This window comes from Acanthisitta chloris, unplaced genomic scaffold (assembly GCF_000695815.1).
Source record: "Acanthisitta chloris isolate BGI_N310 unplaced genomic scaffold, ASM69581v1 scaffold11610, whole genome shotgun sequence".
Taxonomy (NCBI): domain Eukaryota; kingdom Metazoa; phylum Chordata; class Aves; order Passeriformes; family Acanthisittidae; genus Acanthisitta; species Acanthisitta chloris.
In genome coordinates, this window is record NW_008649968.1 from 1 (window position 1) to 63974 (window position 63974).

At 36.9% G+C, this 63974-nt stretch overlaps 1 protein-coding gene across 1 annotated transcript; it reads right to left on the reverse strand.

The window, feature by feature from the left end:
* Window positions 1-4132: 4132 nt before the first annotated feature.
* Window positions 4133-51216, reverse strand: LOC103808406 (probable phospholipid-transporting ATPase IIB; the record flags this gene model as incomplete). Its single annotated transcript, XM_009081222.1, has 7 exons — window positions 51046-51216; window positions 42516-42666; window positions 37954-38067; window positions 34249-34357; window positions 26989-27047; window positions 19515-19566; window positions 4133-4227 (listed from the first exon to the last, which is right to left on the reverse strand). Coding segments are annotated over exons 1-7 (717 nt in total), but the record flags the coding sequence as incomplete, so codon positions are not given.
* Window positions 51217-63974: the final 12758 nt, after the last annotated feature.

Sequence of the window (63974 nt, forward strand, 5' to 3'; positions counted from 1 at the left end):
GGGCACCGCGCACAGCACCGCGGGCACCCCGGGGGCAAGCGCAGCGCACTGCACGGCACAGGGGCCGGTCCCTGCGGCTTCCGCCGCCCGATCCGCCTAACGTTTTGCTCGGGAAGGAACTCAAGGCTGATCCCAGACCGTAGCACAAAGCTCAGAGAATCATAGAATCATAGAACCAACCTGGTTGGAAGAGACCTCAAAGATCATAGAGTCCAGCCCTACCGTGGTTAGTAGACCATGGCACCAAGTGCCACATCCAGTCTCATTTTGAAAACCTCCAGGGATGGTGAATCCACCACCTCCCTGGGCAGCACATTCCACCAATGCCTCATCTCTCTCTCCGTAAAAAATCTCTTCCTAATATCCAACCTAAATCTCCCCTGGCAGAGCCTGAGTCTGTGCCTTCTTGTCCTACTGTTGGCTGCCTAGGAGAAGAGACCAACCCCCACCTGACTACAACCTCCTTTCAGGTAGTTGTAGAGGACGGTAAGGTCTCCCCTGAGCCTCCTCTTCTCCAGGCTAAACATCCCCAGCTCCCTCAGCCTCTCCTCATAGCACTTGTGCTTGAGTCCCTTCATCAGCCTCGTTGCTCTTCTCTGGACCTGCTCCAGCACCTCAGTATCCTTCCTGAACTGAGGGGCCCAGAACTGCACACAGTACTCAAGGTGTGGCCTCAACAGTGCTGAGTACAGGGGCAGGACCTCCCTGGTCCTGCTGACCACACTGTTCCTGATCCAGGCCAGCCCTGTGCCAGACTGCTTCCAACACCAACAGACTTCTCCAAAAGTAACCTTAAGCTTATCAAAAAGCATATGCCTCTACTACACCCGCCAGGGAGTCAATCACTGTAAATTTGTTTCTTAGCAAATCAGAAACAGAGAGATGTTTTACAAAGCAACTGATATTTTCCACTCAGTATCTGGAAAGCAACCTGCCTGATTTTCAGGTTTTATCAACAGCAGTTTCCAGCAACAAAGAAGAAATGCATTTCTCACATGATCCTCACTTTTAACCATGTTGCTTATAATTTTTTTCCACCACACGTACAAGACAGCTTGAATATTGTCTGCTGAGAAAACCTCAACTACATGTTTTAAGCATTCCTTTTTTAGATAAGTTGGGTGTAAAGTTTCAAACAATATCCCTACACATTTAAAGCATGCAGCCTATTTTTGCTCTTTTTTTCCAAAACCATCATTTTTACTGTAACTACAAAGAAATCATTCTGGACACTGCATTTTAACTTTTAAAAAAAACCCATATGAATACATGTAGGGCCTACATACAAATACAGCTTATAACTCTGTAAGAAAGTACAAAACTAGGCTTATGATAAAGTAATTCCATAATGCTATTTGTTAGTTTGATATTCACAGCTTGCTTAGAGCTTCCTACTAATCTCTGAAGTTGTCCATCCACAGAGTTTCCTTAGATGAGTGACACTGCTACATATGATTGCCATCTGAGTAAAGGTAAAAGTGTCTTTGCAGAAGTCAAAGAATTACCAATGTGCTTTCCACATTTACAGAAACAGTATTCTGGGATGGGCACTGAGCATTTATCCTCTGTGAAGGATGTGGGGATCCCTTAAAAAGCATTTACATTTGGATGCATTAGGTTACCACTTTCCCAAAATGAGTCACAGACAGATGGGACTTAGGAGCAAAGCAGGTATGTGACATGACCATTGCAACAGTCTAAGACTTTCTGGGAAGCAGCCATTTAAAATTATCTCAGTAAAGAACCCTACAGTGTCAGTGGTTTGACCAAACAACACAGTATAGGAATTCAGAGATAATTTAGTTTAGTTGGCAGGAAGTATTACACCCTGTGTTAGTTACTTCAGGATAAAATGTCAGCTTGATGCATCCAATGTCGAGTCTAGTGTGGTTAAGGACCAATAACTGCATGATGTGAGAAAGGGCAGAGGTACGTGAACAGCTTTGGTGGCTTCCATTTGCTGCTGGCAGCCAGAGAAGGGGTATTAAGTGTAAGCAGTACCTAATGATGCAACTCAGGTTGTTGCCTACAGTTCAAAAGAGACAGCACAAAGATCTTGCAAGAAGCACAGGCCAGACAACAGCCGTGAGTAAGTGGAAACAAACTAAGGAGTAATGGTTACTATATAGTATGGTTGACTTCTGTATCCTGTTTCCAAGATGCATAAATAATTTCTTGGTGATATCTTGCCTTTCCCTGCCCTACATGCCCAAAACAGACACCACCTGAAGCGAATCTTCACTTCTGCAGGAAGATGAGGCTGCATGTCCCACCATTCAAATGCAAACTCCCTAATTTCAACCATTTCTGATTTATTTTCCACTCTAAAAACTCTCAGTCATTTAATTGTCCAAATCAAATGCACATGTTTAACCATAATTTTGTATTATATCCATACTTGCTTAACAATTTGTCAAGTCTATTGAGAATTGGTTTATTTTTTTGCAAATAAAGAATATAAAAATTCCAGTACAAAAAATACCTGGTCTACCAGGTCTATTTCATCCTAACAAGGAGGGAACACTGCAGACATGGATTTGAATGTGTTTTCTTTAAAAAAAAAGTAAACCTTTTTATCTTTTCCAAAGGAGAGTCTAGAGAAACCTCTGCATTGTAATTTACTCCGTATTTCATCAGCCTTGGAACACCAAAATTTCCAGGCTTGGAACACCAAAATTATAACCAGCAAACCAGCAAATTCTGTGCTCTGCACAGTGTTTCATTTGCCAGATGCGGTCAGTGATGTTTCCAAAACAAAAGAGAAATCAGACATAATAGCTATTTTGGATACAGTTATAACTATTTGAAAAGCACTAATTAATTTTAAAAAATCTAAACAAGACAGAAAATTGACTGGATTTGAGTCAAAGGCATTCATCTGTCTCAAATCTGGATATGATTTTCTTTTAATGAGAAAACAAGATAGATCAATTATTAAGTGTTACAAACCTACAGAGAGGCATTATTACAAATCCTCGATTCAACTGCAGGTTACAGAATACTTGTTAGAGTCTGTTCTTGCACCAGAACTCCTGTCTTGAAGCCTGACTTAGCATGACCATTGCCAAGGGTTCCAGTGCTTCTTCCCAGTTCTCTAAATTCTTTCTCCTGTCACATGTGAAGCCAGTAGCCAGAGAATACGAACACAGGAAAAAAACCCTCTCCCTTTTGCTAATTTGAGTGTGGCAGCAACTCTAGTTCTGGAAATGTACCTGCAGTAGTCCTGCTAAGATCTGGCAGGTAATCCAACACTTTTTCTACAGAGATAGCATATAAACAGTCCTCTTAAGGCATATTTACCTTTAATAAAACACCTAAAAGATTTAGTGTCAAAACATCAGAGATTCTGTAGAGGTAAATTTCCACATGTTCATGACTTGAATGTGTTTCCAGAGCAAGTCTCTTAATACCAAGCCAACTCTCCCATAACATAGCAAGCATCCCCAGTACAAGGGACACAATTCAGCTTCTTATTAGGAGACATTCGTACAATTTCACAAGCTTTGTGTGGATATATGTCTATTTTGTATGCATATACACACACACATACAAACTCATGTCCTTTTTCACGGTTATCATTAGCCATGACATGACACATATATGCAACTCAGAAAATAAAGACGTGGGCAACTCTTGGAGAGCCCTCCTTGCAAGAACTTCCACATTCCACCTGGTCAGACCAGAAGGCATCATGAAAACAAAAAGCACTTTACTTTCCATTAGCAGACTGCTGTTTCTCAAGCTTAAAAGTTAGTGGTTTGCCTCAGGAGCAATGGCTCCTGAGGCAACAGTGACTTGCACTTGCAGTCTAACACTTGGTTGCAAACACTGTAACTGTGATACACTGCTGCAGAGTGTGGATCTCAGCGGGAACCACAGTGAGAACCACCAAGCTGAATGATAAAAAATCCAATTCTGACTCAGTTTCTTTACAATGCAAACCCAAGAAAATTCGCACAACCAACTTCTTGTTCTGCATCCTGGGGAATATCAGTGTCTTATTTATTGCAAAAACTAAGACTGCAGTAACAGGTATTTTCCAATACTTACAGTGACTGTAACAATCTCTTAGATAACAGATATATATGCACACATAGAAAATATCTTAAAAGTAAATAGGTAAAATACTTACTCCCAAAGCTGGCAATCTTTGAGTGCAACTGACAGCAACCTTCAGTTTCCAGTCTGTTTCTCCATCCAGCTGGTCAGTTCGAATGAAACACGAACCTTGAAGTTATAAAGAGACATCAAACTATTATTTTGATCTCAAAAATTCAATTTGGATTAAAATGTTCAGCAGAGTGGAAATAACACAATTTACAACCATTTTTAAATAAATGTGCCACATATAAAAGGATTTATATTTTGGAGTATCTATGTGTTTTCTTCTAGGAATGCCCCAGATATCACAATTGCATCATTTTTCTAATAAAATTAACAATATGCCTGTTAATGAATGGAGGGAAATCCTATTTTTCAGGTTTCTTAATAGTTTATAAACAGGTTTCCAAATGTTATCAGCAAGAGAGACAACTTCAACTGAAATTAAAAAGGCTTAGTTTTATTTCTTTATAGAATAATTCCTTCTATGCTTCAAATAACACAAGAAAAACTAACAAAGCAATTTCACCCCTAGTACTGATGTAGTAGCAATCAGATGGAAGGAAACACTGGCAAAGGACCATATCCAGGTTTGAGTCTTATTACAGACAAGATAACTGTGTTAGAAGCTTTGAGTGTGTCAAAGCAATACGTCAAGAAAGGGTACCTACCCGTGAACACAAAATTAAGAGAGAGATTCTTTTACAGGACATGTGGACCCTGATGTAAGTAAAATCTAGCAGAACCCAATGTTTTATTCATCAAGGCCTGCAAATGAAGCAGTTCGATGAGCTAAGGGTCTGAAAGGACATGCTTGAGAGAAGCCACCTGAAACTGTATCTGACCAAAAGGTAGCATTTTTGCACAACAGACTGAAAGAAGTTTACAGACCTTCATGTAACAGTGATATTTATATTGAGTGCATAGTAAGTAAACAAATCTTTAAATGTTAATATAAACAGCTCTCAGAGCACATTATCCCAGCTAAATTTCACACAAAGCTCAGAGATGTAAGCTGCAAAGCTGTATCTTAAGATCTTGAAAACCTGCTTTTAAATTCTTGACAGGATTCTTTATGGATTTTCTTCTAAAAATAAAATACTATAAAGCACTTTTTGAAGAGTCCAGTGACATACACTGCATTATAATTAAGGGTGAAGCACCTAGGAACACCTAGAAATACCAGAGTTTCACCACATTTTCTGTCCATGGCACAGATGAGCCTACTCTCCATCATGCTTTTCCTGTACAAGACATTTCATGGTTCTCTTTACCCTTCCTGTCAATGGTTGCTCTCTTCCATCAATTTAATTTAGAATTATACTATAGATCAATGCAGTTCAAGACCAGTGTGGCTCCTGTGAATGGTTGACTGCACATATATTCATTTAATAGAGCTCACACTATGACATGTATTGGCCAGCTGCATTTCCTCTCCACTTCAGCAGTTAATTTCATCAATAACTTATCTCATAGCCTGTTTCCCTTTTATCCAGAAAAAGGGACTGCTTTCTGCCAAGTCAGCTTTCAATAGTGATCACAACAGCAAAACTGAAACAATACAATCCTCTTCTCTACCTCAAATACCACAGCAGATTTGACTAAGTAATTTTAAGTATTCTGTAAGGATTGATTTTAAACGTGGAAGATTAAACATGTCATTAGAAAGTATAAAAACAAGTCTTCATCCAAACCAAACACTTGCATTTGTGTAAAACTAAATATTCCCCACTGAGTATTGCGTGAAAGTCACATGTACTTTAACCTTTGAGAGGTATTTGAGTCAGCAGTACATAAAACTTCTAAAAATCAGTCTTTTGGAAAAACTAGCTATTTTAATTGTTCCATTTAAAAATGCTCAGCAGCACTGCCTCCTCCTCCCCATCACAAAATTAAAAACAAAACCACCCACAAAACAGTATTCAAAAATTGTGTTATACACTTTGCAGAATGCTAAAAATCTCCATGTTAAAAATCTCTTATATTTCTAACCTGAATATGACTTGCCATAAAAACCCCACATCTATACACGTCAGGAATTGCTGTTCCCTCTGAATGCAGTGATAACTCCTGAACGTGATAATTATTTTGCAACACACAAATAATTAATTGGTTTTTGAAGTTCTGTGCTTAAGGAAATGTCACTACATATGTTAACTAGTTACCAATCAAAGCACAGCTGTTTACCAAAAAAAAAAAAAAAAAAAAAAGACAAAAGAATAAAAACCTCTACAATAAACAGAAGAATTTTTCATAAGGCTACATATAAAGGAGAATGCATAAAATTAAAACTTTTACTTTATGCAGTGAGGGCACTCATGCTCATGTCCCATAACAATGCACAGTCATTCAAAATTAATGGACAAAGTCGAACATTTGGAACATATCTTACTTATTTCTGTCATTCTAGTGAAAATTTTGGAATAATCTATAATAATAATATTATTATTCTATGATTAGATTTTAAGATTTGATTTAGGGAAATTACATTGAGCTTAAATAGTTTAACCACTTATCAAAAATGGCACAAACTTCACATGAGCACATTTAAACTAATTTATAGATATGCAATATTAATTTAGCCTAATCACTTGAAGACAGGCAGAAATCAATTTAGAGCAAGTCCATGCAAGGTGCTGCCCAAGTGTAAGTAAACTGATTTTTATAACCATTCGAGTTGAAATGGTGGAAATTGACTGCTTAGGAAAGTCCTCGAACTACAATTGTGTTTTGGTGATTTAGCAAAAGCTCTATTATTTGACTCCCATCCAGAATTCAACCTAAGCCTGCTTTTCTGTGGAAAAACAGCACCTGAATGCAAAGGATGAAAATAATTTTAAGAACATGAAGTAACTATCTAACTTCAAATTATAAGGATACATTGCTAGTTATTAACTACCTTCTTAGTTGTGTTTATTTGAGATAACATTTTTTTAAAGCTATTTAGGGTGTTAACAGAATACTGAAGAAAAATAAATGTTTACTTCAGTAGATTTCATGGTGTTTTGAAATAGAGATACTAAAGCTCATCTATGAAGGCACTAATTTAGGGCCATGATATGCCAGGCATAGATTTGCCAAACAAAGGTACTGTGCTCAATAGAGAGTAAGAAGGAAGATTTCTACTTACTCAGTGTGTGCTGGACTTAATGCTTCAACCAGAACATATCTGAAGGACATATACACACCAAATGCTTCTGGGACTGGTGTACGTGTACACACGCATCAGTGACCTACCTGCCTCTAGAAATCCTGAAGAAAAAGGCCCTGAAGAATTAATTTCTCAACATGCAGATATCCTTAAATTCCTTGACATTAATGTACATAAAGTCATGCTATCACCAAATACTTAATTTTTATTTTTATATACATACTTCTGAGCATTAATTACAATTTTTAGTATAAGCTTCTGAAAAAAATCATAGAATCATAGAATTAGCCTGGTTGGAAGAGACCTCAAAGATCATCAAGTCCAACCCTACCATCATTACCAGACCATGGCACTAAGTGCCACATCCAGTCTCAGCTTGAAAACCTCCAGGGATGGTGAATCCACCACCTCCCTGGGCAGCCCATTCCAATGCCTCATCTCTCTCTCCGTAAAAAATCTCTTCCTAATATCCAACCTACATCTCCCCTGGCAGAGCTTGAGTCTGTGCCTTCTTGTCCTACTGTTGGCTGCCTAGGAGAAGAGACCAACCCCCACCTGACTACAACCTCCTTTCAGGTAGTTGTAGAGGACGATAAGGTCTCCCCTGAGCCTCCTCTTCTCCAGGCTAAACATCCCCAGCTCCCTCAGCCTCTCTTCATAGCATTTGTGCTTGAGTTCCTTCATCAGTCTCGTTGCTCTTCTCTGGACCTGCTCCAGCACCTCAATATCCTTCCTGAACTGAGGGGCCCAGAACTGTACACAGTATTCAAGGTGTGGCCTCACCCGCACTGAGTACAGGGCACTGTTACAGAAGCTATTACTTGGCACGTTACATATTTTCTTATATGTATTCTAGCTTCCCCGGTCTTTTATGCAAGTCATTCAGAAAAGAAAAGCTGCTGTGTATTAATTAAAATATTTATTCCTATTTTATTTCATTTGGAAATGTTGTCTCTGTTAAGCGCAAAGATGGATACTTTCTCCTTAAAACAATTAGCTCAACATTCAAGCTGTTTAACAAGCAGTTTGTAAAGAAAGTGTAGTTAACACAAGAAACTCCAAATAGCGCTATTGACAGAACAAGGGCAATTACTTTGCAAAAGGAAAAAATTTATTCTATATAAAATCGAACTACCTGATTTTAATGGAAAGCTATAATGAAAAACAAAAAAATAATTCAAACTACCTGAATTACACTGTAATTTAATATTTGCAGTATGTGTGAAAAGAAAATCTCAGCTACTCTAGAGAAATTGGTTTAGTTTGCTGCAGAAACAAATTTGTGTGTTACTTGTAGCATCTCCTGTGTATTACATACATTCCTGTGTATTACAGACATTTTTCTTTCAGAGATGTTTTAGGCAAAGGCTGTTCTGTTGTTGTCTACTACTGAACTTCCCTTAGTAGCCTAACAGTGCTCTTAAATAACCAGACAGAATATCCTGCCAGTTATACAAGTATGACCTCATCTTCTTTGTTAGGCAATAACACTCTTGAATAATCCAAGACCAGATAATTGGATCCAAATACCTCAAAATGCATACACTGACTCATGGAAATTCCCTGCAAATCACATTCTGAAAATGGCGAAGAAAAAATACAGGTAGAGTGGCATGATGTAAACGCAGAGCTTCCTCCCTGCTTCCCTCCTGATCATGAAGTCTACTGGCTAATACTTAAAGCACTTGCTTTCCAGGACTGGACAGGTTTCTTGACAAAAAGCAACATGAGAAATTGCCATAACAAACTAAACTATCCCACTTGTCCTGTATCCAGAACTTAATTTTCATTTCCCAGCTCCTGCTCTGAAGAAGGGTCTAAGAAGAAGTTCTAAATCATGGCACGAGACTCAATTCAGGAGCATTCTCAATTCAGGAGAAAAAGACCCCAAACCAAACCAAACCAAACCAAACCACCCTAAAAACAAAACCCCAAAAAACCCTAGAGAATAACTTATTCTGATTAGCATTGAAAATTACTAAGTGAACAACACATCATCATAAAAGGAGTTCCATGCTTCTGTCCTTCACTTTTTCTGCTCGTTTTGAACAGTCACTTACAGCATACCTTGTCTTCAACTACACCTATGTAATCAGCGTTTTACAAGCAAAATTATTTTAAAAAATATTTCCATTTTCAGATTTCACAAGTACAGTCAAATCCCTTGCACAGAGCCTGAACAGTCAACCCACCCACAGTACTTGTTACAAACACCAGTATACACAGTGAAGAATAGTATATAAGAAGTCAATCAGCACAGAAGTTCTGAAACTGTATTTAACTTTATCTTGGAGAACATTAATTTCCCCTTGCAAATTTTTTTCTGAAGAGACTTGCCAATAAGCACTATAGAGTACTCATAATTCAAATATACCATAGTATACATTTTAATATTATACTGTGATGAAGCTGCATCGGAGGAAACCAACTACAATTTCCTTGTATATAGCAGATGTATAGGAAAAAGCATATTTTACAAGCTTATTAAAGACCAAGCACCCCAGTGTTGAAAAGTACTGTTTTTTCTGCATAAATACAGGCTTGAATTCCATACTCCATTACACATATACTGTCAAAAAGCAATCATAGAATGCGTGCTCTTGAATTCGTCTAAAAAAAAAAATCCTAAAAGTAAATTGCATTTACTTTCTAGAATATGTAACTGATAAGAATTCATGTCAGTTATTCTTAAACAGAGATAATGCTAAACCATCACTACATGTCTGGGTTCTTCTTTGTCAGATCTAAATAAATAAAATTATGTCTACCTTCTCTCTCTAGAGCTGTATCCAATGAATTTTTTACAAATGAGAACAACAGCTACAAGTAATGCCTTTCAAGCCTCAGCAAAACTGAATTATTAAATCTGTCTGCCTATATCCTATTACAGCCTACTTATGAATACTTGATTTTATTTTGTATAATTGACAACAGTTGTCAGGAAAGGAAGGTTTTAACGGCAATCAAATTAAGATCAACTGGTATAAGTGTCACAGCGAAGAGCTTGCGTCAAGTGTTGATGAATTAATTGATGGGTCACTGGGAAACAGGGCACGTGGAACTCAGTGCCATAAACAGCTATATATTGTCTGGTAGGATTACAGCCTTCCTGCTTTAAGTGAAAAGCATTGAAAGAGATGGGTTACTAGAATAAACCCAAGAAAACAAAAATGGACTTTGACTTTGCACACCTCACACCAGATCATTTACAAACAACTTAATTTTTAAATCATTTATATTACTTAAGTCACTATGTGCATGAAAATTTTAAACTGATGACAAGATGAATAGCAGCGCCAAGATGACATATTGGAGTGCAGAGTTTCATTTACTACTATAACAAGCAGCTTTCAATTATGATAGCTTCTAAGGAGGAATAAAAACCCAAGACACCTGAAACATCCCAAACATTTAAGCTACAATGCCATTCCATAGGATGGGATTGAAAAATGTAGTGGCATTTATAGAAGACTGATTAAATTAGTTTTAAAACATTAATTTCACTTAAGACCAGGTGAGAACTGTGTGTACTTGAGATATTTGATCTGAATTAAGAAACCGATGAAGCAATTGATTAATTGGAATTTAAGCCATCAGTCACTGGATCCATCAACAGTTTCATTTACATTCTAAACAATCAGCTGATGGTCTTATAGGATACCATGTATTAATACACAGTCAATATGATACCCCTAAACTCATCACAGTTCCTTATTGACAAGAACACAGATGTTTTTTAATCCAAGCTTGATCACATCACATCTTTTTTGAATTGCTGTATTGATTCAGTACGCTTTAGGAATTTTTATCTCTATTAAAACATTATGGAATTCTCTTATATACAGCAATGTTCCAGGTTTTTTTTTAAAAAAGGCATCTACATTCACTTTCTCATATTTTAACTTACTGACTTATATTATTTTTGAGATATATAGAATGATACTCAAAACCATTACTTTATCTTTTCCATTTAATTGGATTTGATGTACCACTTTGCTCCATTATTCTTCTGACGTATACTAGCAATCTCTATTTGCAGAAACACAGTGATACAGAAAAGAGACGGTGTGCATTATTACGTCTTCAGAGTAACAACTACATCAAAATATCTGCCATACAGAATGCTTAGAACACTGAAAAAGTTCTTGCTTTTCATATCAAAATAAGAATACTACTAAAGAGCTTCCTGATTTGAGAGCTCTGACAGCACAGCAGAATTCACTGTCCCCATCAACCTCCCTAATGCACTTATGTATTTCTAAAGACTAATAATACAAAAAACTGCATCCACACCTCGAAGAGTGCTGATGCTGGACTTAAGGATCATCTTCTCTCTTGATGAAATCAGAGCTCACAAACAGTGTATGGCCAAATAAACCAGAATCCACTGAGTGCATGTTTAGTCCTGAAGATTTTAGCAGGAGCAATAATAATCAACTTGAAGGGCATTCCATTAACTAAATTAGGAGGAGCAAGACTAAGAGCCTTGGTAGCTCATAAAGCTTAAACAGAAAAGTACAAGTCAGAGGAGTTGACAAAACCATCAGGTTACAATAGACATATGAAAAACAAGAGGATAATTTTTTTGTTAAAATTTAGCAGGGAAAAGCACATTCATGTGGACTGTTTGCTAACTTGGAAGAAGTAACAGACCCAGCTGCAAAAATGTAACACTGGACTTAATTACAGCAAAAAGCAGAGGATTTATAATTTTTCCAATTTCTTTTTACTTGACAGACAGGGGAAGGCTGTGTAAAGCTACATAAGTACCTGCAGTCAGAACAGTAACTGAAGAAGTTAAATATTCTAATTAAATTGACAGTGTGGCAACATGGGCCATAGCACTGGCCAGGAAAACCTAGTGCTCTCCCCAGCTAGGTACTCCTTACAAGGCAGGCTGGTCCACTGTAAAGAGAGCTGCTAGACTTAAAGCAGTTCAAGGCTACGTAAGTTTCCATTCCAACTCCAGCCAGCCACACACCTCAAGCCACATATGAAAGTCAGATTAAAATGTGCAAGCCATCCTCTCCTTCTGAATACATTAAGATAGATTTGAGGATCACTTCTAAATTTTTAGTGAGACAACTAAAACTACTGCAAGATCAATCCACAAAAGACCTAACAATCAGGATTTTGTCGATTATGCAGAAATTCCTTTTTCACAATAAAGATGAGGACCACCAAGAGACATGTTCCAATTGTTTCAAAGAATCAAATTAACATTAACAGCTTGCCCAGCAGAGCCTTCAGGGAAGAAAAGAAAATAAAAACACCCCAAATTCAATAATCTATGAGCAGAAAAAGGTGCCAGTATCTTACAACAAAACATAATTCATGGTATCACTCTTATGAACAGATACTTACAGGCAACATATTATAAACTGCTTCTACACAAAGAATTCTCAAACCTAAGTGTAATTTGTCTTTTATTTTCAAACACACCCACAGTCCATCAGTTCTTAATACACATAGTTTGCCTGACTTGTCCTGCCTCTGAGATCTGCTTTGATGATTCTTATCCTCAGCTTCTCTAAGATGTTTCGGGGAATTGCTGCAATTTCAGAATATATGGACTGTTACTCCAGCCAAGCCACCAAATGCCCTTATATTTCTGGGGAAATGCATCATCATTGGCAAGTGGGAACAGGTGAATTTACACAATACACAACCCCCTTACAGATCAGTTTTTTCAACTCTTTTTTGGTTTAGTAAGAAAAATAAATAGGTAGTAAAACATTTTTTTGCTACTGCTTATTTTGCTGCAAATCTAATGAAACATATGGATTGTGCTAGTTGCCCAAGTATGCATGGAAAAGAAAATAAAGTAAGTAGGAAATGAAATCATAGAAATCACACAATCATAGAATCAACCTGGTTGGAAAAGACCTCAAAGATCATAGAGTCCAACCCCATCATCATTACTAGACCATGGCACTAAGTGCCACATCCAGTCTTGTCTTGAAAACCTCCAGGGACGGTGAATCCACCACCTCCCTGGGCAGCACATTCCAATACCTGATTACTCTCTCTGTAAAAAAATATCTTCCTAATATCCAACCTAAATCTCCCCTGGCAGAGCTTGAGTCTGTGCCCTCTTGTCCTACTGCTCATTGCCTGGAATGCATTATCATGTCTTCTAATAAGATTTTACTGTGTAATTTTACATCTCTAATATAGGTAGAGCAATACTATCAGGAGCTTAATGCCTGCTGAGACCACCTCCTTCCACCACATAACATTCATACTATCTGACTGCATCTTAAACAAGTAGCTGATCACATTGAATGACTATTACTCAGTGACTTCAAGTAGATACCAAAACATTTCAAGCCTGAGTTAAATCAAATGCTAAAAAACGGAATAGGAACTGAAGTATAGAAACAGATTAAAGTAGTTTGGACAGATTGTTGGCAGCTACTCATGCCCTGAAGATAAACTTTTATCTGGCCGTATGTGCAAAACTTAACTCTAGTCATTTATCATTCTCTGTAGCAACAGATTTTCAAAGCATTTTAGTTTCCAGACAGGTAGGTTTTAGAACGCTTGTTTTCTAAACATAATAGAAAATTCCAGAATGTATGATAAATGCAACTCCTTCAGCCTTATTATTCTGCAGTAGTTGGTTTTATGAAGAGATAAAAAGTGACATCAGCTGCACAACTGAATTCCAAACGGACATTTTTTCTTCTGGTTTGATTTTCAAATATCTGACATTCCAGGATAGGCTGGGGCCCAGACAATTAAGTCACTTGTAGAACATTTACTAATAACTGTTCAGAAAAAAAGTAGGTAGTACATGCATCACTTTCACCTTTATTGTATTTTTCCTTGCAGTTTTATACTTTGACATAAACGTTCTGCTAATACTTGCCTTTTAAGATCTACAAAACTAGATCTTTTAAACAAAACATACTTGCCAGCACGATGCTCTCCTTCTGTAGAGAAATGCTTAAGAACTCATCATTTTCAAGACAACTCACTTATTTAATTAGCAGACTTTGTTTGAGTAGGTAGACTGTGGAGTAAGCCTAGTAACTAGTTAACTCACAGCCCCTTCCAACAGCAAATCAAGCTATATGAATGGTGACTTAAGCCTGTACCTGCATTGCAGTTTATGCCAGTAAAATGGTTAGCATTTAAAGAAAAAAAAAATCTCATCTGAGACAGTTATATTGTTACAGAAATGAATTGCTACAAAGTCTCAAAATAAACATTATTTTCCTGTTTTATTCCCACATTTTACTCATACCATTGTTGTTCAAGTAATTACAAGTAAAGAATACTGAAAACTCTTAGCCACAAATTTTAATGCAAGTGAGATCACTCTTTTTGCTACAATTCTGAAAAGTGTAAACATGTTTGCGACTAGTATTTTATACCTGAGTAAATGCACCATTTTAAGCAGTTTCATAAGTGGAACTCAGGACACTGATCTATGCAATGAGGAAATGTCCAGAGGGACCCCAGCAGGCTGGCAAAACAGGCTGACAAGAACCTCGAAGAAATGGCACAAAATCCTGTGCCTGGTGAGGAACAACCCCATGCACCAGCATCTGCTGGGGCCATCCGGATCGAAAGGTGCTTCGCAGGAAAGCACCTGGCAATCCTGGGGGACACCAGGTTGAACATGAGCCAGTAACATGCCCTGGCAGCAGAGGAAGCTGCTGGTATCCTAGTCTGGATATTGCCAGCAGGTCGATGGAGGTGATCCTTCCCCTCTGCTCAGGATAGTGATGCCACACTTGGGGTACTGTGTCCAGTGCTGGGCTCTCCAGTACAAGTGTGGAATGAGCATATGGAAAAGGTCCAATAGAGTGCCACAAAAAGTGAAGTTCCTTGAATTTTTGTGAAAAAAGAGAGGATGAAAGAACCATCTGAACAACAGAAAAGCCAAGATGTTAGCTCCAAGAGTCATCTGCTCTAGAACTTACTAAAAAATTGATAGCTAAAATAGCTCAGCACCACTCACTGCATGTGCCAACTTTTGCCCATGAGTAAGAAACTGAGGTTACTGAAGGTGTGTAAATGAAAAGCTTGGAAGAAAAAAAAGAAAGCATCATTCATTCTTTTTTGACATTTGGTAGCCACCCTGTCAGAATTTCACATCTGAAAGTTAACAGAGCACAAACATTCCACAGATACCAAGTCTTATAGACACATGCACCATATTCTCATGAAGAACCAGATGCAGTTCATGTCTGAACACCTTTGTGTGTTAGCACAGGAATCCCTGACCTGGACCAGAAGCCAGTCATTGAATCAAGGCACAACCAAGGCACCAAACCAAGGCACAGCTAATGTAGAGTACAAGAATTTTAGCTTAGAGAAGAAAGAGTTTCTATCTGAAATTTTTCTTGTGTTTTACAAATACAGTATCTTTGCTAATACTCCCATAATGCTGAAGTTATTAACACATGCTTCAGTTGGCAGTTCCTGTGGACAATTATAAAGTTACATGATGATGTCTGGAATGCCCTGTCTAGCCCTTGCTTTATGACTGAGATGGCATATAGACAAATAAAATGCACAGAGCATGCCAAGCAATTTAAAAATGAACCTGAAAGCTATGTTAAAGGCCACTTAGGATCTAGCTTAATTTCAGCAAGGGAGCTTTGTGTTGGTGTAACAGAGATCTTGCCTACATTTGCATAACAGCTTTACACTAAGGTAGTCAGTTGGTTTTGGCACGATGCCTGCTTATACAGCAAATGAAAATAACCTTTACAGCATCTTTTGGAGCAGGCTCAGCATGAACATTTCCTTTCATTTGGTGGAAGGCTGATAAATGGGACAAATCTTTCAAACTGCTTGTCATCTCTGCCATATGTAATGAGCAAAACCAAGATTCAGCCATAACTCATCTCCTCCTACCCTTTTTAATATAAAACCCCCCAATATATTATTCCAGAAAATTTTCATTCTTTTTTTAATTTATTTGAAAGTCAATTAAGATCTTTTGGAAACTTCTGTTATATGGCAATCCTGACAGCAGCAAAGAATTCACATCTGAGGAGTGATTTCCACCTGCTCCATCCCCCTGGGAAGTAATCCTAACTCTAAATACGAACAGCCATCTAGCTGACCCCATTCATGAAGGAGAGGAATACCAATGTTACGACCTGTTACATGAATACAAAACAAAGCCCAACCTACATTAGACTATAACTTTTGTTAAAGTCTGACTAAAAAACATAGGAATCTAGGAAATTAGATACAGGCACACAGTTAGCATCAAGTCATTATATCTGATGACTTGAAGACATCATTCTAGCTAAAAGACAATGCATCTGACAAAGAAAGGGAATAAAGTACATCTAGTAAGAAATTAGTTTTATCATAAGCTTCATAACCCATAAGGCAACTTGTGCTCTGCAGAGTGAAAAGTATCCTTGTAAATTTAACATTCCTAAGAATGCAATGGAGGGTGAACTTTTTTTCAGGATATTACAGTGCTGCAGACTACATTAATACGTAGTATAAATATTAAAGTTGGAAAATAGTACTTTGTCTCAAAAGAAGTTACAGGGTGGATTGGATTTTAAGATTAGTTCAAAATCTCCACTTTACTCTTTATAGATTTATAGTAAGAAGCTATAGTTAAACTCCTTTATTGCGCACAAGATAAAATTACATATAAAATATAAACCCATGCAAAAACTGTTTCACAAAGTACTTAAAAGTGCCAACTATAAATTAAACCATAAATCAGTCAAAACTGCAACATGAGGGAGAAACAATTACAGATGTAAGTGTTCACTCTTTAGTCAAAAAACAATTACTGCCATATGCTTGAAGTTTAGGAGATTTTTGTGTGCTTGGTTTTCTTGTTTTGTTTTTAAATAAGTGCATCACCAATAAAACTAGTTAACCTGTTGCTTGTTCAGAGAAACCGCATTTTCAATGTTGAAATTCACATTCCATGTGTAGCAGAAGCTTATATAAATCACTTATGCCAGAATTCTTGGAAGATTTCACTCGATTTGCTCTTTAGTCACTTTACATTATAATTAACTTTTACACAGTAGGTACAGAACTTTCCAAGGGCTCACAAGCATTTTGTTAGTATCAGTTATGGAAAGTCTGCTGTTATGATAAGCTTTTCAAACAAGTAGCTTTATTTTCTAGATGGCAAATTAATGTAGCTTCTTACAGGAAAAGTTTTATTATGACATTTAAAGATAGCTCATTGAAATACACTTACATGCTGAACAGTGAAGCGGACTTGATGGGTTTCACTTTCAAAAATATTTTCTTCACACATTTGACATAGGGCTTCACCCTGTTCCCTTCCCCCCATCATATCTTGACAAAGAGATAGTCTAAGTTCTAGTATCTATGGCCCTTCAAGATTTACTATTCATATATATTCCAATCAAGACACAAGTATCTTGTGCAGATGCATTGCTGGACTGTGTTGCTCACTGAGAACCATACCTGTGCCCCATCCTTCAACTAACAGTACTACAGCCAAGGGAGACTACAGTGTCTTATAACATCACAGAGTCAGAAATTTTAGAATTAACAGAGAGAAGAACATGCTACAGGGCAGATAAGAAAAATATATCATTTTAGAATTTGTTTTGTTATAAGGTGGCCAACAGTCACATCATATTCTTGTTCATTTATTCCAGCAGTGACAACATATCTTACATAAACTGCTGCAAGGATCCTGACTAGGGAGAGCTCTCACCAGAGAAACAGTTCTCGATGCTCCTACATCAGCAAACACTGCATAACACTACATATGAGTTTCCTACACATTTCTACTGTGCACACATCACTTAAATTACAACTGACACATACCTCTGATGGAGTAGATAATGATTGCTTCCAAACACCTAGATATGTAACACCTAATCCAACAGGCTAGGAAAATTTTGGATCAACACACATTGTCCTTCTACCACTCACACGCTGCATGCAAATAGCCTAGTTTAAAAGTAATTTTTCTACAGGTGCAGAAGTCCTCCTACTTTGTACTTTTCTATGAGCTGTAACTTGAGCTGAAACAGGTTTTGTGTCAGTAGGGACAATATCAATCCTTTCATAACATGTTGAATGCAAGAGATTTGAATTACCAAAAGCATTGTGCTTCGTAATAAATTGTGATACCATGGGAGGGAATATGTATCCTGAACCAGAGGGTGGTTAACCAAGATGGACCTTATTATTAAGACTACTAGGAAACTTTGTCAGTCCAGGCCACTTATAGATGATCAACTGCATCTAATCAGCATTTCAAAGTCATTAGCAAGACACAGTAACTATGGAATAATTTCTTCTTTTAGCAAATATATAGCTCTAGTAGTATTCTGTAGGCTATCAGAAATATTTTTGTCTTCTCTTACAAATCTCTGCAAATTTAGCCTTTTATCTGAAAAATGATAGAACTCCAGTGCCACAGTGATATACCAAGTGCCACTAACACAATATCACAGCTATTAGCTTTGTGAAATTTAGTGCTGCCTGACAAACACCAGACAGTTCCTCAGGATCTGAAGAGAAATGGTAATATAAAGGAGGAAAACTCATTTGAGTTATTAAGGGGAGCACCCAATAGTAATTTCTAAACTTTACAAAACAGCCATAAATTATAGGGTTCATATAAAGGAGATATTTGTTTCTCAAAGATTAAGAGTACTCCCCTATGACCATGTGAAGAGAAATAGAGCTAACAATAAGTACTTTTCTTTCTCTCGCTCAAGAGAATTCCTGAGGTTTTTTTGACTGACCAAAAAGGGAATATTATTTTTAAGTAAAAAAAATAAAAAACAATTATTGCGGGTTTTTAGGTAAGTGCAATGTATTTTTCAAAAAATAATTATTTTAATCACATATTAATAGGTTCAGATTTCAGTTCTTTTCAATTCAATAACTAAAATACAATCAGATGACATTTAAATGTGTTGCAAGACGGTGATTAGTTGCAAATAATTAAAAATACTTTCAAGTCATACTAATCAAGTGCAGTCTTTTAAAATTTTTGTTAAATAATTTTAGTATTTAAATCTTTTGTTAATACAATTCATAACAGTCATCTATTTAGAGAAACACAGCTATAGAAGGCTCATGTCCACAGTAAGATTACTCCTGTCTTGCAGTCATCCTGTGTTTCTCATCTATGGACCCTCTCCCATTAATCGCAAAAAGGTAGATCTCCATCAGTCTATCTGACCATTTCAAACTGTTCACAATGCACAGTCTAAGATCTTACCACATCCACAAACTTATCATGTAACCAATGCAAATCGTCAAAACATACCCGTTTTTTCCGATGTTCTAAGAAACACCATGTCAGATGGGATTCGTTGATTCTGAGGGGGGGAAAAAAAAAAAAGAGTTTTTTTTTTTTAAGTAGGGGAAAAAAGTGAATTCCAATCAAATGTCCAGTGAGATCTATTACCAAAAGGTCACACTTGGATTGAAACTCAATTAAAACAGGATTTCTCACAGTACTTTACATTCAGCATTTGCAATTCAGAAATCAATATTTTCAAAAAATTATACAATAAGCAAACAACAGTTAATCCTTTCAGATGCCCCTTATAAGTGAACCATAAATACCTGAAGAACTGTAACAGATTAACATTTTCTTGATTGAAAACAGTACTTCCGAATATAAATATCCAATTGAAATATCGTAAAAAATAATTTCACTGAGCAAAACTCTGACATACAGTTAGCATATATAATAGAAAAAAAGAAAGTGAAATTTAAAATATCTTTCTTGACACTCACGTTGCAAACATCATGTATACCAAGCATTTTCCTCTCTCCCAACACAGACAAACATACACAGGGAAAACAGCATTTTCATATTTCACATACCTAAAATGAACAGAATTGCTTCCTCACTAAGGCATAGACCCATGTGCACAGTCAGATGCACCTGCACACCTGTTCTGCCATTTCCCCTTCCAACACAGAACTGTCTGTATCAAATCACATTTTCAATATTTTGTTGACCAGAGAAAGGCCAATCCAAGCCTTCACAGGTTAAACAAAATCAACAATACCACCCTCTCACACACATGCTACCTGCTATGTGACAACCAAAATCCCTAGCTCTCCCTCCACTTGTTCACAAGGCATCTACCAGCACCAGCTACATATTGCCAACAAGGAGTTCAAGTGTGAAAAACTGGGGAAAGCAAAAATAACCAATATGCCAAAACCTGAAAGAAATACAGGACTGGAATGGAAAAAAAGAACATATTAAGTTGACAGGAACCAGAATAAAGAGTGGACAGAGCAATAAGAAAAGATACTGTATTGAATTGCAGTTTCTCCCATCACAACTTATGTCTAGAATTCCACATGCTGTACAGTTTGATATTGAAGCCACACACAAAGATTCATTTGCATTTTATTTAAAGACTAGCTTTAACCAGTTTAAAAAAAATCTCAGTTGACTATTAGCAATGGCTTTACAAGATTCATGGTCAAGGATATTTCTTAATATTCGTTTCTGACTACTTGCTAAGAGGATGTCATGCACAAATATTTTTCATACAGGAAGTACCTGCATTTGACAATAAATTTCAGGTACCCTTCTATACTTGCTTAACTATGCCATGAAAGCCACTGCATACCTAAGTGCTGTCATCTTTTATTTTTTAAGAACTTAACTGAGTGGAAAAGAAAATATATGTTGTGACAAAACCAACCACATGACATACACAAACCCCAGAACTCAGCCTTAAAAATCTGACCAAATTAACTCAACATAAAAAAAATCAAGGGGCAAGTTCATTACATGAGCATTTCAAAACTACACAATAATTCTGTATTTCACACTTCAAATATAATCAAACTGCAAAATCAATACAGCAATAATTCAACTGTGGCTCTATTTTGTGCATAAACTATCAGCTATAGCAAACTGGTTAGTCATTTCATACAGAAGAAACTGCAATAAACATGAGGACAAGCTAACCAGAAGCCTTCAAGAAAATAAGCAATGGAGTATCTCATGCACTGAACGCAACACACAATCCTGCCTGTAAATTTTATAAGGGTAATCCTGGTCACAATACTTTGATTCATTGTATCAAAGTGGAAGGCATGAATTCTATGGTTTATTACAAAGACACAACTATCAAAGTAATCGGTTCAAAATTATCTTTACATGAAATTCAAGTGCATCCAGCATGGAGCAGCTCTGAACGCACTTTTCCCAACAGGAATCTAGGTGATAGCCCAAACCACAGCATTAGCAAATGTTCAGAAACCTCCTAGAAGAATCAACACAAACACAGAGGAATGTTTTTTTGTTCATTTGAGTCAAGCCAGTCCTCCATCTCAACAATTAAGGACACAACACTGCTATGAACAGAAAAACTCAGCATTCTCAGACAGGTTTGACTCCAAACAAGACACAGTTTCTAATTTTTAACCCTCCAACTTTTACTTAAATTGAAGGCAGCACTTCCCCTTCATCACTGCATGCCTAAAAAACAAAAGTATGTACACTCATAGTCCCCTGCAATAAAACAGCTCAAAATACATCCATCAAGATAATTAAACACTGCTTTGTATGACACTCACTGTGTGTGGGACCTTCAAAATATTATGCCTGACTACCCATAAAAATCAGTTCAGAGATTGAAAAAATTCACAGTCTCACTCATAATGGATAATAAATGTGTATTTACACCAGACAACACCACTTAAGCTGATGCTTCTTCCCCACATACAATGCTGAACTCTACTGTTTACCTCAGTCACATAGCAATATTATTTCTGATTATTCTGGATACTATAGGCAAAGCTCTCCATTACTCCAAAGAAACATTCCCAAGACCAGCATGCAGTCACAACTCTTTCTGCTCTTAAAAATAAAATTCATGTGCTGGTCTCTATGCCAACAGTATTCACCTTGAAGAGGCTGCTCACCTGCAACTGCAACTAGTGCAGCATTTTTTTGAATCTTGCCTTTTAACAGATAATAATCAAACATGTAGTGAAATTTATTATCCACCATGAGCCCAGATTCAGCTAGGAATCTCTCAGATTTGAAAAAGAATGCAGTAAAAACATTAACCTTAAACTATATTATTACGCACAAATTAAGAGGGAAAAAAAAGAGGTAAAGGAAAAGGCAACTTCAAAATTAAATAAATCTGTCCTTAAATGACAATAACAATTAAACAGATATCCAGTCTTCATATAGATTAACTATACATTTTTGCAGCTTCCCTGCCAGCTCTGACATAAATCCATTACACAAGTTTCAGGTTACTGACTTCATGCCTACAAACTTCCAGTTACTTGTAAACAAGCTGAAACACTTGAGCAACATTCAAAACTTTGCAAACATAACAGTCAAATGATCTAACACTGAATTAAATAGAAGTTCTAATACTCCGAATGCAGTATCAGGCTTTACAAGTCATTACCAGCTTCCATAGAGTTCGCACGTTTCACATTCAGTAAATGAAAATCACCTGGTACACGCTATCCAAGATTTAGGTCTTTATGCCTGACAAGACTGGGCAGAATCATAGAATATCTAAAGTTGGAAGGGACCCATAAAAAATACAGATTCCAACTCCCTGCCCCTTTGAGAACTACCTAAGACTAAACGATCTGACTAGGAGCATCATCCAGGCACTCCTTGAACTCCGACAGGCTTGGTGTTGTGACCACTTCCCTGGGGAGCCTGTTCCAGCGACTGACCAGCCTCTCACAGAGGAACCTGTTCCTTGAACTTCCCCTGGCACAGCTTCATTCACCGCATCAAAGAATGGTTTGGGTTGGAAGGGACCTTAAAGATCATCTAGTTGCAACCCCCTGCTATGGGCAGGGACACCTTCCACTAGACCAGGCTGCTCAAAGCCCGATCCAACCTGGCCTTGAACACCTGCAGGGTGGGGCATCCACAGCTTCTCTGGGCAAGGTGTTCCAGTGCCTGACCACACTCACAGTGAAGAATTTCTGGCTACTGTGTAATCTAAATCTACCCTCTTTCAGTTTGTCACCTCATGCCCTTGTGATTTCATTTCCTTGTGTCCTGTCACTGGTCACCAGAGATAACAGCAGCTCCTCCCTCACCACCCCACTGAGGAAGTTATAGACTGTGATCAAATTAGTCATGTGAATATTTTCTCATTTCAACAGGAAAAAAATGCATATTGATTTTGGCCCCTTTTGTGTTCTCCCTGCTTGTTTCTTTCATGTAAAATAATGTAAGCTTTTCTGTATTAACATATCTGAATGTATCCTACAACATAGGGAGGCTAGAGACTGACTCGTCTCTGTTTAAAATTGACATCTTGTTTTTCATCAGGTTTCTCATATTTTGGAAGTGGGCAGAAGGGGACTGCAGGAGTACTAGACACCAAAAATCATTGTCAGTATTATTACTCGCACTGGCGAGCACAGATACCCCCGCAAAGACATACCTAGTCACTATAAAAGAGTGACTATGCAGAAGCAGATGGCAAGTATGCGACAAAAATCTTTAACATCTCATTATGGAGAAAATTAAGTTCCATTGTATGTTGTCACAGACAAACAGCAGCAATATGCCAATCATGTTAGTTAGCCCTCTCATGTTGTATTTATCAAAGTGGAACAAGTTAAAATGACAACGCATACAACTTTGAGCATTCAGAAACCCATGAAGAAACTATGTAATATCAATTACTATGGAGATGAAACTAGAAATGTTTATTGATATCTACTGAAATTTGAATATACAAGTCATGAAAGTGACTTGAATACATTGTTTTGCTTAAATCTGGGTGGAATTAGAGCTCCAGAAAAGGAGGGCTTCCATTATCTCACTGTTTGTCTGTAGACTTACAGATTCATTCCTAGGGATCTAACTACAACCAGACAATGGACAACATTGTAAGTGCTTCCCCAGCTGCAGAGTTCCCGTAAGTAACTTTATGCCATCCAGGAATACTAGCCAGACTGGCAAACAAGAAAATCCATAAGCAAACCCACACTTCCCTACAACACAGGCTACAATATTCACTTGAAAAATACTGCTTCTAATAGCTTTCAAATTACTTTTGGTTTTTTTTTCTCTCATGCTATTACCACAAAATTGTTAGTTATATATGCTTTACCAGTTCCCTAGTCAGTCTCCCAATACCCTTCAATTGCTCATAGCTACAGACCCTTGGAATTTTGCATTTACTGTCCTTTCTCCTTCCTTCATGCAATGAATCACATACTTTTCTCATGGACTAAAATATTCCTGCTACCTTCTGAGAGGTACTTCCCAGTTGTCTTCTTGGATCTACATGCTGTGCAATACTGCATGCTAACATTAACTCCAATCCTTGCAAAAACTGGACTCCTCTCACTTTACACCTGAGATTAAACAAAACTCAATTGTGCCCCTTTATGGGTCCAAGAAAAGCTCTCAAGGTTTTAAGAAAAAGCATTACTGTTGCGCATGCCTTAAAACACTATTATGTGTTACCATTAAATTTTATTACAGAAATGTGTAGTTATTATTATTAACTAAATGTGTAATGCCTTCTTCACATCTCCAAAATGTGATCCAAACTGTCAATAAGCTACAATGTCTAAATAAGAATAATAATATCTGAACTCATCAACTTGTCCCTTCAATTATCTTATTCAGGAACACCATGCACATCTGTGCTCCCACCAAAAACTAAAAATGTATCTTAAAATAAGCCAAGGAGAACATCTAGAAGTAGCATGCCTGTTGAAGGCAGTGGCCATTTTTTCAGGTAACATACACAAATGTCTTTTAGCTTTTAAAAACAGGCAATATTTTGATCTATTCAGGCTTCTTCCTAGCCTAGTAATAGTGCACTACAAAATTTTCAGTTCAAATAATAGATGTATTACTTGAAACTAAACTGTTTTAAGGACATTACAGTCACTTAAGAAATACTTTGAAATTAATTAGGAGTATTTACAAAAAAGACAATACTCAGAGGATATTCAAGGTTTAAATCTAGAAAAGTCTTTCACTTAAATTGTTAGTATTTGTGGTGCAGTCACTAGTTAACATATGGATCTTCAGCTCAAATGAGTCATTAATTTCACTACAGAAATGCTGTTGATGCATCTACCAGTCAAATACAATGTTAACTTGTTTCTCTGCCATTAGAGTGAGCAATTGAACATTTCACTCCTGACTAGTTCTTCGGCTTTAGAGTCATACTCTGAAATTGAAAACTGCTTGCTCCAACAAAATACACTTCTCAACAGAACCAGAAAACATTTAATTTCATTAATTTGAAGGCACCCACAGCTAGCCAAAAGAAGAAAAGCAGCTCTGCTGGGGCAAAGTATGAAGCTTGAAGCTCAAATAGTTCAATATTTGGGGCAGTAGAGAGGTGGGGGATGGTCTCTTCTGCCACGCTGCACTGAGAGGACTACAGGGAATGGTCATAAGCTGAGACAGGGAAGACTCAGATTACATGTTAGGAAAAAATATTTCAGTGTTAGGGTGGTCAGGCACTGGAATAGACTGCTCAAGGAGGTGGTGGAGACATCATTCCTGGAAGTGTTTAAGAGATGTCTGAACCTGGGCTGCAGGATATGGTTTAGGGGTTACAGGAGAGTAGCAGGGAAATGGTTGGACTCAATGCTCTTAGAGGTCTCCTCCAACCTTGATGATGCTATGATTCTAACATTCAAACAATTATTTGGATCTTACTGAGATACCCAAGTAAAATATTCATCAGAAAGAACACAACACTATTACCCTAAATACTTAAACATTACTTTTTTCATTAGAAGCTTCAGGTACTCACAACATATGATCTGTAAACTACTGCAAATAATGCTGAAAGAGATGCTATGGACTGACCTCACACAATACAGACTGATCCCTAAAGTAATTCTAGTTTTCCAAATTCTACTGTAATCCAACAGACAGACGGTTCTCAGAAAATTTCAAGGAAGGCAGATTACCTAAGCAGCCACTAGAATCTATTCTGCCAAACTGCAACTCTCCGTGTAACACTTCAAACAAAGCTGCAGATACAAGCTTCAACTTGAGGTGCCTCCTTCCAGCATCTCCATGGATTAGCTCTCCAATACTAGGAGTGATGGGAATTACTGGCTGGCACCCAGAAAGCGAGTCATCTTCCCATAATGAACTTAAGTAAAAACAGTTACCTCTGACAATAAAATTAAAGTTGACTTCTAAGGTCACAATAATCTCTTAGTTGCCCAGAAAGGCAACTGAAATAAGCAACAGTCTATTATGTTAACATAAAGCAAAAAAGAGTTCACAGCTCTCACTCACCATCGCAGTCAAACTGGAAAGCTTTTTCTCCATTTTAAAAATACATAAACTTTCATAGTATTTATGTATATTGTTAGATACATATTGCAATTCGATAATACAAATATATTCACATACATATATATAAATAAAGCTCATTAAAGCAGGTTTCAGACATAGAATAACACTGATTTGACCATCAGAAGGAAGGTATCAATAATCAGACAGATTAAAACATTCAGCACAGCAAATGTCAGGGAACTTATTTCTGTACTCATATTCCCTTCACAAGATAGATTTAAGCATATACCAATTCATAAAATTAAATATTTACATTCACTTAAGCTTATAGTTAATTCTAAGACTTCCTTGAAGATTCTCAAATAGGACTTGAACTAAAATACTAGCTACTTAATACGTCACAGATAAGTACCTTGATACACTTTTCTTCAGAAGATAATTAGCATGTTAATAATCTTTATTCTCTAAAATATATTTTAAAAGTATCAACCTTTTCCACTATGATGAGGTCTCCAACTTGTATGTCTGAACTCTTAACTTGCACTTTACCTTAAAAGGAAAAAAAAAGAAAGATGTAATCAACTTAGGCAGACATAAAGAGTCACAAGAATATAAATCCCAGGATGCAAGTGTTATTTAAAGATGTTCCTATTTGGTGAAAATGTTACAATTTATACAAAACGAATCTCTGATGTACACATCAATAAATAGATTTCATTGTATAAATAAATAACTCACTGATGAAAAAATTCCAGTTTTTTAACCAGTTAGCTACTGTAGAAGTATTAGAGGGAAAAGGTATGTATGGGACATACTCAAGTCTGATCTATAGTACCACTAACAGAGTTGTAAAACTGGAAGAAAAAAAGAAAAAAAAAAAGTCTTTCACGTCTCCTACTAGTCAGCACTTCTGTGTCTGACAAGTCAAGAGTTGTCAGGCTTACAGTCATGGAGCATTCTCACATGCACAAGTTGTTATTCACAGCCTAGTTACCAACAGGTAGCTTTGCTTGGCCACTAAAGTTACTGATGTGATTGGCACTGTCTGACACTTGTTGGCAATTATAGTAGAAAAGAGTCAAGTCTCTCTAAAGTCAGAAGAAACGCCTGAAGATTCCTTTTTACAAAAGTAAAATATCAGAGGCTGAAACAGAGGTTTTTCATTTTCTAAAGCTGCCCATTCAGTAACTGCTGTGAACAACTCATTCAAAAATATACACAGTACATTTTCCAATTTAATTTCTCTATGTTCTATAGGGTATTAATACTTGCAAGACTGTTAAGTTTTAACATTCTTATTTGATGGACTGAAAAACTGAGACACAGAGGTTAAGCTACTCCCCAAAATAACTTATTGTTAATGTCATTAAAATTCAGGAGTTCTAGTCCCAGGTCCTTGCTCCAATTCCAGAGTAAAGTTGCTTCTTAGAAACAGTCAAAACAAAAACACCCCTCAGGATATAAACACATACATATTTACACAGCCTGGTGAGCTGAAAAACACCCCTATAAGTATGATCTTGTCTCATCAGAAACACTACCATGATTCCAAGCAGCAGATATCTGATCAGCAGGTATCAGATGACAAGTATGTCAAAACATGGTAAGGTGGTAAGGCTCTAAATAAAAATCAGATGGAATGAATTAAACAAAAAATCTACAAAAGCACAGGATGAGTAGCAATTAGTCCGTAATAAATGCATTCCTATTATAGCTAATATTTAATGTATTTTTCATTACATGAGTGCCTCTAAAATAAGCAGTGTGAGGAAAATCACAGTTTTTGTTTGGCCTGTCTGCAAAGTTATTTCTGAAAGTCAGACTTCGTTATTAATAATGACGTTTGACACATGTTCCATTTTTCAGTTGCCGGAAATACTTTCCCTCCTTTGCTCCCAAACACAGAACAAATGATATGTTCAATCAATACATTTGTGAGGCTAAAGGGAGTAGCAGAAGAGCAAAGTATAAAAAGCTGTAGCAAGAATATCAGCAGGTCTCTACAAGACTTTCAAGATACCCATGGAAATTAAGTTAGTGTCAATATATCAATGGTTATTTTATTTAATTTAAAGTAACTAAAGCTCAACCACTAAAAGAAGCCTGATATGAAATCAACATATTTAGCCTGCCTAACTGCACAAGTCTGTGAATTTTCCTTATAAATTCTCAACTTTTGACTAGAAGTGAATAGTATATACCAAAGAAAGCATTGGAACATTGACTTTCCTTTCCAAGTCTGTTGGTTTTACTAAAAGGAAAGCATTTTCTATATAATTTTCAATTCTTCTGCTAACAATTTTCACCACTTTATCAATCAGCTGATAATAGTAATAACAGCCACAAAAATCCTCGTATGAGCTGTGTGAAGTCTCAGATCTACACCACCTATGCAGTCATGTATGAGCAAAACCATTCAGAAATACTAACCTAATGCAACTACTAGCAATTTTATCAACCTAAACAATCAAATTTTCCACAGTTATGTTCTAACAGCACCTAGTGTAAAGCTCAAAAGACACTAAGCCTCAGAGGGCAAGAGAAGGTAAAACATTCATTTGCAACACAATGTAGGGCAGACATACAGCCAAGACTCCTACTGCCAAGTATACCAAGAGGAACCCACACTGCACCTTTGCTTGTACTTAGTCCAGCACCAGGAATTTCACATTATGAACTGAAAGGTTTCTTTATCAGACTAAGTGGCTTAATATAACAGGACAAAATGCTGTCTTTATTAGACCCCAACATGCCTTGTAAGAGCATCCTGTATGTCCTCTCACATAAGGAAGTGGTCTGTGACATACAAGACAATTCTGCAAAGAATTTGAATGGCAGGACATATTCCATTAAAAACTAAACAGTAAAATGTGCCAGTAATTCAAAAAGTGGCTTAAAATTCTGAAAAGTCAACACATAACACTTTCCTTTAGACTAGCAAAAATGAGACTCATTAGATACCATTTCAGAGAACATTAAAATAATGCAATACTACATCTTAGTGAAGATGCATTTAGAGAAAAAAGACACGGAATGTTATTCACTGCATAAATTATTTTTGCAAACTATTTTTTCTCTAAAAACATCTCTATAGCAAAACACACTTCACCATCTGTGTAATTACCAATAAAAAGTCCAAAGCTGTCAGAAGTGGTTGCGCATCCAGACTTTATAGTCCACCGAGGCGCAAGGCTTTCGCCTAAAGCAACATATAGAATTATGCAGAACTGGAACACTGAAATGTGTCTGTAGTAATTCATTACACTCCCGAGATAAAGCTGTTTGAAATGAACTGCAATGATTTGAAAAACTAATAAATACCTCATATGTGCTAACAAGTACTTCACACAAAAATTTAAGAAATGAAGCTAACAAAATGTGGGTATAAACTACACTTTACTCCCTTTCATAAGGAAGTGTCTCCACAGCCTGAGTGCCACTCATCAAACAACAGCCACTTTTGAAAACAGCATTTCCAAATTCTTTTTAAATTGCTGTTACTTACCTATGGTACCTTAAATACTGCCTGAAGTACTACTTGTGGAGCTGGTAATAGACCTTGTCTCTAACCCATAAAAATGAAACTCTTCAATGACAGTAATAATGTACAGACCAGATGAAAGTTCTGGCTGGTATCAATCATCCTGAATTGTCAGTATAATTAGAGTACACATAATATAATGGGGAGTTGGAGGAGGAGGGAGCAGGCAGGCAGTGGGGGAAAGCTTAAAGCTACTTCAAGTCCAGGATGAGGATGCTGATCTTTCAGAAAAAGTGCTGTGCTTAGGTCCTGCTTTTGAACTCCATCTCACATAGTGAACTGAGGTTAGTCTGAAATCACTTGCATAAAACTCTAGAGAGAAGCTTTGCAGCCTCTCTCCTCTATGGAGTGGACAGTCTCTATGAGTCTCTATGAAATGGACAGTCTTTGTTCTTTCTATTCCAATCTCTTGGATGCTGCAAAAATGTGGAAGAACAGCACCTCTGACTTTGCCTCTCTTCTGGCCTCTATTTTAAATTCTTTCTTACATTAAAATTTCAAATTCCATTTTTGTTGTTGTTACTACTTCCCTAGTCAGTTAGATTAAACAGATACCACTCTTTAAATACTTATCTGCTCCAAATGGTCTAAATACCAAAAATTAAGTCATCAGTAGGTTTAAAATACTGCAAGCAATAGAGACCTAGTTCTGTACCCCTGAATTCAGAAATAATGTGGCTTTTTAAAAAGCAGAAGGACAACATGTTCTTGAAGAGCTGAAATTCCTTAAAAAGAAAATTTCGAATTACTACAGCTCTCAAAAAGTCTTCTGAACTCTCTGACTTTAAAGGAAACATACTAGCTTTCATACTTTTTTCTCTTCTTAGGTATAGCAGTGATATTTTCTCAATTTCACACAGTTTTAAATATATTTTTTCAACTTCATGACATTCCTTTTACACCTTCAAGGATATAGCAAAGACCTAAGCCTTTCACATTTGAAGCCTGCACAGAATTATTTCATTAAACTCATCTCTCCTGGCATTACTTTTTAATTTTGCTTTGAGGTTGCAAAGTGAGAGAGAGTTCTGTAATATGTTAAACATCCTGAACTAATGTGACAGATGGAGGCCTCTTCTGCAACTTATCTCTGTGACTCTTACAGCTAGTTATTAATGCATGTTTCACCACTTGCCACAAAGGGTTGAAAAAGTACAAATGATTTAGACTTCACGTGTAGTAGGTTCACTTAATTTACAAGTGCAAAGTTACACAGCAAATTCACCAAGAGGTGACTGAGCTTTTCCATGTTACATGACAAATACAGAACTGCATAACAATGGGTAGCTCATGGATCGCAGTTAGTAACACTTAAATTAGCTGACCCATTCTCCCTTGATTTCCTGTTCATGATAAAAAAAGGTAAGATTTACAACAAATATATGTTTAAGGTTTTGAACTACTAAAAAGATATTTTAAGCCTTCAAGAGCCACTAATGTGAATCCCCTTATCTTCAAAAGCTCATGGTAGTTACACTAGTAACACATAAATCATAAGACAGCGTTCACATGTTTTACCTGTTTAGGGCTTCCCAAGGCTAAGAAAGACTCCAACAGAAAGTCAATCCTGCTAGAAAATCAGAGACTCCCAACTTCAATCTGTATGAAAAGATTTTAGCTTACAAATTAGCCTAACCACACTATCTTTGAGCAAATAATTAATCACAATTCAGATCCCACTAACCTCTAGTGCTACAAATATGTTTATTTACCTTTAGTGAACAAATAATTTTGCAAAAGAAGTGCAATTTTGCAGAAGTGATTAAATTCTCATTTTTATCAACCAAGGTAACACTGAACCTTGCTAATTAAGTTTTCCTACTGTCCAATCTGAGCAAGGGCAACCTGCTTAACCTCTGTGTCAGTTTCTCTACCTTTGAGATGGAAAAAAATAACTATTCAAAGAAAAGACCGTAAAACCTACACAAGTCATAAAAATAACTAGAAAAAAAAGATGCTAAAGCAGTATAAAGTGCAGTTCCACTCTGAAAAGTGACTCTTAAGAGTGGCATCAATTTTCAGGCTTTTAATTAAATCAGTATCAAGTTTGTTCATTCACAAGTAACAAAGCCTTCTTTCTCCAAGCCATTAGCCTGTAGGTTAGTATAGTAAGTCTAACCAAATTTTTTCATTGCTCTCTGTGTCAGCTCCCAATGTAACTGCTAGGCTTTACCTGCATACTACTGCACACTATTTTAAAATCACTGTTCTGTATCTAGAAAACAGCCATTTCAAGGTGACCAAATCCAATTTTCATTTGACAACTTCCTTATTTCTAGGAGAAGCTACAAAATGAAGAGTTTCTCAAATACATATAACCTTATGAAATAATTCATGAGGTGGGAAAGAGAAAATCTGGATTCCAAAACTGCTACTTAAGTGTCTAGAAACTCCAATATTAACTCTAAACATAAGCAAAAAACGAGGCACAAAAGGCACCAAACTTTGCTCTTAAAACAGCAAATGTCAGTCTTAACATTTACATCACACTGGTAACTATAAACTATACATGTGCTTCCCAAACTAAGGATTTCAGATTACTAACACTATTGCTGAATAGGGTGGGAATGTCCTACCTGTTTCAAAGGTGAGTGTTCAATGGCCTACCATAACAGATCTAAAAAACTAATAAGCCAACAAGCAGCTTAAATTAAAACTTTGAAACAAAAGCCATTAAGAGTCCATTTCACAACACATTGTACTGAAGACTGTACAGATCTGGAGGCCAGCAGTGCAAACACTTGTGTTAAACAAATAATAGCTATCCCACTTGCAAATTTCCACAGAGGTACATTTAAGTGTTGATAATGCCATTTCAGACTGACAAGGAAAGGAAGAACAAGCAGCGAATATTCCCTGCAGTTGCTCCCTTCAGTATGCAAACTCCAGAACACAATGCAAGTCTCCATACTGCAAGGAAGCAGCACAAATGCCTCTCAGCTGGTAGGTTATGTCATCACTAATCAGACTGCTGCCTGTTTGCTTACCTTCCAATTCCTTTAAAAAATGGGGTAGGATTTCAGACAGAACATACCTGTGTTACATTACAAGCTTTTCATGCATTTTTTTTCTGGAGTGAATATTATCCAAGAGTTCAGTTTCTAATTAAGATTCCACAATCTGGTGCGGTTACTCTTCCCATTGCCTCAGAAAACGCTCGCCAAGATATACTAAAAAGTGCACTGAAATATGTGTTGGGAATTAGTTAACAGAATTTACACTTGGGACAATGTCTGCCATATACTCTAACTGCTTGCGATGCAACCTCAGATTCCTTAACAACTTCCCACTTATAGAGCTTTTATGCCAAGGAAAATCCTTAACAGAGACTTCCCAGGATATTGCAGAAAAATAACTTTCGAGGGTAATAGCAAGGCTGTGTTGTTTTGTAAGGTTATTCATTAGACTTGATAATAGGTTATTCATTACTTTTTGGCACCTTTCTATGTGACACACTCTGTTCTGAATCTAACAGTAAAATGTGCTAGGCAACGTAACAGTGGAGAGGAGCACATAGTTCTTTCTCATAGACCCAAGGTTAAAATTTATAATATCCTACGAAATGTAACTGTCACTTCACATCTGAAGTGCTTCATTTTCTTAAGTGTCTTAGTGAAAAACTATCAAAGGCTTTGAGTCCAAAAGAAAGTCATAACTGAACTCTCTTTTCATTAATTTCTGTATTAAAAAAACCCTGACTGTTCCTGGTGCTGTGCGACCAAACAGATTTCAAATTATATGCAAAAAATTGAAATCCGTATTTTTGATACTGAAGCTGACTCATAACATCTTCCTTTTCTTGACCTAAAATGTCTACCAAGTTTGAAAGTCCAAATGAATTTTAATTAGTTTTATTAGTTACTGAACCCTTATTTCCAATATACGCTTGATAATAGCTGTCCGTGTTTTTGAGATTCTGTTTGGTATCAATTTCAGAGGAGAACTGCACTTTGAAGTAAACAGCAGAATTCTGTAAAAATATAAACAATTGTATACATACACCTTTCTTTTACTTACAAAACTTCTTAAACAAATCAAATTTAACAGTCATTTTTACTTAAGGGAAAGCAAATGCTTTATTTAGTTCGGTATTGTTTAGTTCTGCATTCTGCAGCTTAAGACTTACTTATTTCTTTGAAATGAAAGCCTGTAAATGTATATATAAGAAGATGAAATATTTTAAGGATGTATACAAATGGTTTTGCTAACCTCGTACTGTCAGCTTGCTATATAACTGTGAGTTCATTTCTTTGTCTCTCTTGTAACGTCGAAATTCATCAACAGCTTCCCGTACCACTGTGACCGTCAAAACAAATCCCTGTCAAAGATACAATTATACAATTCAGAATTCCCAGTGCTAGAATACAAATAAACAAGTAAGAACATGTGCTTAGAATATTTCTTTTTTTTAGTTGGATTTGAGCGCTTTCTTTGACCTATTAAAATATGTTGGTTTAGTCCAGAAAGGAAAAAAAAGGTAGTAATTGAACATTGTACAAATATATTTAGAACAACTACATCTCCAAATACACATAACTTAGATAGTATTTTGAAATGTACAAAATTAAAATGCTTTGGATGAGCTAAACACAGCCTTTCTAGGGCTTTACCAAAAACATTTTTAAAGCCTCCAACTTCTAATACTGAAAAATTGCCCTTTTTGTAACAGGCAGAAAGGAAAAGATAAACAGATGGCTAGTTTAATTAATTTTGCCATCTTAAATGTAGTTATTTACCACTATATCATGGATATTGACAAAGAAAAGGGGGTTTGTTCTGAAAAACTAAGTGTCTAAATGCTTTGGCTTCTTCTTTCACAGGACAGTGCCACTACAGCTCCTGCTGGAAGCACACAGTGTGCTACACAACTGCAATGGTCTCTGGCCACAAAGGATGGTAAGCCAAAAGGAATATGGAACTGTTGAGGGATAAGCACATTAGTTTCTTCTCTCCCATTCTAAAGCTCCTCAGATCAGGTCTTCTGACTTACACTGAGTGCTTGAGTATTTCTCCATCAGTGAAAGAGTTTTCAACAATAAAGGGATATTATTATAGAAAAAATGGCTAAAAAATTCAAATATTCACAAATCCACCAACAGGTAAGGTTCTAGATTATCTAGTTTCAGACACCAACCAATACTTTACACAAGAAAATATATGCATTAGACTTTTCTGTCAGAAGTCTAACAGCTTGCTAACCTTCCCCTAACCTCCCAACAATATGAAAGGAGTGAAGAAGAGCTTTCCTACAGTGTTGATTAAAATCCTCCTTTTCAATAGCAAGAGCTGTTTTGCAGTTCCAGACTAAAACTCCAAGGCTTACTCTGTTGTGACCTTACAGTTAAACACTCCTTGTCTGTTCAGGTTTACATTAGCCACAATTATATTATAACTACATAGAACAAGATAAGGCCTATGCAAAATGCATTCCTTGTCACTCCTAGGGCATAACTGAATGAGCACTCCAATTTTCCCCTTTTCTGGCAGCAGTATTTTCACACACTTTGGCAGTATAGATATTTTAGCAGCATAAAAAAAGGCAATCCTGAAAGACCTTCAAATACATTTGCCATTTGCACATATCTTGTTAACTAGACAGTAATCAAAACATAGAATGCAGGGTGTTATAATTGCAAGAATTTCCCCTAGCAGCCCCTGTACCTTGCTGAGCAGCTGAGTACAGCTAACTATGACTTTGAGGAACAATTTAAGACATTTCCCTTTTTCCTCATTTGCTCAAAGGAACTTGATACTCTTCCAAATAAGAGCTGAAATTGTGAAGCCAATCTTACAAAAGAAACCTGTCACCTTTCTTTAACTGTAAGCAGCTAAATATCTTTAGCATATTGCTTACAATTGAACTTGCACACTTTACAACCTTTGTGTCTTGGAGTCAAAATGAGAACTCCATTCCCTACTGTGCAAATGAGAACATGGTAGTAAAATAGTCTTGTTTTAAGAACTTCAGTGCTTGATCTAAGTGTATTATCTGTTGCAAAACTGTTGAAATTAAAAAAAAAATAAATTAACCCCCCAAACAAATAGACCAAAAAAATAACAAAGCTCTGAAAAAAACCCTCAAAAAACCCACAGCCAAACTCAACCTACAAAACCCACATACACCATCAAAAATTCCGAAAACCTTCTAACAATAGTCAGCTTCTATTAATTTGGTTTTAAGTATCGGAGCAAACAATTTTCTTTTAAAATCTTGAGAAAATACAAGCCATAACTACTGGTTATTACTGAAGATTTATCAGCAGTTATATGCTCTTCAGAGAAAACCAAACTTGGCTGCTATGCAACAAAGACAGCCCAATGGGCCTAACTTCTATGTTTTATATTTTCATCATAGATACTGAGCCATACTCAACATTCAATTACACTTTCACCTGATCATTAGCAGAAATAGAAACTAGTGAGTCTAGCAAAAAAGGTACTGCTAGCACAGAGACATTGGTATTTTCAAGCTATATGTGAAAAGTGGGAAATTTAATTCAAAATATCCTTGAATAAAACAAAGATATCTATACAGAACAGATTCCTGATGTTTACAAAAAAGAGTATTTTCTCCCTTCTTTGAGCAGGGATGAAAATGGGCTGAGATGCTAAGGGATTTTTTTCCCTAACCACCCCACTAACACAGAGCCATACACAGCACTTCACTCTGAAGAGAGCAACTTCCAGACAAGGTTGACTTCTGTCTTTTCTTACTGTGTCAGCGACAAAGACCTTTGTAAATATCCATTTCAAATCCCACTGTTGAACAAGCTTTCTGCCTTGAAAATGTTTTTTAGTTGCAGCAGAAGCAACAAGTTGTCTGGAAAGAGAGATGTGAAGAACACCCAGGACAGTCTCTCCATTTATCCATATTTAAAAGGACACATGTCACAACAATTAAAACAATGAAATCAATCTGGAATATTTACTGTATTGACTTGTTAAGAAGGACCTTTACTCAGGCAGTCAGCATGTCACTGTTCCTCTTGAATACCACTGAGAATAAATGCTACTGAAAAATACAGTTTTTAAAAATAAATTTAGAACATAAGGCATTTTTCTCCCCTGCCTTTAAACCTGGTGTGGAGCAACCAGGAGTAAGATGAAAGAAGGTAATGATCTGCTTACAAACAAGAAAAGAATTCCAAATCATGGGAATACAGCTGACAGACTACCAAAAGGGCCTCCTCCAAAGAGAATACAATTTTCAAACCTTAGGAAACCTGAGTCAGAAGCAACTGGTTTGAATGGTTTCCCAAGAAAATACTGCAGAGGGCTCAATAACAAAAAGACATATTGAAAGGATGCCAGTGCAAGTGGCAAGGTAATCAATCAGGAAAAGCATGTTTAATTAATAACTTATTTTTAGCACATTTTCCTTCTGCTTTATCCATGGTTTAAAATATTTTATCTCAATTTTTGTGAGAAAAGGTTGTGATCAAAACCAATACAGAAGGAATGCAAAAAAATTCATGCTCACAATTCCAACCTAGTCTGAAAAGATGAAAATAGTGAGCAGGTAACAATAAACTGAAATACATTTAACACACAAATTACCTATGATACCCAGTAAGTTTCTCTAGTAGCTGGAGCTTTTTTTGCTAGTTTGTTTTAATAAAACTCTCAAGTGACCAGCAGCCAGAAAGGAGAGCCACTCCCTCAGACTGGCTGGTTAACAAAAATGACCCCAGCCTGCAGGGCAGGAGCATGGTAGGCATGTGGAAGGGAAGACTACCAAGCAGCTTCTGGAGTACCTGCTGTAAAATACTGTAATTTCAAACAAGCAACTTACTCCTGTTACATACTTTGATCACTGCAGTTTACCAGTTGCAAATTTATGAAATATATGTAGACAAACTTTCCATCTGAAGTTACAAACCCAAAACTTGTAGTTAATAGAATTTTTCTGTTTACCAGAGGAGCCCAGTACGTGTACAGGTAGCCTATTTTCAGTGCTGGTACAAACTGTGAGCAGGACACGACGAGAAAATAGAGATTCAAGAAAAACTTGAACTGTTCATATAAAACCTAAAATGAGAAAGAAAACAGACAAATGCCTTAAAATTTGTACCCATAATATAGAAAAAATTCACTTTTTCATGATAGCAGATATAAAACCATTATATGTCATACTATCATATAGGGCACTATTATCATACTTATAAAGCACAATGTTATATAAAATTACAAACTACTACATGCACTGTAAGTAACTTTAATATTGTACTGCTATTTTTTTTGAGAAAAATCCTTTGACATTTTTCACTCTGAAAAAGCAATTTGCTAAATTTTTGGTATTTTGAAAACTGGACTATGCATCAAGGTCACTGTGCAAAAATTTACTCTAAAATTTTAACAGTAAATGTAATTCATATGTTTGTACAACCATTTTGTAATAATTTTATATCCACATCAGTTACCTTTTTAAGTTTTGAATTTTTTTAAATAGTATCAATATATAAATGTGAACTAAGTTTGTATCTGAATTTCCAGTGCTTGTATAAAGTTTTTGTTTTTAGCTGCTAAAACTTCTCTTCCTAAAAATACAGCATTAAAAGTAAATCTTCATTTTTCCTTAGGTACCAATATTTAAATTCTCTTTTATCTGACTCAGAACACCTTTTTGTCTTAAAAAAATTCATATCCTGGCCTTAAATAATAGTAATATTAAAAAAAATCACTGCCAACAAATAAACAGAAATCATTTACAAAAATATTATCCTAGTCTTTGTCATTTGAACTTCTATAGAGCAACAAAACTGAGCAGACTGTACCATGGTGCTCTGCATCACTGTGAGAGCATCCTACAGCTTCAAGTCTGTCTGCATCACAGAGAAAACAATGTACAGCAACTCCTCATTACTTTTGCTCACTGCATTCCCTCAGCACGCTCTCTCCTCCACAGAGCCACTGAAGCTGCTCCTCTTGCAGGGGTGGAAGCTCTACAACTCATCTGCCTTCTTTCTCAAGTCCTTTGGTTCTCAAAGGAACAAAGGTTACCAGCAAGTCAGACACACCCCTTCAAAACTACCATTTCCCACTGGTCTTAGAAATAGTGAAACTACTCAATGTTCAAGAATAAGCATTGCTTAGGAAAATAACATGAACCCTATAGAAAACATCCTGTGATTAAGGGTAAGCAACACTGCTCCCTTTCCCCATAGCTGTTGTGTGGAAATCTCAGAATAAGGCAGCATTCTTCAGTTTCCATAGTAAGACAAGCGTTTTACAAAAGAAACCATGGTTTAAGTTCTCAGAAAGTTTAAACTACAAGAAATGTGTAACATGGGCATTTCAGGTAATTTAGAAGAAATGCTCAGCATTAAATTTCTTACAAGATTGTTTTGCGATAAGTATTGGCACATGAGATATGTTCATTAATAAATCAAAGGTTTGGTCTCAACGCAAAGCTGATTGTCTGAGTTTTAAGTGAAGCCACAGTAGACTTAGCACAGAACACATTGTCTCATATTCCAAAGGAATGACAGATGCAGAGATTCCTTTGGTAATTACAAGCGCCACTTCAACAAATGCATGTTCTCAAGATTGCTTTAGTTATAATTACAATGCTAAGAACATGATTCATTTTATAGAATTTTGAATCTTCAAAGACTTCACATAATTCTTTAGTAGGCCAGGATTAAATGGCACCTCCAGCAGGATTAAGAGAAGTGGCCACTGCACTTGGAACAGAGAGTTGAGAAAATGGATAATCAATTATTTCAAAGATAAAACATTCAAAACAGATGAAAAAGCCACATTGAAGACTGTCTCCATCTTTTAATCTTACAATTCAGTTAATATTACAATGACTTCTGCATAAAAATCAAAGCTATTTATTGCTCTTACTAGTCCAACATTATTACTCAATTATGGAAAAACCTACGCCCTAGGAAAAAAAACATTTGGGAAAGTTCATTTCAAAGTGTCTTTCTGGCAAGCACAACAAAGTAGTAGTACCTCAAAACTGCCAGTTTCTTGCAAGAGTGGCACATTACTGTTCAGCTAAAGACCACCTAAACCGCCTCTCATCATAAGACATTTTCAAGAGTGCGGAACGCTATTCCACAATCTACCAAACAAACTGTAAAGCCAAAAAAAGTCAGAACATTCTTCCAAAATGAAACAAATCCAGCCTGAACTTGTACCTTATGTTAACACTGATGAAGTTCATACAGTCATTTCCAGAAGTGTGTTTAATTGTTTACAAAAACTTGAAACACCAGGCCAAAGGAGAAGTCCACAGAGTACTTTGGGAGATGCAGATCTGCAGGAGCACCCATCGCGCAGGAGAAGGTGGAAGTTATAAAGCACCTTCCTACAAATATTTTGAATCCCGGCAGACCACTACAGTTCATTCAAGACAAAGCTAAACACTTCAGACTAGTTAAGCAAATTGAAAAGTTTCCAGCTACCTAAAACTAGTAAGATTACTGCTTTGAAGTTCAGGAGAGGTATCTTCAAAACCTGCCCATCACAGGAGACTTTTCGAATGAAAATTCACACAAGATTCATAAGCAGCTGTATCAAGATGCACAGGAAATAGTAAACAAAAAGTGAACAGATGTGTGTAAAGGTAGAAGCAGCAAGTATTTTATGTAAATGTCCAGAAATTAGATGATTTTTTGAAAATGTTACAGCTCTTTTAGCCAGTAGGTCAAATTCTGTTAATCTGAGCATTAAGTTTGTATTTGAGTGTGAAATAATTGAATATTACCCACTGCCAGCTGCAGTGTTAAAAAAAGATACAAGAGAAGACAAAACTTCATGTGATGAAAACTTCAACCAGAGAGATCGCTGGAGCCAGTATTTATGACTTAGTTACATTTATGGGTTTGGAACCAATACAATGATGTTCCCTACAAATTACGTCTAGCAGAACAGCATTAAAAAAAAAAAAAAGATAGCTACACAGCATTCTATGAAGAGTCTTAAGTTATGTCTAAAATTCAAATTTGAAAACATTTTCACCAACTATTGGGCTTTATTCTTAGGACCACATTTCAGTGTGAACTTAGTACTGAGTTTTCAAATACTACCACCAAATTAAAAATCTGATTCTGCCTATACTGTAAATCCAAGATTTTTAAAGATCAAAAAAGAACTAGTATTCTCTCTCCCAACAGGGAATTGCAAACTATGGCTGATCCCTATAGGAAACATGAATCTGGTTTAGGATTTGTAATCTACACTGCAGATTTCTAGTCCCAATAATCAATGGCTTACTATATGCATAATGAATTTTGTGACCTTTAGGAAAGCATATGTGGCTTAACCAATTTCAGTGTATTTAATAATTTAAACTTTGAAAAAAAACATTTACTTTGTCCAATAATGATGAGAATATTTTATCCACATGTGATACATGACATTTTATTTCTCTAACAGGAGATCAGTCTTAATTACAAGGCTATTAATTTTTTTTTGTTTTAGTAAAGAAATGCATTAGAAAACAGCTGCCAGTCATTGGACCAAAGAGGCCAGAAGAACAGAATCAATACTCTTATAAACCAGCATGATCACTTAAATAAAAAATTTAAGACAAAGCATCTCTGTATTCAAATGTATAAGGATTTCAGTCTTTGAAACAGGACACAGGACTCTTGGGTGGTATTAGTAAAATTATGAGTAAAAGTCTAATAGTAACATTTGTAATATCACAGCAGCATACATTTTCAGCTTTTAACTACTTAAGTTTCAAAAGTTGTTGTCTCTGTTGGTATATTTCATTATAACAGCAAATTTTTTATATAGCATGAACCAGATCAAACTGTAACATCTCTTTTGTCTTCATATACATTATGAACATTATAGGCAAAATACTGAAATTAAGGCACAATGTGGCTTCTTAGGAAAATAGTGACAAAAACATTTCCACTCCACAACAACAGTATTTCCTGAAGAATTGCATTCAAAACCAAAAAGACCTTGCTATTTTCAAAACTGCAATAACAAATTCAGTTCTGAAAAGTAGTGAACTAGGCCCACTTGTCATATAAATTGAAGAGGTTAGTTGTTTTTGTCCTTTAAAGAGTTGCCCATTTCAGAATACATATTTATTATACTTTCAATGGCAACAAGTATGAGAAAGTATCTATGGAACTAAATTGCAATTTTCAACTATTTATTTCTCAATTGAAGTCAGTGGTTTGCGTGTAGAAGTGCTTCTTTTTTGTAAGAAGGATTACAAATTTTTAATGATGAATAGAAAAGTGCAAGGAAACCCATCTCAAATTTCTAAACCTTCACTGAATTCTAACCATTCAATCATACACACTGCAATTTAGTAAATATCCTTTTGAAAGCAAAACAACAAAGCAGCAGCCTTGCTCTCGACTGTCAATTTCCATTGAAGACATTGAGATAAATATAAAAAGAAGAATCCGGGTAAATAAAACTAGCTTTCTGCAGAATAGTAAAAAACCACTACAGAACATACAGTCAGCCTAAGACCAAAAAACGTTTAGTAGCCTTACCCCAGGTATAAAGGTAAAGATGTTGTACTTTTGATTTTTTATGGCATTTTTGGGGTACTTTTCTTCGCACTTTTCGGGACACCCAAGCCACACTGTGCGAGCCTTCAGCTCTTTCCTTCTTCGGCAAATGTTTATAAGCCAATCAGAACAACTGAAAAAGAAAAACAATTGCTTATTTTAAAACTAAAAATTTACTATATGAGGCTAGTATTTCCAAACCTGGAACCCCTGAAGACAAATACCTACAAAAAACAGGCTTAAAAATGTTTGCCATATCTAAGGAAGCATGATGTTGACTTGTTGTATTTAGGGCAATTACAGAGTACTCAACACATTCAGACATAAACACTTGCACATTCTTTACAGAAAATCCTAATACAACAATGACAAGTCTCACTTCACCTTGCCCTGAGAGAGGTTCAATAAGAATCTGCCTTAGCAGTTACTAAGTACCCCTACCATTAAATAATTAACTCATCTATCATACCTCATGGTCCTTTAGCTAAACTCTTTATCTTGTATTACTGATACTCAGATGATGCTAATGATTGAAGAGGAAATAAAGCTTCTGTTAGATAAAGTTCAAAAAATTTCAACAGCTCTGTACATGATTAGCACATAATTTGTGAATCTTTGTTTCCTCCATGTGACTGCTAATGCCACATTGTCAACTATTTCCAATCAAAATACCCCAAAAAACCAAAACCACTATGTAAATCTAGATTGCAGAGTGATCTGCAATTGCTGAACTTCAGCTCACAGGAGAAAGGAAGAGCATCCTTGTCTAACCAGCTTATAAATCTACTGCAGAGGGTTTAAACAACGAACAATGAGATGAGAAGAGGTCACAACAACCTTTAAACTGCAATGTAGACATGGAATGATGGGCATGAGATCCTGACTAGGAACAAAAGGCTGGCAAATGGAAAGCTGCATCTGAGGCTCAGCAGACTTTACTAACAGCAGTAAAACAAGGAACAAACATGGATGTGACTCAAGTCACATAATATAACCGGCCTAAGACTTGTTAGGACTAGCCACAGACCATTTGGAAAGAAAAGCAGGTTTGCTGTGCACTGTACATACTTGGTTTACAATTCCATATGTTGAAGGACAATTTATCTGATTTGTTCATACTGGGGGGAGGTGTCTCAATCATGCTGGGAGTCTGTTTGAGGCAAGTGAATCAGGGAGACTGAGCAGACAGACCTTCTGTGAACACCTACTGCAGCTGAAGCACCGACCAAGCTGGTTACAGCAGATTTCAGCTATACCAACCAGTGAAGCTGAAGTGACACAGGATTCCTAGTGAGGTTTTTGAATTATACTGGCAATATTTCTGATGCAGGAAAAAAGAAAACAACCATTAGGAACCTCTTATAAATTGCATTCAAACCAACAGAAAGACGTCTGCTGAGAACAAGAGGGAAAAATTGCAATCCAATCACCTCAGCACTGTTTCCTGGATTCATTCTGTATAGTCAGCCTATTCATATGTATTTGTACACACCTGAGAGAAAACACAAGTCATAACCAACCTTGATGTGCCAAGAAAAATCTCTAAAATTGAGCTAATTTCACTCTGAGAAGAACCAGGTGCACTAGTGCTTGAGAATACATGCCCTCTCTTGACTTCCAGGGCTTTTAACACCCTGATCCAGTGAAAGATGTTCCTGCCCATGACTTAAATTACCTTTAAAGGTCCCTTTCAACCCAAATAATTCTATGATTCTATGTCTCTAAATAAAATTTAGCTCTCAAGAACATTCATCCTAAGAAAAGTAAAGGAACATACTTTTGGAACTGTTGCAGTTGGAAAAATCATAATAGCAGAATAGCTTGAATAAAATCAATATAATTCCAGTGAAGGTGTGCAAAGCTTTATTTAAAACTTCTGGGTAATTAACAAACAAATATTTAATTTTTCAGACAACAAAAAGCTAGAAGAGACAGGGGTACATGCAAAGAGGAAATTAGAATTCAGTGCTGTCTTGACAGATTAGAAAAACTACCTGGAAGAGACGGAACACATTTGAACAGGCACAAGTGCAACATAGTACGTTTACAGAGAAATAATCAATTACGCAGATACAGAACTGGGAAATAGTTGGTGGCAGCTCAAAAGAGAAGGACTCAACCTCAGTTACTGCATAAGAGTGAGATACATATGCACAAAAAGGCATGTATCTGTTCAGTGTGGACAGGCATACTTCTAACAAGTCATGAATGTACCCCTTTCTCCCAATCCAGTGCTAGCAAGATCTCAGTTGCCTTACAATACCATCCTGAATACCAAATTTCAACAAACAGGCCTATTGGGAAAACAGACCACACACACGTGCAAGAAAACGATTAGAGGTCCAGAAAGCAGAGCAGGCTGGCTACTACATATATAGCAAGAAAGAGTTGTTGACAGAAGGCTGAGTATGGACCTGATACGGTTTTGAGTATGTAAAAAAGAGCTGCAAAGAGGAAAGGGACAATTATTCTCTAGGTTCATCATTATCAAGTAATGACAGACTTCAACTAACTGTGGCAAATAAATAAGCAGGGCACGACACAGACATTGGCAGGGGTGGAGGAAACACTTAGGGAGGCTGGAATTGCCACCACTGCAGGTGTCTAAGATCTGGTCAGATGATACATAAGTGACAGGTATAATTCATCCTGTGCAGGCAAGGAATCAACTGGGCAACCTCTTAAGGCCCTTTCCTAGTCTGGTTTTTCACCATTATAGTCATGTTACACACAAATACTGCAAGGGAAGAAGGCTGATAGTTTGCTTACATTGCCACAATCCCAATTAAACTGTACTTGTCTACAGTCTATGTTATCCCATGCTTATTACAAATTAATTTTGCCAAAGAAAAATGCAATTCAAAGTTGTAGACTCTTCTTAAAGAAAATTAGAAGTTATGCAATAGCAAAATCATTCAAAGCTTCATTGTGGAAATGCCACTATACCAATACTCATCAGCTGATGCTTAAAACACTTCCATTTTAAATGCTGGATTCTTAAGATTTCCTCCCTGAAACTTTCACTATGGGATAAACATCAATTTGCAATGTAAAGGTGCATTTTATTTTTTGTTAGAAATAGAAACCCATGTATCAGCTTTTCCCAGTCATTTTAAAATAGCAACAAGGAATTATTCTATCACAGCTATATTGTAACTGCATTAGTTCAGCATTCAAAATTCAGCCCTGCTATTTAGTAACATACAAATCAGAAAAATTATGCTATCTTGACCATTACTTAAATTTGTCTTTAAAGCAAAATGAACAGCAGTCTTTCTAACTCATGGTTCCACAATCAGTTTAATGGCTATTATTTAATGGCTATTTTCAGTTAGATTCACCCCTGATCTTTAAAAAAAAAAATAAAAAAACCCAGTAAGAATAGTTGAAACAATACAGGTTACGTGCTTGCAACAGAAGGTGTAATGAGTCCACCCAGTGCCAACTTGGATTTACACTTGATAAAACTGCTCACGGAATCACAGCCTTAAACTTGTCAGTTTCCAGGGAAGGGGTGTGGAGAGGACAATACCAGCAGAAGACACAGCTTAGCTGTAGAGTAAGACATGTCAAGACACATCCGTAGCAAAAAAAGATTCCAAGGAAAATAGTATTTTTATGGGAGAAGTGAATAAGTATGACAACTTCTATCTACAATCCCATAGAGAGAAATTCCCTGACAGCCTCTGACATCCTGCACTGCTTCAATTAGTTTTCAAATTTAAACCGCAAACAGACTGAACATTTGATTAGGCACAGTCTCTTTTGTATAATCATTTCATCAGACACTGAGGACTCTTCTATTGCCAAAATTAAACATTTTACTAAAACAAATGAATTATACCACATTCCTTGCCACGGAGTCTCCCCTTCTTGAAACTATTTTCGCTACCGATCAACACATGCCATAATGACCATTAGTTTAATAAAGGCTAACAAGTACAGATAGAAGAATGATGTCTCACTGGGAAACAACTGGGATGCCTTTGATAAAAGGGATTTGACTGACACAGAGCTAAGAACACTCAAGTTTTCAGATGCAAGAAAATCGCAGATGATGAAAATATGACAGGTTTTGCCCATATCAGTCTTGTCATGGTTCAGATCTTAAAAGTAAAAATTAGTTAGATTCTGCCATTTACAGTTTCAGCAGTAATTACTGACATATCACAGAAGAATCAGAGGTGGACACACTGGCCTCAGAAATCCTAACCCGTTTACATTAATTCAGATTTTTAACAATAATGAAGTCGACCTAACATTTTTGAAACTCGCATTATTAACACCCAACGCATACCTAATCTGCTCTCAAATTGACTCTGCAATACAACAAATATTTTTTGTGTGAGGGTGCAGACCCTTTCGTAGGCTTTCTGTACCCAGTAAATTTGTATGATAAGTCAGAGGAGCATACTCTGAGCTCCAAACGGTCTAAAAACATAGTATAAGATGTAGCATGATCAAGACACGCTTCAGATTTTTCTGAAATCTTTTATGCAAAACCACATCTTATGCTATGGGCTCAGTGACAAATAAAATAAATCACATCCTTGTTTACTGATTTAAGTTTGCATTTCAAATGCCCTTGCCTAGAAAATTCAACACATGCAGAAAAAACTTTTTCCTTAAGCTAGATATAACCCATGTTGTCTCTATCTATACAACAGATTGCATATATGAAAAACAAACCAATTTACAGAACGACTTTAAGGTACATCTATCAAATGACTTTTTACTAACCTGCTTCCTAATGTACTTTTTTTAATTTGAAGGAACAATAACCACAGTCTTCATATTAGTAACCAACGGCAGGTTTAAATTTTAAAGAAAAAAAGAGAAACCAAAAAACCAAGCCCTGGAGTAATTGTTAAGTAAGAACCCTTAACTTTTTCATAAATAGAGCATATCTCTCCAAGTCAAAAGCTAACGTAAAAGTCTCAACTGACTCTGCAGCTCTAATAATAAAGGCTTTTTTTATTTTCTCTTTTCATTACTTTTATCCTACAAGCTTAACTGCCAGTATCTTTCACAAAACAGCATTTTCATCAGAATGGAGAGATAATATAAAAGCTCTATATTGTCTGCAAGGGTCAGATTTTCCTTATTAGGTTTTAAGTAGCAGAAACTAGTTCTGCAAAGAAAACATACTGTAATTATTGTACTCAACAGGTAGCTTCAGTAATCAGGCCAAAAGCAACACAGTGGTCATGTCATTCTTAAAAGATCAGCATTTTCCCATGCTTCTGCATAACAAATGCGTTGCAGATTAATTGAAAGCGTACAGGCCATCTTAGAGCCCAAATTAATCCGAGCATTTGATATCCCCTTCACTTCATATGGAAATGCCATTCAATGGCACCATTTTCATAGGGACAAAGTGTTTTTTGATAACAAGTGGAATGTAAATCTCATGAGAAAGAAATCAATCCAGCCCAAAGAACTCCAGAGTATTGATCTATGTGCATTATAATTTCACAAGCTTGAAGAGAATTTGTAAGTTAAAGGGGAAATGATTACAACCACAAAACAGCTGCTATATCACAAAGTTTTCTTTCAACTGTGCTATGAAAGCAAGAAATAAGCAGTTTCTGAAGTTAAAAGTTATATTGGTTGAATTAAGTCTTCAGTTTGTTCAAAATCAAAGACAACATTTGATTTAATTATGATTTTTTTTCTTGCAAATGTAAAAACTGTTTAAAGAGCTGCAGATTTGCAAATAAAGTTCACACCATTCAGTTCTGATCAACAAGTCTCTTGTCTAAATAGACGTAAAAAGCAGGATAAAGGATTTTTATAAAATCATTTTTCAAGTACAGTGAGTGATCTTTGACAAACCTTCCATATTTGCTTCTGCCAAATGCGTGAAACTTCAAATACACAGTGGCAGTTCGTGATGTAGCAACAAAAATCTACAGAATATAGAAAATTCTAAAGCTGCAAAGTAAGAGATGGAAAACTTCCTCTCACAAAAATGAGATTAATCCTAACAATGCAAGACAGACATAAACCCCTAGTGGGTATGGAGTTTTTTGTTTGTTTGCAACAAGTAAAGTGATTTTGAACACAAACACAAGACTTTCACTGAGAACCCAAAAGAAATCAGGGGGCCCCTGAGCTTGGCTCCAGACAAATGCCTAGTCTTTTATTGTGTTCATCCTCCTGCGACAGCTTTGAAAAATTTACAATTTACTTTAAAGCACAAAAAGAAATTGTGGATGCGGAAGTTGAAATTTCAACCTCACCCAGATTCAGGTATGAGATACTAATTTCCATAAAAGCAGGGTGAAATTTAACTGAATAGGTCTCAGACTGTTTTAATCTTACATTACACTTAGGAAAATGCAGTTTTTCTTCTGGAAATAAGTTTCAGTTGTTTGTCTAGCATGTATATACCATCAACGCACATGAAAATTGTGTTCTCACATATTCATCTCTATTTCAAGTGTGAAGGCATCAACACCCAATTCTATCCCAAACCAATACTCTAGATTCTATAAAAACATTGCAACTCATTCTACTACACAGTGTAAGCGATAACTGCATGTGATACCGAGAAGTAGACTGACAATACAGTATTTCAAAATCTCAAGTATTCTCTGGGTCCCAGCAAAAATTCATGGAGTTTCATTATAATGAGAAACCATCAAAAAGAACAATTTACACTGACTGCGTATCTCTGACTCTTATCCATAATGAAGTCCTCAATGGAGCTCTCAACCCAGAAGAAATCTCCCAACCACCACAATGGGTATTTATACACACACTCAGAAGTGTTCACCCAAGATGAGGTTTTTATCCAGCATGACTGGACCAGTAGGTAAGATACTATGGGATTCACCTTCCTTCCAGAAAATTTTCCTCATCTCATCTAAGCAGGTGTCTGCACCTTTCCTATGGGAGGATCCTCTCCCTGCTAACATCCTACTGGAATTTTAAGCTTTTACTAGGATCTGGTAGTCTTTTTAAAATTTTTTTCCCATGAAAAATTAAAATTACCTGCTATGATGTTCTGTTATAGAAAACACTAATGTGACTAAAACGCCTCTAGGTGTAAATACAAGACCAAATGGGCTCTTTACTACGACCAAATTTAGTTGAGGAAATCAGAAAAGCAGAAGTCATACTCCCTTAGGGCCTCTTTCTTAGGGAAGGCTTTTCTTTTACACATCTACATTAGAAGCAGAATATGTATAAGACGTAGCAAAAAAAAAAAAAAAATCCATAATGCAATTTCCTTGCTCTTTTCATTCTCAAAAATTCATCACAAATATGGCTCAAGCATTTTAACAATAAGTTTGATAATTTTTAGGCTTGAGCTCTACTGAAAGCTGAGATGTACCTATCAATTTTAAAAAGCAAATAGGAACATGAAATTTTGCAATCCTCAGCGCTAATGACACTTTCTTGTGACATTCTCTTACAATTGTTAATTAGTTCCAACATAAACTCATCTTGCAATTGTCTGCCTCTATCCAAACACCAAATTCTCTGTCAGGGCAACTACAGGGTGCCATCTTTGCTGGATCACCTGTTCTCATGAAACTTAAAGGAATGTAATCAAAGTAACTAATAACCACTAACACAGAACTGAACTCACATAAGGTGTACTGTCTGAAAAGTATCTCAATTTTAGACAGATCCAAAAGATTAACAGCCTTTTAAATACTTAAAAATATCTTTTTTAAAACTACAATGGCAGTTCTGTAACAGAAACATTACTTCCACAAACCATTTACTATACGAACACAGCTTCTGTAAACTTTGCTACCTTACCTCCTTCCTTCTACTTTCCAAACACTTGTTCCCTATAATAAAAGTAATACTCCATGAGTTTTTATTAAATTATTATGTATAACAAAGAAAGCAATATAAATTATATTTTTCTGCAAATAGTAAAGCTGCATAATGTAATTATTTCAAAGAACTGTAGGTGTACAAACAGAGCACTGCTTAGGTAAAGCAGTACCAGGCCTCATAAAGTGCCACAAAAACTACCTGTGAAGACTTCTATCTAAATCAATTCTAAAATCATCTCCCAAAAAAGCATTCACCATTTAAATTCACTGAAAATGTTTCACTGACTTCACTTGCCTGATTCTCAGGATTTTACCATTCAAGATTAAAGGAAAGATTCTTAATCACCCTTCTAGAAATTTCTGTATTTAGAAATTTTGCTAACATTTCATTAGAAAGTTACTATTCCAAGGCAACTGCCTACAGCAGAGCTTAGCACAGAAAGTTCCTAAATAAGAACCAAATCACAAGAGCTAATTCCAGTTCTAATCAACTCCAATACCACCAGTTACATGTATTCTTTAATATTTACAGCTGAAGTGTTAACTAATAATTATTTAATGAATTTGCTTTTTCCTTTCTACAACATCAATAAAATTTATATATTGTCAACATACTAATACCCTCAAAAGTAAAAGATTTAATGTCTGTACATATCACACAATACAAAGTTACTGTTTACTTAATTTGTTTAATAGCTTACTGGTATGAAACCAACCTAGTGCAAAGGAACTTCCAACCACCGCAGATAAACCATTCCAAGCCTCTTCTTCTCTGAGAAATTCTGGCTCTTGGTAGAGTATGGTAGTCACTCTCATCATTTTCAAAGCCTTCTTCTGACATCATTAGTGGCATTTCATCCAAATGAGAGGACTCATCTTCTACTTGGTACCTGGCAAAATGAAATAAAAGCACTAAATAAATAGCCAATACATCACGTTTTATTACTTGGAATCTCCTAAAATAACAAGTTAATTTTTGGCATATGGAGTTTTATCAGGCAGCTATTTTCATCTAAGCATCTCATGTATTTGTGCTAACACATTAACGAGAAGTTCTGATTTGAGTCTGAATTGTGTAATACAGCAAAGAGATCTGCAATCATAGTATAAATCATTCCAGAGAAATTCTTGTTTCTTATATAACCAGTGCATACGAAGTTGCAACTTCCTGCTTCTCAAGGGATTCTTTGTAAGATTTTGTTAAACAGAACTTACTTAGCAAAGCTTAGAGCAGATACAACTGACTGATTTTTTATGGAAGTACAGACTTTACATTTCCACTGAGCTTCTTCAACCTGCTCTCCTGGTGTCTGTTCCTGCATGCACAGGCCTTTGAGTCACACTTTCTACACAACTCATCCGTATCTTAGTTTTAATTACTAAAACATTGTCGTTGCTTTCATAATTCTGCACAAAAACATTCAGTGAGTCAAAACCGATTTGCCTGTGGGACCTACAGAAACAACATTAAGCTAACAATGGTCCTTTCCTCTTCAGAAACCATTATCCACTTTAATTTTAAATTTCTGGAATGCTTCTGATGCCAAGACAAAACACTGGAATAGGCAGTAAGAAAATTCCCCTTAGTGCACGTAAATTGACTAACTTACTCATTTCATACTTTTATACCTTTGGGAAGATGATTGAAAGAAGCTGAACTAATTTGAATTATTAAGTTTGATTTTTATGAAGCTGTATTGTAAAGCCATCTCTTACAATGTGAATCCTGGGACTATCCCATTTTCCCCGCAGCAACCTAAATCTATATAAAAAGAGTAATTAACAAAACCAAAAATTCATTCCCTTTATGCAAGAGAGAAGTTGTAGTGCATGGAATTCTGCCTGGAGATGGATATGGAGACAACTGGGGGTTCTGAGTTACAATTAAAGAGAGGACAGGTAAAGGTAACATTTTAGTTAGAGACCACCTGACCAGGAGGAACAAGTGCCCCTTTACAGACAGATAGGAAGGAGCAGCTTCACATTCTCAGTCCCTGGTCTTCATGTGGAACTTCCACCACCCTGATATCTGCCAACACAAAAGGACACAGGCAATCCTGGAGGGTCCTGCAGCACTTTTGACAACTTCCTCCTCTAATTACTTGGGAAGAGCCAACGAGGAGAGATGCTCTGCTGAACTTCCTACTCACCAAGCAAGGAGGCAATGTGAAGGTCAAATACAGCCTTGACTGCAGTACCCATGAGGCGGTTGAGTTCAAGAACCTGAGAGCAGGGAGAAGGCTGGCCAGCAAGCTCACAGCCCTGGAGTTTAGAATAGGTTTGGCCTTTTCAAGAACTGCTTGAAAGATTCCCATGAAATAAGATCTTGCAGGGACGAGGGGCCCAAAAAAGCTAGTTAGTATTCAAGGGTCAGCTCCTCTAAGCTCAAGAGATTCCCATCCCAATGAATAGGAAGTCAAGCAAAAATGTCAGGAGGCCCTGACTGGACAAACAAGGAGCTGTCCAAACTCAGACACAAAAATGAAGTTCACCGAGGGTAGAAATAAGGACAAGTAGCCTGGGAGGAATACAAAAACATTGCCCAAACTTCCAGGGACAAAGCTAGGAAAGCTAAAGCCAAATGGAAATTAATCTGGCCAGGGATGTCAAAGACAAGAAGCTTGTAAGTACATAAGTGATGAAAGGAAGACTAGAGAAAATGTGGGCTCACTGCTGAATGAGACAGAGGATATGGTTACACAAGACATGGAAAAGGCTGAGGTACTGGATGCCACCTTTGCCTCAGTCTTGACTAGCAACACCATCTTTCAGGAGTCCCAGGTCTCAGAGGAGGAAAGCCTGAAGAAAGGACAGGAGTGTCAGGGAACACTTAAACAAACTGACTGTGTGAGCCTATGGGCCCTGATGGGAAGCACCCCTGTCAGATGTCATTGCAAGGCCACTTTCAAAATCTTTGCTCAATCACAGCAACTGGGAGAAGTGATCGAAGACTGAAGGAAAGCAAACGCCACTCTTGTTTTCAAGAAGGAGGACCCAGGGAACTTGCCAAGACCCCTAAGTCTCAACACAATCCCTGGGAAGGTAATAGAGCACTCCACCTGGAAACCTTCTGCACAAAGGACAAGAAAATCATCAAGAGTAGTCAGCATGGCTTCACCAAGGGGAAGGCATACTTGACCAACTTGATAAACTTCTAAGATGAAATATCTGGCCTGGTAGGTGAGGGGACAGGAGTGGATAGTGTCTGCTTGGGCTTCAGTAAGGTCTTTGATACAGTCTCCTACAAAATTCTAATAGACAAGCTGCTGCCATAGGAGCTGGATGAGCAGACAGTGAGGTGGATGGAAAACTATCCAAATGACTGGGTCCAGAGGGTGGTGACTAGTGGCACCTAGCTGGAGGTCAGTAAACTAGGTCAGTGTACTCCAGGGGTCCATACTGGGTCTAGTCCTGTTTAACATCTTCATTAATGATATGGATGATAGGGCAAGGCACACCCTCAGCCAGTCTGCAGATGACACAAAACTGGAAGGAGGGATGATAGGCCAGATGACTGCACTGTCATCCAGCACAAACTTGTCAGGCTGGAGAAACAGGTTGATGGGAACCTCAGAAAGCTCAGCAAGAGCTTGGCAGTAAAGAACCTGAAGACCCTGGTGAACACCAAGTTGAACATAAGCCAGCAGTACATCCTTGTCACAAAGAAAGCTACCAATATCCTGGGCTGCATTAGGCACAGCGTTACCAGCACGTCAGGGGAGGAGATTCTTCCCCTCTGCTCAGCACTGATGAGGAGGCCACATGCTAGACTCCTGTGTCCAGTTCTGGGCTTCTCAGTGTAAGAGAGACATGGACATACTGAACAGAGTCCAATGAAAGGCCACAGTGATGATAAAGGGAGGGACTAGAGCACCTCTCCTACAAGGAAAGGCTGAGAGAGCTGGGACTGCTCAGCCTGGAGAAGACAAGACATAGGCAGGATCTGATTAACATCTGTGAATCCTGAAGGAAGGTTTGCAAAGATGACTGTGCCAGGCTGTCTTTAGTGATGCCCAGTCACAGGACCAGAGGCAACAGGAACAAACTAAAACCAGAAAGTGCCATCTGAACATCAGGAAACACTGTTTTAACATGAGGATGAGTGCTGGCAAGGGCTGCCCAGGGAGACTGTGGCATCTCCTTTCAGACACTTAAAAGCTGTCTGGACATGATCCTGGGCAGCCAGCTCTAAGTGGCCCTGACTGAGCAAGGGAGTTCTGCTGACAGAGAACAGCACCCTGTGCAGTATTCAGTTCAAAGTTTTGACATGCAAACCCAGTATCTTAAAAAGAAAGTGACATTACAAACACCAGAACTATGCATGAAAAAGCACGATCACTGCATCTGCATTTTTCAATTCACTATATATTTAATACAAAAATCTAAAACTATTTCCTTTTGCCCTAGATTTTGTGTGTTGAGCTCTACTGCATATACAGCAATATATATTAAAGCAGTTATTAACCTTTTTGGATGCCAGGAAAGGGAAGGAGGGGAGGGATTGAATTGCAGTATCATGTTTCTGTTGAAAAGGTATACCACATACTTTATGCTAGCTATAGAGTAAATTGGTATCCACACAGTTAAGAAGGAAATTCTAATAAGGAAGGAGGAAAAAACCCAAAGACACTACTGGTTAACCAGACGCTGGCTAGACAATCCCTCTTTCCATTGGCAGGCAATGCCTTGATTTTTCACCTCCTTTGAATCACTTGGTATGGGACATCAGTAAGGGATGTTAACAATGAGTTCAGACCAGATTATAAAATAATGCATAACTAGGAATAATAATAAACACACACCTCCCACCCACAGCTGCAAGTCAACTGAGTATTGGAATCTTAAACATGTCAGACCTTGCGAGGAGAAATGATGTTTCAAATGATGCAAAAGCACAACCACAAAGCAGAAAACACAACCAAAATTTCAAACTAAAACACCTGTGTAAATGCCAGAAGTTACAAGTTCCCAGAAACTTAGTTATGTGAAAATACGTCAAGGAAAATGTTTTCAGAACTACTACCACCACCTTAAAAAAAAAGAAGTTTAAAACATTAAGAACTTGATCTTCATAAAAAATGTTGTTTACAAAAAGCTGCATTTGATGTTTAGTTTAATATGGCAAGCTGGCAATATATTTTGCCTTACTATTATCAATGGTCATTAAGAAAAAACATCATACAAAAAACTCTCTTCAAAAAACACAGCAGTTTTTATAGGTTAACACATATATTATACTATATTATATGGATGGATTATTCTCAGACTAGATTAACACTAGGTAATAAAACCACTACTTTGAAAAAACTTAAGACACTACTTTATGCTAAGACTTCCAGTAAGCCAGGCCTGTGGCTAAGCAGACTCTTGTTCAATGCTTTTGTTATATTTCCTAATTAAATTAGCAAATTACATTATCTCAGTTTTAATACAGAGCTTTCTGTTTCATCATGTTTTGCTCTTGGACATCCAATTAATAGCATATTTGTAATACCATCCAGTGCAACCATGTACTGGAGTATACAGCAAGATATCACAAAGTAACAGGTTCCCTTTACTTCCATACAAAGTTAACAAGTGTCTGATTTGGAAAATAATATCCTCTATATACAAAGGTAACACAGCAAATATGGTTAAATCCCTCTTGAAGGAACATGCTAATGCAAGACAATAATGGGGGAGAGTCTTGACTGAGAAACACATTCACAGATATGCATAATGTGTAAACGTGGTAATATTTGTGGGGTACATTGATGTCATAATCATAATTTCTTTAAGACTTGTTTGCCATTGTATTAAAAACAAAGTTTTTTTCCACAATCAGTATCTAGGTTTGCACTTTAAAATATGGGGTTTCACCAAGTAGTGAAGATAATGAGCGTAAGCACCATCATGTTTAGTAATCTTGACTTCAAAATACAGCCTCTGAACTGGCAAGCAATTTATTCTGTTTCAAAAGCAATTTTGCTATTGTGTTGGAAAATTGTACTTCAGTATTTAAAAACAGTAAGATAATGAATAATGGATTTTTCATAACTAGGATGAGGACAAAAATCTTTGTGTCTTTGTTACCTAGTATTTTTCTGCACTTAATTGCTTGAAGTGCTGATTTTCCTTGAGTGACAAATCAATTAAGTATAATCCTAAAAACTTGTATTAAAATAGGGAAGCACTGAAAGCAACATGAATAAAGAAGCCAAAGTGAAGACATCAAAACTCTCAGCATGACTGCTACTAAATCAGGTATGAAGAAAACTACCTTGACAAAAATATGGTTTCCTAAGGAAGAGGGAACATTAATATTAAACAACTTTCAACAAAATGTGATTATGACTAGGAACATAATTTAACAGATTTAACTGAAAGGAAACCATGTATGATAAATACTTTCAAGGGAAATTTTGATATCAATATCTGATGTGAAAATGATGCCTCAATGTCACATATACATACATCATTCCATCTGGATGGCTGTTTGCCAGAGTAAATGTGGCTGCAGAGTTCCACAGATACCACAGCTGCTAATGGAAACCCTTTAAATTCATGTAAATCTAATTTGGTTACCTATTTAGATCCATAATAATTTCTTATTCTAAAAAAGCAAAATTCAAGGGTGCAGCAGGAAGGTGTAAGGCACAGGGCAATTGTGACTGCATGTTTTTCTGTTTCTACCCACTGGACAAATGCAGCAGGATCTATGATGGGTATTTCATCTGCCTGCTTAAAAGGCTCAGGGAAGAATATAAGCACAATGCCAGGTACTGCATAAATACCTCATCACTTGTGCTACATACCATAATTCACAAGGAAAAACAAAGCTGCTATCTGAAAGCAGTATTTCTCAAACTTAGTAAGAGAGGAAAAAGGAATGCATGGCCATGAGATTACACAGGAACAGGACACAGGAGATGGGTGTGGGATGCACAGCAGCATGGAAGAGAGGCAGCAGTGGAAGAAGTTCCATCTGACCAGAAAAGCTGAGAAAGATCAGTTACTGGCAGTTGTACTGCCACCCACCACTATTACCATGTCCCATCCCTGCACTTCATCAGTCTTCGCCCACATCCTACTCTACCTCCAGTAACTCCTTCAAGGGTTAACTCGTGTGAACACTTTCCAAGTCTGAGGATAAAGGAGAAGTCTTCCAAACTGTAGAGATGCAGGAGGAGAAATAATGAAGAACAAGACAGGAATATCTATATGTAGAACAAGAAATATTTCTTAAAGGACAAACCACCAAATCAGCAACTGCTGTAGGTTGCCTGTATCACTGATATAAGGGTTCAGATCATCTCCTGTAACAATGAAAACATTCCCAGGAAAATGCAGCAGGCAAATCCTATTAAGAAAGACATGTTCACCCATAGCCATGTTTACAAGTATATAATGTATTTTCATACAACTGCTCCTCTTATTCACATAAGCAGCATCTCCATAAAATGGATTACTTCGCTAGAAGCTACCTGAGAAAAAACAAGCTACAAGTATTTGTTTTTCTAAAATATTCTTCTGCATTTCTAAAAATTGGAAGTTACTTTTTCCTCTAATTTCAAACACCTCTATGCTTTACGCAGCACTAAATACCATTGAACTACAAAGCAATCATGCTGTTCATAGAAGTAGAATATGGAAAAATCTTCCACAGCTAAGTGCACGAAATTTAAAGAATTTCCTTTAACCTCTTCCTACGAAACGAAGAAAAGCTATTTCAGAACTTTTTAGAATTGATAGAGCTTGCCACTATTTGTCCCTACTCAGCTTTTGCTGTGCCTCTAATCCAAGTGCAGCCCTAATCAGTGTTACCTGGGACGTCTCTGAACATGAGTGCTGGCCTAAAAAAAAATACACACTCTCACACAAAATAATCCTACCATAAATTTATATTCATTATCAATCACTGCATCAAAAGAAGCATGGCCAGTAGGTCAAAGGAGGCAATTCTCCCCCCCCTACTCAGCTCTTGAGAACCCACCTGGAATACTGCATGCAGTTCTGGTGTCCCCAACACAAGAAGGACATGGAACTGTTGAAGCAAGTCCAGAGGAGGCCACAAAGCTGCCAGGAGGACTGGAGCACCTCCCCTGTGAAGACAGGCTGAGAAAGTTGGAGCTGTTCAGCCTGGAGAAAAGTAGGTTGTGTGGGGACCTCATAGCAACCTCCCAGTATCTGAAGGGGCTACAGGGAAGCAGGAGAGGGAGTCTGTTAGGAACTGCAGCGATAGAACAAGGAGTAATGGGGATAAATTGAATGAGGGGAAATTTAGATTAGATATTAAGAAGCAGTTTTTTTAATGTGAGGGTGGTGAGACACTGGAACAGGCTGCCCAGGGAGGCTGTGGATGCCTCAAGCCTAGCAGTGTTCAAAGCCAGGTTGGATAAAGCCCTAAGCAACCTAGTCTACTGGGAGGTATCCCTGACCATGGCAGGGGGAGTTAGGACTAGATGATCCGTAAGGTCCATTCTAACTTCTTAACAGTCTATGACTCTATGATCAGGGACAGGGATGTCAGATCTCTACATAAAAGACAACAATATAACCACAGTATTCTAACAGTTATAACCAAAAAAACCCACCCCAAAACATTTGGACAGCTTTTAAGGAAGCTGAATATTTGTAGAGCTGAATATTTATATCCACTTTCAGTAGATAATTTTGCTTTTATGCCCCAGCATAACAGGATCTTAAAAAACCTAGTACAACACTCTCATCATAGTGCATGTTTTTCCATTGGCCAACAAAATAGACACAAGGCAATAAGTACTTCTACTGCATGCAGGCAAGTTTATTACTGACTGTCACTGAAATGAGTAAGATCATTGAGACCAAATAAATCGTTGCCCCTTCCCCCACCCCTGAATGATAGAGAGTTAGTCTGGAAAACCATAAGGCAGCACTTCTGAAAAACAAAAAACCAACAACCTGGCATCTTCTGCCATGGAAACCTAAGGGAAAAACCCTTATATCTGTTGAGATAAAGCTCTAAAAGCAAACTACAAAATTGTTATCAAGGCAGCTCCCTTTCATCAGTAGCTTTTCAAAAATTGCTTAAATCAGATACTAAAACTACAGGCTCCACCAGACATCTACAAAAACCCAGATATTCTGAATGCTATTTACCTACTTTCTCTCCTACATCACACTTTATTACCAGAACAATATACAGATGAAGCAAGCTGAAGTGATCTGTGTAATGAAGCTTCCATAAAAAAAGAAACCCTTCCTTATTCCCCTTTGCTTACCTTACTAAGCACTACACGTATCCTAACACAAGATCTTTTTCAAGCCATGACAAGATGAGTGAGTCTCTGTATTTAACAAATAAGTACCAGAAATACCTAAATACACAGCAGGACCTGAGGAAACATCATCTACATTCACCAGAACCCTATTTTTAATTAGTAGGATATGTCATTGATCAGAACAACAGGGCCATTTTATCACTGTCACTGGGTACTGTTATTGACATTGTGGCCTAATCAATTGTTTTTTCTCCCTGTTCTTAGCAATCCAAATGCCTGTCCAAGCCACACAAATCACTGCATTTAGATACTATAGATACAAACCAGGAAGGCATGCAAAAATAATAGTTAAAACATGACCAACCTTAGAAATACCTTCATCAAGTCTACTCTACTGCACATGCAGTCCTGTGTGCTCATTGCAAACAACAGCATCATCTGCAACTGTAACTTGAAGTTCTCAAATTTTGTTTTGTCTAATCATTAGAATGCTTCAGATCAGCATAATTACTCTAAGGATAAGTGTGCTAAAAATTATGACTGTCTATAAACCTGTTTTGGTGTGAAGGAGTGTTACTAGTGAAGAATACAACAAAAGGACAATTTTTTCCAAATACACAGTTCTAAGTCATGTAAAGTCAAAGAACTGCAATTAATTACAAAAATCACTTGAAGTTCCTACGTCATCAAAATTTATGGCTGCAGACAAAGTATTACAAATTACTTCTCAGGTATGACACCAATGCAAGTGTCATTCTATATAAAAACATTTTACAGTCGCCAATGTGAGCGACTCTATACACATGTAATATGGTTATTGGTATCATTTAATCATTACATTTTGCTCTGAAAAGCAATAGCCACAAGAACTAAAATAACAATGACAACACATGCTGCATAAAAGCTGTGAAAACATTAACATATGGCAAGAGTCTTTTTCAAAATTTCTATATCAAACTACTCTGACCTTTGCCCCAGGCAAAAATCTTAGAACCTGCACCTATCCTAAATCAGATGTCAGTCCCAACAAGCAGTATTAACTTATGAATAAAGTCTTCAGCAAATAAAGCAACATATAAACCAGGAATGTGTTATGTGGACAATGGGCATAATGCATACATTGAGAAGTTTAAAAAAATATAAAAAATCCCTGCTAACTTCTTTTTCCAAAAGCTTGTGGTACTTCATAACTTGAGTCTTGCAAACATAGATCCAACCACTGCTACACAGCATCCCAAATATGAAGCTGCCACACAAACAACCTTGTTGGAAGGATCAGAATTAAGAGATGGCATCTCAGATTAAACCTAAAAATCACTCAAGTCACATAATTCCAAAAAACAGTGGTCAACCTCTTTCCAAAACCACAAGCCAGGAAAGGCTAATGACAAAGGACAGTATGTCCTGGAGAGACAGAGACATCAATTTTTTATTTGAACACTTTGAACTTCAGGTGAAGTCAGTAAAAAGTGGAGGGGCAAGATTTCACCTGTAAAAAGAACTAAAGGCAAAAGGACATACATGATTGATCTACTTTGTAAGAATGGCATAAGAGTACAGACAACTCTCCCTAACTACTATTCTAGTGCAATTTCTTTCCACCACATTTGATCATTTCCTCCTTATGCTACAACGAAAGATACAGGTGTATTCAAATGAACATTTGCATACCAGCATAGCATACAGCTGTGTATTTTAATGTGCTCATTTCCAATATGCTTCAACATCTATATATTAGCAGCTGTAGACCACAACACTCAGCAGCAGTAACATTTTCAGTTGTTCAGAGTTCATGACATTTCTAGCAAGTATCAGCTGAACCTATAACATTTCCAGTTTCTGGCATCACAGTAACAACAGATACGTCTCACTTTGTGTTGCTGCCTCCAGCAAAGAAAACTTCTGTCCTACAGAGAGCAGTTTAGACTAATCTGTAATGGTGTGTCCACATAGTTTATGTTCCTGCATGCATGTCATAGAGGACAACCAACACAAGACAGGGGCTCTGATTTCAAGCACCACAGGAACCAGGATGTTATGAGCTTTGCCCACAAGCAAGTGCAGGTGTGCTGGTACACACAGAGACAATTAACAAGCAGCACCCACTGCCACACTCCCACGGCTGCTTAACTTTTAGGAGTTTCTGTGACCATCTCCTGAGCAGCAGGATGAATAGCATTAACAATGCTATTTCTACCAAAAAAGTAACAGACATTTACAGTTTATGTTCCTGGACTAAACAAGTTATTGCTTCTGGTCAAACAACAGATGTTCGAAGAAGTTACTGTCACTTTGCAACAGCAGTTTTAAAACACAGATGTTCAAAAGTGAATTAGATTCCATCTTTAGAATGCTTTATCACAGAAGCTATATTAAAATTCAAATTAATGTCAATACTGTCAGCCATTCAGCTTCATTCATCATTTTCAAGCTCATTTTCAGGATGAAATATGTAGAGCCGCTCAATTAACAGGTGTGTGGGGGAGAAGATGAAAATGAAACCTGTAAAACTCTGCCCATATATAAGAACTGTTGATCCAGACACTTAGAAGTACACAGGGGAAGAGGCTCATAGGAACTAGCAACATTTTAGAAAAACTTCAAGAAATGCCTAGTACCTCTGCATATAACCAATTCAATGGGTAAACTGTATGGCTACATATCAATGTTTGGATTTTTTGAACAATTATGGACATTTTGTAAGGCTTTTCAGACCCACAGGTACAGCACAATTCAGTTATGAGTTCTCTTTGAACAGCACGCTGTAAGAGATATTAGGTCCTATTAGCTCTCACCAAGTAATATTTACAGTTATTTGGAGATGTTATTATTCTGAACTATTACACATGAAATATCAAAAACCCAGTGCATCATTTGCCACTGGAAAGTGTAGAATAACACCGAGACTATGAAAATCACATTGTCACAAGTATGTGCTCTAGTTCTGAACTACAAACAACTGAAAGCAGGCAGCAGAAAAAAAAGTATTTTACCCCACATCATACTATGTCAGAAATTAACAAAAAACTCACAGAATTACTGTACATGAATCACGTATTATCTGTTGACATTTGTATGTCCCTTTTATTTGGTGCTTCACTGTGAAACCTAGCCAAAGACCCTGAGAAATCATAACCATAAGGACTACAGGACTGCCGGGAACAACTTTCGTTTAAATGAAAAGCATTAGAAGAGTATTACTATATATGTCAGAAATTAACAAAAAACTCACAGAATTACTGTACATGAATCACGTATTATCTGTTGACATTTGTATGTCCCTTTTATTTGGTGCTTCACTGTGAAACCTAGCCAAAGACCCTGAGAAATCATAACCATAAGGACTACAGGACTGCCGGGAACAACTTTCGTTTAAATGAAAAGCATTAGAAGAGTATTACTATATTAAATCATCTTATTTTCCTTGTACCAGGAAAACTGGCTTGAAATTTGCAAGAACCAGGGAAACATGCAAATTCTCATCCAACTTCAAGTTCTGCAGACTTCCATTCCATTTTGTCTGGAATAGATTTCTTTTTTTCTATTATACACACTTCACATGAAATAAGCTACAATCTACTAGCTGTTAAGCTACAAGTATCCTGCATTTACCTGGACAAAAGGCACATTTATCCTGTTATTTTGTTCTTTTTTCCTTCTGCAATTTTTTTATTTGCTAATGACATAAAAGAATAAGAATTCAAAAAGGAGAGTATAGTCAGCTGCCTTAGAACAGGACTGCTCTATCAGTGAGCAAACTGCAGAGACAACAGCTGATCTTTTCCACAACTTCCCTACCACAACCACCAAATACATCCAGTCATGTCAATCGTAAATACACCACTGTGACCCATACCATGATCACCCAAGAGGTTTCTTTCCAGTGACTGTGTGTTCTTCATGACATCACCTTTGTTCATACCTGGAGTGCAGTGGAATTTATGTCACATAGGAGACAGCTGGTGAGAGTTTCTGGGACTAGTTCAGAAGTTTCAACAGCTCTCACCTTAGCCCTACTAGGCCAAATACAAGCACACACTGACAGCACCAAGTGCAGGACACCTGAACAAGCCAGGCATTTCACTTATGGGTAAATGAAGGTTGACTACTGTTTAACTCCATATCAGCTTCAAAATTCCACAAGGCTTCTTGTTTTCCTTCCATCAAACTGACATGACAACACTGGCACAGAACAGTTGACTTTCTTCCTGTTTAGCAGGTGATTGCTCTGGGGCTGATGATGATGAATACAAGTCTAACATAGGAGAACAAGCATGCTAAGTTTCACTGCACATTAAGGTGATCCTGGATCTTCCCCGGTCCTCTTTTCCCCTCAACATAAACAAAAAGCAGCAGCTGTTTTTCCTGGAGATATCCTTCAAGATGAAGAACAATGTGCTGAAACA